Source organism: Musca autumnalis, unplaced genomic scaffold, assembly GCF_047663935.1.
Source record: "Musca autumnalis isolate F117 unplaced genomic scaffold, ASM4766393v1 scaffold_4, whole genome shotgun sequence".
NCBI classification, from domain to species: Eukaryota; Metazoa; Arthropoda; class Insecta; order Diptera; family Muscidae; genus Musca; species Musca autumnalis.
This window is the reverse complement of record NW_027411977.1, coordinates 208058162-208130250: the sequence shown is the minus strand read 5'-3', so window position 1 is coordinate 208130250 and position 72089 is coordinate 208058162. Positions and strand designations below refer to the sequence as shown.

Genomic DNA, 72089 nt, shown 5'->3' with positions numbered 1-72089 from the left:
TATGACTGCTAATTGAAGAACGCTCTGTTCGGTAGCTCTCAAAGTCATCTGTTGCGAAAACAAGTTATCTCTAGACTTCTTTGTCAACACAATAGAGGGCCTTGGCGACCTCCTATTGTTTGCTGATCTTGTACTTGTTCTCACGAATTCGGAAGTTAATATCGCCATAGTCCAGGAACTTATACAAAAATATGTAGGATTGCTGGGCTAAGCGACGCCAACTATACCACATTCACCATATCCAAGGAAGACAATGTGAGAACATGTATAGTCGCAAAAAAGAATCTGAAATTATCTCTAATTTCAGCGGAGGAGATGTAACGATGGAAGGTAGCCTACTCAATGCACCATATTCTCATACACCCTGATCCACCAGGAAAATATGTGGAGAGGCTCGTTAGGGTGATGGGAAACTCATACCTCTTAATCCTAGGATGTGACGCAGGGACTCAAATACCCAAGGGCGAGTCCGTATTCGAGTTTACTTTGGGGTAATGACAGCACTTTTCAAAATAGAATCAGGGAGAAAGTTATTGATACGAGGGCTGAACGATAACTATCTGGCCTAACAATGAAAACGCGAATATTTACCACCAAAAACGGTTTTATTGTTTTCTTAAGTAGTCTCCAGCATGATTTATACGCTTTTTCGTGCGCTCAAACATATTGGCGAAGCACTTTTTCCACTCCGAATGAGACACCTCCAAAACATGGTTTTTGAACGCTTTTAAAGCATCTTCAGGCAACAAAAATCGTTGACCACGTATGTTTTTCTTGATGTGCTGGAATCCACTGAAGTCATTGGATCCCCAGACAAGGCTGTACGGCGGATAATCCATCAATTCCACGTTTTGCCGGGTCAAACAGGCACTGGTTTGAATCGATGTGTGAGAGCCCACGCTGGCATGATGCAGAATTATTTGTCTTCTCTTGTTCGTTTTTCGAATTTCTCAGGAGACTTCAGGCAAACAAATTATAGTATACCACTCAGAATTAACCGTCCTATATTTCTCAAGCCATATAATCGCCACACGGTATTTTTTCTTTTTTTTTTTTTTTTTTTTTTGAAGAAACAGACAACCATGGAAGTGCTTCTTACATGAACAACTTTTGTTTGATTTGGCTTGCTTTCGAAGAGCCGAACGGCCGATTCCTGTTGTTGTTTAAGACTCCTAAGCATAGATCCTAGATTCGTCGTCTGTGGCGATCTTATAAACGTCGTTTGAAGCACCGCGATCGCTTTTATACGCTATTTCTTTGAACCAATTCACAGGAGCCTTTTCTGAGCGATTGTCCAATTTTACTGGATCTAGCGAGAAAAATCCATTTCTGCGGCAAGGTGTTTAGGCAATATCAAATATCAGTTGGTGGAAGAAATGTACAAGGATGCCTCTGTCTCACTGTATTTAACTTGACGATCTTGCCTTATTCGTTGCGCGGCATATTTTTTTCTGGCACAACGACCGATTTTGGCCGACCCTCACGACCTTCGTTTTTTGGCGAGTGCCGACCACGGTTGAATTCATTAAACCAGTTTTTCATAGTCCTATAGGATGGAACTTTTTTCGCCATACAAAGATTTAATTTGATCGATACGATCTTGCGGTGATTATCCACGTCGAAATTTGTGAAAAATACTTGGACGAAAATGTTCACAAGTAAATTTCATTTCTTCATGATTTTTTCAAGTCACTGTAAGAAACACATAAAATTGTCGTACGACAAACTGTCCTGAGTAAGTCTAGGCTAAAAACTGCCAAACTTTCCAAAAAAAAAATTCAAATGGCGCCTGGCAATACGCTGTGTTGCCTATGCCAGGTAGTTTTCGTGCATCCCTCGTATCTTCTTCTTCTTCTTTATTGCGTATTCGATTTTCGAATGTTAGCGATCATATTGCAATTTTCAAAACATTACATATTTATGTTTTTATAAATTATTAACAAAATAGGAAAATATATCTCTATTTCTCGCTATGCTTATTAAATTTTCGGCGTTCTGGAATTCTGTCCATTGTTGGATATTTTGAATCCATGACATCTCTTTTCTTCCTCTGGTACGTCTTCCTTCTACGTTTGCTTGCAGTATTTCCTGGAGAATGGTGTATTTACGGTTTCGCATAATGTGCCCTAGATATGCTGTTTTCCGTTTCTTTATGTTGTTTAATAATTCTCTTGTTGTATTCATTCTTCGCAATACTTCAATATTTGGTACATGCAGGACCCATGGTATTTTTAGTGCTCGACGGTACTCCCACATCTCAAATGCTTCGAGTCGTTTGATATCTGCCGCTTTTAACGTCCACACTTCGACTGAATATAACAAGACTGGCCATATATACGCTTTTATGAAACGAGATTTTGTTGCAACATTTATATCATGGCTTATTAGGACTTTTTTATATTTATGAAATGCATCTCTTGCCATTTCTATGCGACATTTGATTTCTTTTAAGTAGTCCCATTGATCATTTAGCAAAACTCCCAAGTATTTGAAACTTTTTACCCTCTCAATATGGAAATTTTGTATTTTTAAAATCAACTCGTTATGAGCGTTGTTCTTACTTATGCTTGGTTTACATTCGGCGTCGTTTCGTAATTTCGAAGGCGTTTCGTGATTTCGTGCGGAATCAAGCAAAATTTATCATGATTTCGCATACAAAAATGAAATCATCTCATTTCGTGATTTCAGCGAAATCAACATCGAAATCACAATACACATGATATACAACCTTGTTTTTGCCTAAAAAAGTACCAAAAGTTGCAACACTTTTCACGTATCACAATAAATAAGGTAGATGTGCGAATTGCTGCAACAAAAAATGTTAGTGTATCAAAATTTGTAAACAAAGTGATAAAAATATTAAATTACTTTGTTACAATGCTATTTTTCATTGTGTTCCCGTACTTTTTTAATGGTAATATTAGAAAATAGGGCGAATTGTCAAAAATTGCTTCCCCATACAAATTTCTTAAAAAAGACGGGAACGGAAAAATGACGGAAATTGCAAAAACTCCAGCAGAAATGTCAAAATCAACTGGTCTGTTCCTTTACTTCTGAAAATGGTAAAACCGGCAAAAGTAGTAAAAGTTTAAAACCGCTCCCATATGAATTGTATTGTGTCTGAAGTAAAGGAACGCTTTTCGAGTATAAAGTGGTAAAACTTGAAGATTCTTGAACGTAAAGGAACAGAGCTAACGTATCAGCTATAATATTAGATACCAATTTACATATGAACATGCGTCCTGCTAGTTTTTACTAGGCCAAAGTTGTATGCTAGAAAACAGGAGAAGAGGGTGTTATTCGGCGCTATTTTTGTTTAACTAGAAGTACTAGTCTTGCTAGATTTCGGAGTACGGGAACGCATTCTTAGCATTAAACAGGAAAACTACTGCAAGTACTAATATTTTGCAGGTTCTGAGCACAACTTTTATCTACCAAAATTTATTATTATGATGTCTCAACGATAAAATCATTATTTATTTTTTTATTTGTTGGTACTATACACAATTAATAAGATATATAGATAATTTTACGATAATTTTCCAAATAAAGTTGAAAATTTCTATATTGTCGTACATTTTTGATGATTAATTCATATTACAACAACTTGCTTTGAAAATTCATGTTCGATCAGCTGCGCATATGCATCTGCCTTGATCATTGTGATATGTTTGAAATCAACAAAATATAAGTATAAACACCGGGGTGTATTTCAGGATTTCGTGAAATCCAGTGGATTTTGGAGCGCAAGTGTAAACTTGGCATTATTATCATAAATTTTGTTTTGAGGGTGTTTATTTTTAGCCCATACAACTCACTACTTGATGTTAGTCTATCAACAAGATTTTGTAGGCCTGATATGCTCGTATAACCCTCATTATTGACTGCAGAGATTTTTGGTTGCAAGAACACCTTGCAAACGCTAAAATTAATCGCTACATTGTGTTGGGCCCCGGGTCATTGCAAAGTCGAAGGAAATTAAATAGCGGATGAAATGGTGCGTTGCGGATCGAAGTCAACCGATATTATAGTCGAAAACTCAATCAAGCCACCCTTGTGCCACGTCAAGCGGCAGTTGGAACAAAGAAATCGGGACAATGCTAGCCAGAATTGGTACAACCAACCTAGTTGTAAGGAATCCAAGACAATTTGGCCCATCCTCTCTAAGCGAAGAACTACATCTCTGCTTTTCATGAAGAAGTCCGACCTGAAATTAACGGTGGGAATCCTGCAAATTGGAAAAATATGATACTGTTGCGATACTGTGAATCAAGGGTGAACCATATACGATCCAATATCTGACAAACTTCTGCCAAAGCGAGCCAACAAGTATGTTTCTTCTTACCAAAGGTCTGAAATGGCTTCAGCGAGATCAAAATACTGTACCGTAAAATGGCAAACTCTCTTCCTCTCTCTCTCTCTCTCTCTATCTCTCATATCTACACCCAAAATCAGTGATGCTCAAATATTTTATGCATTAGCTTCTCTATCCCTGCGTTTACACAAGACAGGACAGTTGAGTACATATATTGGTTGTCGAAAACCCAAAACTCGCCTGTGTAACGTAGGCGTCCCGACAACTGCATAAACAGTTGTAAAAAATCGTCGATTTCTTTTTGTTTTCCGTTCAGATCATGGTAGAATAAGGAAGGTAGAACAGGTTTGAAAAAACCATAGAAAATCAACCCTACACCTGTGCCCGCTTTCTTTCAAAATTGCCAATGGTGACAAACTTCATGTGTTGTTTTTGTTTATGTTTTGTTTTTTGTTTTCGAAATTAATAAAATGTTTAAAAAAATAAATGGAACGTTGTAAAGAAAAATCAAATATTTTTATGCACATCTGCAGAAAACGTTGCTATTACAGATGTTGTTGTGTTATAGCAACACAAATATGTACATATTTCAGTTATCTGGTGGTGCTGATTCCTCCGTATTGTACAGCTGGCGCAACTGCATCAGTATGAATGCTATTCAAGTCTGCCTGATAGGCTCGTTGATAAAGAGGTTCTCGATTATACCTCTCTCTCGAGATCATGAAGATTTCTCCTGACGTGCCTGTGCTAGGGAAGCCTGTACACTTGATCGTGGTACTGATGCTCAATGCGATAACACCCAATGAGGTACTGCATCCACATTGTGTTGTGCTGATGTAAGGGTACAATTTTCGTCTCCTCATGAAGATGGTACAACGGTGTCATGAGGAGTCACCCTGTTGCAGTTCTTAAGACGGCATTTTGGCACGTTCGAATATTCTTCTACTGCGTAGCGCTAACATTTACATACGACGCTGCATAGCTTACCACAGATCGGCCTATAGCTTTGTAAGAGGTTACAAGGCTTCTTTCTGCTGTCGGCCAGCGACTTGAGGACCTTGTTCCTGCTTCTAATCTGTGGCATGCACGGACGACTTAAACACCCTATGGAAATTTAAACCCAATATCTTGGGGTAGTTAGTGGTCGGAATCATGGACCAATATGTTCTGGAGAGGCCCGTTTCAGCCGTCTGTGTGCTGAGCAGAGTGGCTGTGGATTTAGTGGAGGATATTTTCAGATGAAAGTACTGTGCTCATTTATGTAGATATTTAAAGACATTTAACCTATCACATACATATGTATGTCATCGACGATAGGACCCGACGCTAAGATCGTACAATCATCCGCATACATTACAGCATCAGCCGTTTTTGGGGTGTCATGCGACAACTTCTCATTTTTTTAATTATAACGGCTTTTGTTTTTTTCATTTCGATGAAAATTCTTTTCGTTTTATGAATATGAAAATTATGTATTTGAAAATTGTCATAATTTGAACATTAAAATCAAAAAATATCAAAATGGGTTTGACACAAGTCGGTCACCAAACGAAAAACAAATTGTAATCAGCTGTGAGCTCTGCGATACCTTTCTTATTATACCATGGTTCAGATATTTTGTTTTTGTTTACGTTCTTTTGTTTTCAACACATTTCAATAATTATCTTACTTATTTTTATTAAAAATGTAAACAATTTTATAACCCGACTGTCTGGGAAAAAAATGATGGGCAGCTGGGAGACAGCCGAGAAATGTTTATACAGTTAGGCAAGAAATGTATTGCAAAAACCAAAATTGTAGAAAATTTCATATTAATTGTTCGTTTATGGCAACAAATAATGTAAAAACTATACAGGTTTTTGTGCAAATCTCTTGCTATAGGTCCTTACAACAATATTCCGTAAAAATATCCAAAGGTTATTTGCGATTTATAACAAATACGGTCAAAAATAAGAATTAACTACTATTTGGGGGTGACAATAGAAGTATTGCAACGCAAAATCAGTACTATAAAACTATAAAGTTTTTGCAATTTTTTGGGGTAATTATGCATTTTTATGCCTAACTGTATGTATGTGTTAGTAAATCAGAGGGCAGAATATTCCATAAATAGGTGATTCTAGTAGTTTTCAACGTTTTCAAATATTGATTTTTAAGGAATTTCACCGTTTTAAATTATTTGTAGTTCATTCTGTTCATCCTGATAAAGTACTGAAAAGATGAAGTTTTATAGAAAAATAGGTTTCGTGGACAGAATGAAAAATATATATAATAGAGATTTGAGAGACATATTGACAAAACCGACAAAATATTCCCTCTTTGGACATAAATACAGAAATAAAAAATTGTGAAATTGGGGAAAGGGAACAAATTCCGCACGGAATTTTTATTCATTCTTGCCCTGAATGTCTCCGAGTGAAGTAGCTCTCTACTACGACACATTTTGTGATTTTAATAACCAAATGTTTATTTATGTTTTTGCCAAGAATTGCAAAGTCCGCCACAAAACATTAGAATTTCAATCAGCTGATCAAACTTCCAAATTCTTATACCCCGGTTACACTATTGAAGGTTAAACTACTGGGTTTAATAGATCCAGTGGGTTAATCTTTGCTGGTTACACTTAGCTTTTCAAGGATATAAACTGTCAGCTGATGTTTGTTTACTTATACATACAAAATAACTAATAAAGTCGTTTTTTACACTTTTACAATTTATCGTATGAGATATCGTCCCCTCTTTGCTCATATTGGTATATTTTACACACAGGGATACATTTTTGTATCATGGTATCAAGCGTACTTTTTATTAAAAAAAGTGTCTAATGTAAAAAAATAAATAATTTTATGATTTTCAAATATCTTTAGATTTATTAACTCCATAAAATCTCATGTGACCAATCGTAAACATGTAAAACACCACAAACTCTGTTGCAAAAACAGTTGCAACTTTTGGTACTTTTTGAGTAGAGTTGGATTTTTTTGCACAAATACCGAATACAACACTGTATTTTTTATGGATTTGTGCCGGATTTAAAATAAACCCAGTCGTGAGAGGATATATTTTTTGTATGGCAAATCTGGTCAGATTTGACCAGATTAAGCAATAAATCCTCATAAAGTGGGTTAACCCGGCAAAAAACTGTAGTGTAACCGCACTATTACAAGGAAAATTTTGCTTGCAAAAACTTGTATGTTCTCAGTCACAAAACTCTCCAAAATTCTCTCACAATTCTCTCCAAACTCGTTCTCTTTTACTTTACAAGTATGTTTTCGAAAAGCATTTTGTAAAAGTTTGTACAAATTTTTACAAACTTTTGGGTTATCGTTATCGGAGTTTGCTTGTCCGTTATGCTTGGTAACTGTCAATTCCATTGCTTAAACGTCAAATGAAATCCAATGGATTTCGGATGAGTTTTCATTTGACGTATACGCAAAGGAATTGACAGTTGAAATCGAGTGGATTTCGCAAATGTAAACCAAGCATTATTCATTTAATACAAGCCCAACAGATTTTACTTTATCTACAAAAGTTATTTTAATATTGTCTTTCCATTACCAGTTCAGATTTCGACATGGACTCCAACTCCATCCCATTTATTTTATAAGAATATCTTCGAAATATATGCACTCATTTTTGTCTTTGGAAGAATAATGTCGCTGATTGTAGATATCATCAAAACTGCTTTGCTTGTTGGGACTTCTAATCAACTGGTTATAAAGTGTAACGAATGCGGTGCATTTTTCACGACTCCGCGTGGTCTGCAGTGAAATCCTGTCTCCACATTGCATAAATTCTAATAATTTTGCTAAGTATTTTTATCTTCATTAACCCTGCGTTTACACAGGACAGGACAAACCCAAAACTTGCTTGTGTGACGTAGGCGTCATGGTAGAACAAAGAAGGTATGTATAGTAAATACTACAACAAATACAACTCAACAATAACCACAAAGGAATTTGTTTTTGTTTGTAACGTTACTGTCACCGGTACATGTAAACAAAACAAGGAAATGTCTACAAATTATTGGAATTTATAAAACTAATATTTTTCACATTTGATGAAATATTTTGAAAAACATGAATGAAAATTCGTTACATTTTCAATTTGAAAGTATCCATATCATTCTTCTAAATGGATAATTTCACGTAAAAAGTAGAATTCTTGCAAAAATGTGCTAAAAATTTATTGAAAAAGGAGAAGCTTTTCCAAACTTTTGTTTTTGAAATCAATGAAGCATATGTTTAATGGGGCTTTAATTTTTTAAAATTTAACAAAATATCACACATTTAAAAAACATATTGTACCGCTTCTTTAAGAGGTGTTATAGTGTGCGGCACGTTGTTCGGACTTGGAAAAGTTTACATATCATTGATATGAAGAAGTCTTTACGGGAAATAGTTTTTTCTGAATGATATATTTCTTCCTCGAAAAATATATGTATAACCCTAATAGAGATCGAAAATAGAAATAAAAATAGAAAATTTTGTATGGAATTTGACACTAACATTACAGCCCAGTTCAGTCAGCTGGGTATTACTCTTACCTTATATTGTTCTACCTACCATGTGTAGGCGTTTAGAAAACTGCAAAAGCAGTTTTAAATTATAAAGGGAAATCGTCGATTTCTTTTTGCTTTCCATTCACATATTTCCTTTTTGTTCATTTTTTTTTCAACACATTTCAATTATTATCTCACTTATTTTTACAAAAATGTAAACAAATTATTAACCCGACTTTCTGTCAAAAAATTATGAACAGCTGGGAGACAGCCGACAAATGTATGTATGTATGTATGTTTCAAGGCATATTTATTTAACGTAGAAGTGACAATCAGCTGTATTTTTACTTTTTTTTTGTAAATTTTGTTTTCAAAATGTAATAGGGTCTACTCATGAAATTTGAAACTTCGAAATTTGCTACCATAAAATACTTCTTTTTATCGTAAACGTGTAATAACAATTAGCTACGACAGTTCCGAATGCTTTATATTTACATTTTAATTCAAGTTTGTTCTATTTTAGAGGATTTTCAAAATGTATTTATGTTTTTCCTGCGAATTTTTTTAGAACGACTCCATTATTCAATATCTTCTTTGACATTAAATTTCCTATAACAACAATGTTGTTTTTTTTAATTTGTTACTTGTTGTAATTCATGCAATTACCTTATATGAATATGCCTTGGTATGTGTTAGTAAATCAGAGTTGTATTTGAAGACAAATTGTCTGGTGTAAACGCCTAGCAACTTTATTACAAATTTGAAAAATTGGAACTATTACAGAACAAAAGATCTTGGTCGCCTCTATCACGTCTTCCTCAAATTCAAAATGTCAAAATCATTGAAAAACAAGGAAAAAAGTATTAGTCGGCTTTACAGACAGAGATATACCATCAGCCTGTGTGGATTGAAGTACTTTTTTCCCCAAAAAAAACGTATGTGTTAAGGGGGGTTTTCAAAATTTTGGGCGTATGCACCGACAAAATTATGGATAGGATTAAAGCTCAAAAATTTGCAGGGATATCGATAGATAGGACTTTTTATCACATTAGCCTACGAAAAACATAATATCGCTGTAAACAGGGACACTAGGAAACCCTTCGGTAAAAATGTCCTAAGGATTCTCGAACCACACAAAAATGTTGAACATTTGTGTGGGTGGTACCACAAGGATTGCACAGATAGGGCCCAAATTTGAACATAAACTAAGTTTCGACAATATTTAGAGATCCAAAGTTTGGACCAAATCGGTTGCTACGTCTATGAGAAATCGCGCATACCATTTTAACGAATATTTTCGAACTTTTGTGGGGGAGGTACCAGAAGGAGTGGACCTATAAGCACCACCTTCGAATTTCATCTAATATTATTACAATATCCAAAGTGTGGACGAACGCAGTATTCGGTTCGAGCCCTCCAGCCAATACATATGGTGGCATAGGGGTTTTTAACAACTTTCGGGCTGTCTTCTCAAGAAGTATGGACTTGCCCCTGAAAAAATTTTATTGCCGTAATTGAGGCAGCGAATGAAAAGTGATTCGAAAGCAGGTCTTAAAGTGAATTTATCCAAAATTTTGGGTGAGAGGTACCCGAAGGAGTGGACAAATATAGTCCATATTCGAACCTGATCTATATCAATTCCATTGCTTAAAAGTCAAATGAAATCCATTGAATAGACAGTTCAAATCGAGTGGATTTCGTAAATGTAAACAAAGCACAAGCATTATGGTCCGTTGAGCGTCGCGTTACAACAACCACATGGAAACTTCAAGAACAAACTTGGCATCACTTAGTGTGGGGCCACACTAGAGTAATTTCAATGAAATTTTGACATGAAACTTTGCTTTTTTGGGAAAAACACATAATTTCAAGAAACTAGTGTACACGGTTTCGTGTGTTCTGCAATTTTGCTTTGTTGCGATATTCGTATGAAACAAAGAGACCGTTTTTTTACATTTTTTTACTTTCATATAAAAATTTCAATGAAATTACTCTTAGTGTGGCCTGGGACTTACACATTTTTCATGTGGTTGCTGTTTTCAACGCGCAACGCGTCGCACCAGGGACCGTATGTGCCGCGGCCTTTAGAATGAATTTGAGAGTTTGCTGGAAATTAGCTGGTACATTTTTAAAGTTTCAAAGTACGTGTATATTTACGAAATCCAGTAGATTTCAGATGTCAATTCCTTTGCGTATACGTGAATGAAAACTCATCTGCAATCCATTCGATTTAATTTGACGTTTAAGTGATGGAATTGAGAGTTGAAGTCGAGTGGATTTAGTAAATGTTTTATAAAAAGCCATGATTTCTATGATTTGCGTCGTGTTTAATTTGTCAAACTAGGTCTTATGTCACACGCTGAAAGTTGCACTAAAAACATTCCCTTTGTACAGGGGTTAGCAACATCAAACATTTTTCAACGGTGGCAAAATACCCCTCAGTAATGTTGGCGACATTTCCCGAGTATTTCAGCCTTGAAAAACTTCTCCACAAGTGGTGTCTTAAGACACGCCGTTCGGACTCGGCGATAAACAGTAAGTCCCATATCATTGAGCTAATATGAATCGGGGTGCACTCATTGATATGAGAGAAGTCTCCCTTGTTGTGGAACAATGTTTGTTTTTGTTAACTCTTTGATGTAAACAAAGCCTTAGAGTAAATTGGTACTTGAATGTAACTACGCGTTTACACCAGACAGTTTGTCTTCAAATACAACTCTGATTTACTAACACATGCATACATTTGTCGTTTGTCTCGCAGCTGTCCATATTATTTTCACAGACAGTCGGGTTAACAAATTTTTGACATTTTTGTGAAAAAGAAGTGAGATGATAATTCAAATGTGCAGAAAACAAAAGAATATGTACAAAAACAAAAACAAAATATGTGAACGAAAAACGAAAATGAATCGATGATTTTCATTCATAATTTTACAAATTTTTTTGCAGTTGTCTGGACGCCTACGTCACACAGGCAAGTTTTGGGATTTTGACAATCAATACATGAACTCAACTGTCCTGTCATTTGTAAACGCAGGGTTATAGTCATTTAAAATACAGTGGATTTTGTAAATCTACAGGTCCTTTTGGGTAGCTTGTTACAGTACGTTTAGACTATGCGGGATTTAGCAAATCCAGACGATTTAAGTTGTCATTTTCATACAATATATGTCAAATAAACCGAGATAATGCACTTCATCATTGTATACGTGTACACATTGTCTAAACCAAGATTAAAATAAGAAGCCAGGACCGCGCTTAAGCCATGTTTACATTATCCTTTTTTGCGTATATGCAGTGAAATATGATGTAGTATTACATGTTTTAGATTGGTTAATAGCTTTTCTATTGTTCGAGGGAAAAAAGCACGATTAGGGACTCAAGAACTGTTATATGTGCGTATTCTTCTTCTACTTACCAAAAATGGTGTTATTTGGATTCATAGCCACTTGATTTTTGGCAGCATCACCAATCAAACGTTCCGTATCGGTGAAAGCCACATATGATGGGGTAACACGATTGCCTTGATCATTGGCAATGATTTCAACTTTGCCATGTTGAAAGACACCAACACATGAATAGGTTGTGCCCAAGTCGATGCCAACAGCCGGAACTTTAGCCATTGCAAGGAGGAAAACCTATAAGCGTGCAGCAGCAAAACAAACAGGTAAACACGTGTTTGCGTTCGCAGACAACAACGACGCGACAGTGACGATAGAAAAAAGAGAAATTAATTTTCATGATTAATTTTCTTGACATTACATAATGGCCTTGAACATGGCAATGTTATTAAAAATACCTTTTATTCCTTTCTTTGTAAAAAATGGAGAAAAAATAAAACGGAAACGGGGTCTATACGGATGTTATGGTAGCCCCTCTTCACACTTTAGAATGTAAAACGATAGAGATATAGCGATATAATCAAAAATAAAAGGACAAAGGCTAAAACGCGTAGGAATTCAAGGGCTTTATCCTTTTGCAGCTCCACAGCGTCAGAGGTTATTGACAAAATGTTAGATAATAAAAATTAATTTGCAGAGATTCCTTGTTTTCGCGCACGAATATTCCTTTTTCTAGACGTTGGTTTTTTGCCTTGCACAAATTGTTGTTACGGATTTTCTTATTTCAATTTGAATTTTCTAGATTATTTTTATTCCTTTTTATTTTTAGTTGTTGGCCACAGAAAACTATTCACTAACAGATCTGCTATGTTTTTCTTGTTCGGTTGTTTTTTGGTTTCCCGTTTATGTTCCGTCTTCGATCGCTGCTAAATGTCGTTTGTTGATCTTCGTTCGCTTGAGGTTCAGTAAATGCACTTTCTTTTTCTCTTGTTTTGCCAAAGAGATTTTCATTTTTGAATGGCAATTTGTTTTCAAATTTGCATTTGTTGCAATGGCAAATTCACTTTCATTAGATGAGCTAAGAGAATGTTTTTGGCTATTTTTACCACTTGGGTTAAAATATTCACCATCAGACGATGTTGATTCTTTATGTTTTGTAAACACAAATTAGCAAAAATTATGAATTGCAATAATATATTTCAGTTATATTTACAAGCGGAAGTCCATTTGTTTAAGAACACAAAACAACAGTTAATTTTTAAGTTTTGCCTTTTCAGGGCGAAGACCATTATTTGCGAGATTATAATTAATTAATCGAGCTACATACATATACATATGTCCTAAGGGAGGCCCTATGCTCCTCAAGAAGTTAAGCGGAAACGAAGAGCATGACCTAAGGAGATTACATTGAAAATTGATATCTAGCGAAGTTCTACATCAGTAGTGAGATTCTCCGACACATTTTTTGAGTTACCGACAAAAATCGGTTAAATTAAAACGCTTATAATTTCGGTAATTAACGAAAATTTTCGGTAAGTTAACAACGAAAATAAAGCTGTCGCTAAGTCCCACCGATAGCAAGAATGTTTTCAACGTTTATTTACAATTTTAATTCATAATTTTGCCTTTTAATTTTACCGATTTTTGTCGGTAATAGCTCATTTAGACTAACCATAAATCCTCGACTGGATCTAATAAATCCAGTACAAATCTCATTCCATTTAGATATACATTTTGGAGGATTTAAATGGCAGTCAGCTGATTTTTGTTCATAGCACAATTACCAAGGTAGATGCATCAGCCCATCTGATCGAATTTGAAACGTCAAAAGAATTTTTTGTAAATTGAATACGTCTCAAATGTTGGCTTTGTTCCTTTACTTTTTTAATAGTAAAAGTAGCAAACGAGAGAAGTTCTCTTTTCGCTCAGAAAACTGTGAAAATTGCTCTCACATAACAAGTTTTGCACAAAAGTGAAGAAACGGAAAAATAGTAGATCTGGCAGCAATGTCAAAAAACAAACATGAATGCTTAAAAAAATGACAAACAAAATAAATTTCACTGTTTTTTATTTTTTATTTCACTGGTTTAAATTTTTATTATTTTACATATTTTATTTCTTTTTATTTTGCTTTGGCAAAGCGCGTAGTTTTCTTTTTTCCTTTTGCCTTACGAAACGAACCAAATTTGTCGAGCAGAAAGTAGTAACAGAGAAAGCCATTTTGGCACTCTCTCCTCTCTCACTCTCTTAAAAATTGCTTCCAGTTTTACTACTTTTTGGGGTTAAGGAACGCTTTCCGAGTTAAAAATGGTACAACTTTAAGAAACTTTAACGTAAAGGAACAAAGCTTTATTGTTTAATACTGAAAATGTTAGCACATTATACTACTAATGCTAACTAATACCCAGTTTATATATAACCGGGTTTAACAAACCGACTGGGTTTTAAATGTCAATTCCATTGCTTATATTTCAAACAAATCCTCATAAAGAAGGTTAACCCTGCAAAAAGCTCTAATATAAACAGCATATAAAGAGCAAATAATTATGTGCTTTTTACATTAGCACGAAAAACAGGTTTTAGGGCTGTTTCGTCATTTATTTGCTTAAACAGGCAACATTTTGCGTCCTTTACCATACACAAATAAATGACTATAGCTGCGTCATTTATTCTAAACAACGCAACCCTGTCATAAACTACCAAAAAAATGCAACTGTTTTATGATGTCTTTCTTTGTTTGTGTGTGTTGTAGAAAAACAAAAATATTCAAACGATGACAAAAGTGTAAATAAATGGTTAAAAACTTGCAAAAGTTATATTTTTTTTTTAATTTTGAATTAATAGTACGTTTATATTTAACCGGATTTAACAAACCCACAGGGTTTCAAATGTCAATTCCTTTGCGTATACGTCAAATAAATCCTCATTATGAAGGTTAACCCTGCAAAAAGCTATAATATAAACATGGCCTAAGTCAAGTTATTTGGTAAACATTAGTGTTGTGAAATTCTTATTTTTCGGAATTAAAATTATTGTTTGCGTGTGTATTGCTCTGTTCCAGACTTGCAGGTTCTGGAACAGAGCAATACACATGCAAACAATAATTTTAATTCCGAAAAATAAGAATTTCACAACTATTTTTTACTACGATAACATTAGTAGATTTTTTCAGTTCTGTTATTGTATCCGTGTGTATGTGCGATTGTGCGCGTAAGCAAATGACGCAAAAAAACAGATGTAAATACACTTCATTTGTTCTAGGATTTCGTAAAACGAAATCATTTAATGTGCATATGTAAATTGGACTTTATTTTATCGTAGCTTGCCAAAATAAATAAATGATTTTTGTTCATAGCACAATTATCAGCCCATCTGATCGTATTTGAAATGTCAAAAGAAGTTGTTTGAAATTGAATTCGTCTCAAAAAACATACGGCAAATTACAAATTTATTGTTTAATATTGAAAATGCTACTAATGGGCAAATAAAGAATTATTTTATCGTTTAGGCATCGTAAATATTAGTCTTGGTTGATTAAAATAAACTTTGTATATCAAAGCAAACTTAATTTTTTCGCCTTGTTTACAAATTTTGATATTTTAAATTATTTTTGTTGTAGCAATTCACGGATGTATCTAATCTTGTAGGTTTTGGTCGGATTTAGCAAATAAAACCTGATAATGGGCTAATCCGGCTAATGATGTCATATCTAAATGGCGTATAAGCCCATCTGATTGTTATGTTTGTTGTCAAAAACATTATTGTGATTTAAAATACAAAGAAACTCAAATCACAATAATATAAAATCTATTATGTTTGTTGTCAAAATTTGTTAACAGAACTCTGAATGGCCAACCTCCCTCCTATAGGCCTTGAGGTCGGCCATTCAGACTTCTGTTAACAACTTTTGACAACAAACATTATAGCATGGTACAATAAAGCAGAGGTCAAAGACATAAATACAACAAGATAAGACATTTTTTGCTATCATTCTTCAGTGAATGGCTTTTGAATTTAACATAATGTTATATCACGATATGGTGATATAACATTTTTTTCTTTTATACATTTTTACGTATTTAACCGAATTTACCGATCCAATTGACATAGAATTATTCTTGAATAGATCCTTGAATTCAAAAATTTCGTTTCTGATACCATTACATGAAATGTTCCTCCTTGGTTGCGATTTTGAATTAACTGCAACCTGTTAAGGGTAATGTTTCTATACAAAGTTTCGTAAACATTTTTTGTTGCATGCATTTTGTCTAGTCTTAGTTGTATTTATTGGTCTGTTCCTTAACTCTTGAAAATGGTAAAACCGGCAAAAGTAGTAAAAGTTGAAAACTGCTCTCATATGAATTGTATTGTGTCTGAAGTAAAGGAACGCTTTTCGAGTAAAAAGTTGTAAAACTTGAAGATTCTTGAACGTAAAGGAACAGAGCTTATGTCTTTGCAGAGGTAGGCCAGGTCAAAGACATAGAACTGTAAAGATTGGACATAGTGCATAATGCAGTTCAATTTTACTATTAAACCATAGAGGGTGTTTGTGTATAAAAGACAACTAACAGAACACGACGGCAACAAAAACAAGTATAACATAATTTTATGTCACCATATTGGAACATAACATTATGTTAGACCTTCAGCGCCATCTGCGGATGTATAGTAGCAATGTAAATGTCCCATCTTGTTATATTTTATGTCTTTGGCCAGGTATGAAAATCACTGAGAAATGGCACCCTGCAGCCATGGCTTAAAACGTCAAATGGCATGGTACAATAATAATGGTAGATGTACCTGCATAGCTATCCCGTATTACAAAAACATATGGAACTTAGAGCTTCACTTTTTATATGATAAAAGTGCCATATAGTGTAAAAACATTTCTTTAGCTAGGCTCCAGAATATTCTTGTTGGAAAAGTGTTCCAAAAATAGCAAAAGTTCTTCCCAAACTTTTGACAGTGAAAAAATGTCATTCACTTATTTTCTACTTGACAAGTTTGGGTAATCTGACATCGTGATTGCTGGCATCCAATGTTCATTCGTAAGTTTTGCTAAAAAAATCAACAATTTTATTTTGCCACGCGAATACACATTTTTTGTCCTTGTTTTCAATTTTAAGATATATGCTCTGTTCCAGAACCTGCAAGAAGCTACTATTTTTTACTACGATAGCATTTTTCCCTTTATGTTATCGGAAAAAATAGTAAAAATTAGTAGATTCTTGCAGTTCTGGAACAGACCAATAGTGTTACAGCAGAAGTTTTTTGTTGGAACAATTCAGCGATGCATCTACCTTTATGATTGCATAATGTCAAAAACAGTACAAAATGTCAACCCTGCTTTTGACAGATTAGGCCATAAAAAGAAAAAAATTGTAATCAGCTGTTAGCTGTGGCCTACCTTTACTTTATTCTACCATGCATTATAGATTTTATATTATTGTGATTTGAGTTTGTATTTTAAATCACAGTAATGTTTTTGTCAACAAACATAACAATCAGTAGTGGAATTCTGTAACTCATTTTTCGAGTTACCGACAAATATCGGTAAAATTAAAATGCTTATAATTTCGCTAATTAACGATATTTTTCGGTAAGTAAACAACCAAAATAAAGCTGTTGCTAAATTCCGATAGCAACAGTGCTGTCAACTGTTATTGATACTTTTCATTCATAATTTTGCGTTTTAATGTTACCGATTTTTGTCGGTAATATGCCATTTAGATATGACAACATTAGCCGGATTTAGCGCATTATCAGGTTTTATTTGCTAAATCCAGCCAAAATCTACCAGATTTCCCATACAAAAATAAATCCTCCTATTGAGTGGATTTGTTTTAAATCTGGCATAAATCCTCGTATACAACTCTGTTTTTAGCAACATGTTGCTAGAAAATACAAAAAGTTGCAAGCTGGCACAAGAAACAAGGTAGATGCATCGGTGAATTGCTACTCTAAAAATAATTTAAAATGTAAAATGTGTAAACAAGGCAGAAAAATTAAATTTGTTTTGATGTACAAAGTTGATTTTAATCAACCAAGACTAATATTTATGATGTCTAAACGATAAAATAATTCGTTTATTTATTTTAGATGGGCAAACTGCCATAAAATAATAATTTATTTGCTCTTTAGTTAGTTATGCTACATAATGTGCTAACATTTTCAGTATTAAACAATAAATTTGTAATTTGACGTATGTTTTTTGAGACGAATTTAATTTACAACAAGTAAGAAAAGCGTTAAGTTCGGTCGGGCCGAACTTTTTATACCCTCCACCACAAATTTAAGCCATTTCGGTGGATTAATAAATAAAATACCGAAATTCGGAAGGTACCGTTCTATGGGGGCTATATGAAGGTGTGGACCTATACCTACAAATTTCTGGGGGAAAGTTTTATATGCCTAAAGAAGACTAAATACCAAATTTCAGCCATATCGGTGTGATATTGAGGCTAAAACGTTCAAAATATCGAAAATCGGGAGATTTTGTATTTTGGGGGCTATATCAACACGTGGACCTATATAAACATTTTATGGTAGAAATGTTTCTTAGCCTCTGGAAACACAAAATACAAAGTTACAACCGATTCTGTGGTCAAATGGGTCTAATACATTCAAAATATATTAAAATGACGCGTACTTTATAAGGGGTCTTATGTGGGGACTATACCAAAACGTGGACCTATATAACCCAACTTTGGTAGGAATGTTTTCTGGCCTCTGAAGACACAAAATACCAAATTACAACCAATTCTGTGGTCAAATGGGTCTAATACATTCAAAATATATTAAAATGACGCGTACTTTATATGGGGCCTTATATGGGGGCTATACCAAAACGTGGACCTATATATCCCAACTTTGGTAGGAATATTTTTTGGCCTCTGGAGACACAAAGTACCAAATTACAACCAATTCGGTGGTAAAATGGGCCAAATATCTTAAAAATTCCTTAAAACGACGACGCGTCACGCGTCATTTTGTATGGGGGCTATACGAAAGCGTGGACCTACATAGCCCGCTTTCAATACCAAAAGTCCTACGTAAATATAACATATTTTCCCAAAATTTCATCAACCTACGTCAATCCGTTCGGACGCTAGAGTGATTTCCACAGACGGACAGACGGACAGACAGACAGACGGACAGACGGACGGACATGGCTATATCGATGTAGAATTGCACGCTGATCAAGAATATATATACTTTGTGGGGTCTACAATGATTATTTCGAGTAGTTACAAACGTAGTGACAAACTTAATATACCCCCATCCTATGGTGGAGGGTATAAAAAATTCTTTTGACGTTTCACATTCGTTCAGATGGGCTGATACATCTACCTTGGTAATTGTGCTATGAACAAAAATCAGCTGACTGCCACTTAAATCCTCCAAAATGTATATCTAAATGCAATGAGATTTGTACTGGATTTATTAAATCCAGTCGAGGATTTATGGCTAGTCTAAATGAGCTATAACTTTCACTACAGCAGTAGTGCGATTCTGTAACTCCTTAACGACAGAATTAACAACGAATGTCGGTAGTTAACGATAATTTTCGGTAAGTGCTATTCTGTAACCAATTTTAACAATTTTTGTCGGTAAATTTTGTCGTTAATTACCGAAAATTATTGTTAAGTTAACAACCAAAAAAAAGTAGTTGTTAAGTCTTAACGACAGTAAATTATTGCAATATTTTGCTGAATTCTTTTAACAACGGCGTTTTATATGAACATATGCTATGTCAATAAAGACGGTACACAAGGTAAATTCCGCCTTATTGAGAAAAATCTTTTTAAGGCATTTACATAAGGGTTAAATATGTAGGATAACAGGGGGAAGCTTCGCCACTGTTGAGCTTTCGCCGGCGCCGATTTTATTGAAGCTGCATAAAGATCACCAAAGAGAAAGTTGTAGATCTTTGATTAACTCATAACTTTCCCTTGGAAGATCTACATGTAGCATCAATTAAATCGGAGCTGACGAAGGCCCAACATTGGCGAAGCTGCCCCATGCTACTACCCTACGTATGAAGACTGTGCTAACCTTTGTTTTACTTATTAAAGAGGAAAAACGTTAGCTAATGCTTCAAAAGAACTCAAGTGTGGTACTGCTATGTAAGACCTATACCAATGTCCTTAACACTATCTTTCTAGGAGGCGCGTGACGTGAATAAAATAGTACGTGACACGTGAAAAGTATTACTATAACCTACTTTGTTCTGTGATAATCTCATAGATTTAAACCCAGCATCACTAACAATCAGAATGCTAAACATGGCGTATAAGCATGGATTTTCGAACTTTTCATACTCTCCGCTATGAGACATTTCTTTTAATGTGGGCGTGAATTGAATATGTGAATATATAAACTCAAATGACGGTAACGTGAAGGGGCTTAAGTCATGTCAAATATCACAGCTGAATTTTGATACAGAGCGCCACAACCCAAAATATGATCCCAACTTTTAAATAAAAAATACAACTGCGCTTTTAAAAAGATTAATGGTGGTTTTATCACTTTTATTACTTTTAAATCACACACACAATAAAAACATCTTAAGAAATGCTTCATTACTGGCATCCGTAGCCATCCAAAAGACACACATTTGAGCCAAATTCCTTCAAAAATCTGAATTGTTTCCTTCTTAAACGCTTTATGTTTTGTACTCGCGACGAAATAATGTTTTCAGCTTCAAAATATATTTTAATTAATATTAAAATATAATATTTGACATTTCCTTCCAATCGATATTCGTCGGTATGAGTTAACGATTTCTACAATCGGTAACATAAAGTTACAGAATAGGACATTCGTTAACTCAACCGAATATTTTCGTTAACTACCGATGTCGGTTCGTTATTAAAAAAGTTACAGAATCGCACTACAGGTAGCCTTAGTGTTCAACTGTACATATAAACTGTGAGGGCTGCGCTTCTTTGCAAAGACAGTACACTCAGCGATCCCACTGAGGTGTCTTTGCATTTTCTTTTCTCCCTCACGTACACTGTGCGTGAACAAAAGCCATCAAAAACATATGGTCTGTACCAGTACTGCAAGAATCTACTAAGGGGTAGTTTACACTATATGTAAATGCCATATGACATGAAATTTTTTCATTATATAGTCGCTAATATGTGCAATATTGGGGATTTTCCTTACGCCATTTACTTTGTGCATCCACACCAGCAAAAATGTAATAAAATTACGTCTCCACATTGCCTGCGTGGGTAGATATGGAATGTTTTTATTTCGTGTCATATGACATTGATAGATAGAGTAAACTACCTCTAATTTCTACTATTTTTTTCGATAACATAAAGGAAAAAATGTTATCGTAGTAGCTTCTTGCAGGTTCTGGAACAGAGCAATTATTTTCTTGTTGCTTTTTACACCCTACACCACTATGAGGGGAGGGTATTATAAGTTAGGGGTACTTTACACGGTATGTTTTTTACATATGAGTTGTCACTTCTGCCATACAAAATGTATATGGAAAGTGACAACTCATATGTAAAAAACATATCGTGTAAAGTACCCATTAGTTTTGACCAAAAATTTGTAACGTATCGAAATAATGGTCTTAGACCCAAACTTATATATACCATACTGAATGTCTCGACGAGCTGAGTCGATCTGGCTATGAGTCCGTCCGTCTGTCCATCTAAACTTTGTAATCACGCTACAGGTCGCAATTTTGATCGGGATCATCACCAAATTTTGGATGTTGATGGGGGGTCCCGGAGGGAAGAAGCCTATTGATTTTGGTGATTGTCGGATAAAATTAAGGGGTCGGAATGGGCAAAAAACTATAGTATGGAGGGTATATTAAGTTTGTTTTTCTGTTTGTAATACATCAAACTAATCATTTGCAACCATATAAAGTATATATATTCTTGATCAGGATAACATTCTAAGGCGATCTAGCCATGCCCATCTGTCCGTCTGTTGTGATCACTCTAGCGTCCACAATAATTGAGTTAGAGCGCTAAATTTTTGCATCCTATTCCATAGGCAGGTCAAGTTCGAAAATAGGCCATATCGGACCACGTTTTGTTATAGGACCTATATATCGGTACCTCCCGATTTTCGGTATTTTGAGGATTTAAGCCACATTTAACAATTAAAGTACCCAGTGGCCAACAAATATCTTCACCAAAAAATTTCAACATTGGTCGACGTTTTGGTATAGGCCACATATAACGGTACGTCCCGATTTTCGGTATTTTAAGGATTTTAGCTACATTTTTGACCGAACTACCTGTAATTTAACATTTGAGGTTCACCGTTGTCACAAAACATCTCCACCAAAAATTGTCAACATCGGTCAATATTTTGGTATAGCCTCCATATAACGGTACCTCCCGATTTTCGGTATTTTGACGACTTGAGCTACCCGTCATTTCACTCTTGAGGTTCTTAGTGGTCACAAAATATCTCTATTAAAAATTGTGAATAGTCCCCATAAAACACTACCTCCCGATTTTCGGTATTTTGAAGATTTTAGGTAAAATTTTTAACCGAACTCCTGTAATTTGGCTGTTTAGGTTACTAGTGGTCATAAAAGATCTTCACCCAAAATTGTCAGTGGTAACAGAATTTCTCCGCTAAAAAATGTCAAGAGAGGTCCATGATTTGGTATAGCCCTCGATTTTCGGTATTTTGAGGATTTTAGCTACAATTTTTAATCGAAGTAGCTGTTATCTGCCGCTTGAAGTTCCTAGCGGTTACAACACCTCTCCACAAAAATTGTCAATATATTTATTTATTTATTTATTTATTTATTTCATTTTATGCAATATAAGCCTATAGGCCGATTAAAGTTCAATTGCATTTTGAACTACTATGGTAATTACAATTCATATAACTTAAAGTTTTTTTTTAGATAAAACTCTCTGGATAAGTATATGACAGGTTGAGAACTACTCCAAAAAATTTATAAATTTTACATTTAGTTTTTATTATATTTATATATAGATATTGAATTTAATCTATGAATATGAAGAAATTAAATAAAATAATGAGGTGACAGATAATAGACTACTCCAATATATGTAGGTCAATGTTTTGGTATAGCCCCCATATAACGGTACCTCCCGATTTACGGTATTTTGAGAATTTTAATAGGTCCACACTTTGATATAGTCCCATATAAAGGTGCCGCCCGATTGAAGACATTGCATTTTTTACCTTATTTAGGCATTTGGGGTATCCGTGGGCACAAAATATCTCCACCCACATTTTTCTACAGGAACTTCCGGTTTCCTAGCAAAATCGTGAAAACCTTAAAACACACTAAAAATGTGAACTTTGACCGCAATTTATTTAAAAATCACTTCGTCGATTTTTTCCCAGCTGTAAGCATGTTCCATATTAAGTTGGTCCAGGCGCACCGTGATGTTAGACATTAATTCCTTTATCTAACTGCTACTTTCATATAATTTGCATCAAGTGAAAGGTCAAGAGTCGGGTTTCAAGTCCCAATATGCCTCCAGAATTTAAACAACTAATTATAAGTTAAATTAGGATATTTTTCTCATAAAAGTTATGGTAAATTTTACATGCTAAGTATTATCCGATCATTACCAACAATTATTGGCACTATCCTTGACCAATACTATTACCTCGTGCAAACATTTGTCAGTATTGAACTATAACTGCGATCTCCAGCGTGATTAAGGTTACACTACCCATGCATATACTAGGCTGTATCTCCGTTATCTGACCACGTACATAATTAGCATCAATGGAAAGATGGTCAAGAGTTCCCCTTCAAAATATAACTTACGTGGATGGAACATATCTTCCGGGAATAAAGATATACGTCATTATACCAATTTTCTATCAATTTTTACAGAAAAGATCTGGTTAATTTAACCCGCTAAATATTATCTGATCATCACGTTAAATTGAAGCTACTTCCCTGTCGTAAACCCAAACCTTACATTAAATTTCGCGCCGATCAGACTACCATTGCGACCTATAGAACCGTTTCAAAATCGGAAAAATGTTCACGATCATCGCCAAAAACTATAGGGGTCTATTCTGGTCTGAACCCGACCTCCATTTCGTGAAGATTGTTCCATAATTGCGGCCTGTAGCATACTTTAAATTTGTAATGGACGGACAGACGGACGGACGCACGGCTGTCCGTCGATAGACCCTTATTAATAAAAAAGAATTTTTAACTGTAAAGTATTTGATGAGTGCTCCTTTTCCGAAAGGTACTCCTCTAAGTCCCTATTGACGGTATTCAGCAACCACCACATAGGAATCCATGGAAAACCTACTGGAACAAATTCACTTAACTAGGAAACAAAGCAACAAAAAAAATAACTTTTAATTTCATTTATCGAGCTATATGACCTTAGGAGATTACATTGAAAAATTGATATCTAGCGAAGTCCTACATACACATCAACAGCTATCAGCAACTCGCCTATAGGGACTCGTTTCAGCTCGCCAATAGAGACTCGCTTCAGCTCGCCTATAGGGACTCCTTAAAGATGGTGTTGAGACTAACAGAAATAAATCGTTTGTGTGGCGGTTGAGTCAAGTCATAATCGCTGCTGGTTTGGTCCTTATGGGCTATTGGGGTCGATGTTTAATTCAATTCGAAAATCGGGATTGGGCAAGCGAGGGTGTCTTCTTTCGAATTTCTTCATCTTGAAATTAATCTTAGGAAACAGGGTGATTAAGGTTTAATAAGACGTGCTCTGTTCCAGAACCTGCAAGAATCTACAAATTTTTACTACGATAACACTTTTTTCTTTATCATATCGAAAAAAATAGTAAAAATTAGTGGATTCTTGTAGTTCTGGAACAGAGCAACGATTTGTAAATGAGGTCGAAAAATTGTTTATAGACGTCACGAAGTTTTTTTTCGACTAGTGTTGAATGCACATGGCATTTGTTCTTTTTCTGTTATGCATTGGTGAACTTTCATTTTCACATGATAAATGTTCGCTATAATATTTCTTGATTTTACATATGTTTGTGTTGCATATGTACCTATGTAAATATGTATGTGCAATATGGGTTCAGGGTCTAAAATTTAAATTCGTAAAACACATGGTGGAATAAGAAGGTGTTACATCAAATCATACCAAACGTCAAATTTGATCACAATAATGCAGTGCTGTGAATTGCTTGTTTACAGCTCTGTTCCTTTACGTGCAAGAATCTTCAAGTTTTACAACTTTTTACTCGAAAAGCGTTCCTTTACTTCAGACGCCATACAATTCATATGGAAGCAGATTACAACTTTTGCTACTTTTGCCGGTTTTACCACTTTCAAAAGTAAAGGAACAGACCATACATTTTGTATGAGATTTTATTCACAATAATGCATTTTGACAACTATTCTGAAAATCAGCTGTTTTTGGCGCTGTACCTTCTTATTCATGGTTTAATTAGAAAGGTTAGCTAAAGCTATCTGTCAGTTTAATTTTTTTCTTTCGAATGTTCCTAAAACTTCAAAATTATATACACAATCTGTGTATGTGTCTGTGCTGTTTGAAAAATATGCCAAACGATTTTAAAAACAATCAAATTTAATGATTTTTAAAATCGTTTTTAGAATATTTCTATGGAAGAAATTCTTCAGCTTTGCATTGAAACAATCATTTCATCACTTCCACAATTCGATTATGTGGAGAAACTTTGACAATTCATTAATTTTTCGCGTTTTTTTATAAAATATATTGTAAACAAACCCACTTGTTGCTTTTGTGTTTAGTAATTTTGACGTTGTAGGAATTCAGGAAAACCCAGGTTCTATAGCATGGTAGAACAAGAAAAGGTAGCAGCAATACCCAGCTGACTGAATTGGGTTGTAGTGTTAGTGTCAAATTTCATATGACATTTTATACATTCATTTCTATTTCGATGTACATTAGGGACATATATTTTTTGAGAAAAAAAATATATCATTCGGAAAAAACCATTTCCCAGAAAGACTTCTTCATATCAATGATATGTAACCTCCTCCAAGTTCAAACGATAAACCGCGCAGTAAATCACCGCTTGTAGAGGCGATACAACGTTTGTTAATATGTGAGGTATTTTGTTAAAATTTAAAAAAAATAAAGCCCTAATAAATATGTGCTTCTTTGATTTCTAAAACAAAACATTGAAACAGCTTCTCCTTTTTCTATGAATTTCCAGCGACCCCAAACTTTTCTGCAGGAATTCTACTTTCTGCGAGAATTTATGCATTTAGTGGAATGATGTGGAACCATAAAAATTGAAAATGTAACGAATTTTCATTCATGTTTTCCAAAATATTCAACCAAATGTGAAAAATTATTAGTTTTTTAAATTCCAATAATTTATAGACATTTCCTTGTTTTGTTTACAAATACAACTGGCAGTAACGTTACAAACAAAAACAAATTCCTTTGTGGTTGTTGTTCGAGTTGTATTTGTTGTAGTATTAACTTTACCTTGTATTTGTTCTACCATGGTTCTATAGTTTGTTTTCATCTAGATCTACCTCTTTACTTATACCATGTTCTTATTGTGCCATGCTAAAACATTAAAGATATAATTGGCGTACGAGGACCCCAACTATGACACAATTATAAAGATACAACGCAACAACAGCTGATTATGAAACTATATGCAAAAATACACTATTGTGAATAAAATCACATACAAAAGGTAAACAAGCAATTCAGAGTAATGCGTTATTGTGAACAAATTTGATGTTTGGTATGGTAAATGGCAGAATTATGGTTATTGATGTAACACCTTCTTATTCCACCATGACCCCAACCCATCAGAAAAGGTCACACAGGATCTATTGGACGAGCTGGGGAGTATATGCTTGATAATCCTTGGATGCGACGCGAATGTGGGAACATATACATATATGTATTTATATGATATAACCCTCACCATCATGAACTACTCTGATCTAAAGAATTGGAGTGTTCCTTCTCTGATTACAGGGTAAATCTATATACTTGGAGTTGAACAGAGCCCCATACAAATCCAGGAGATTTGTGAGAAGACAATAGTTTGCACACAATTGATGAAGTCGAGAGAGCTGTGAATTCCCTAACCAATACTCACTTGACATGCTATGAAGACTCATGTCCAATTACCTATCCGGGGATGAAGTCTCAATCGATTCGGTGGAATAAAATGTTAAAAGCAGAAAACATTAGCTTCATTCCAGTACTTTTTTAATGATAAACGTGTCAAAAGAGATAACTGTCGAAAATGAGTTCAACACACACATTTTTCCAAAATGTACGGGAACGAAAAAATGGCTGGAACGTCAAAAAATCTGGAACAAATGTCAAAGTCGGCGTGTCAGCGAATCAGAAGCCGACAAACATGTTGCACATTTTTGCTCGCTCATATTTGTCGTGTAAAAAGTTCCTAAAGAGAAAGCTATTCAGCGCCATTTTTGTTCAAAGAGAAGTGAACATTTTGCAACTTTTTTGGTGTACGGGAACGCATTTCGGGGAAAAATGTGCAAAATGTGTTAAATGTGTAAAAACTTTCTAGTTCTGGAACGAAGCTATTGTCAGTTTTGAATGTCGATATTTCGCAGTTATCGATAACTGTCCAACCGTCCAGCAACCACAAAACATTCTTCGGTTGCATGATGAATGACAAAAATGAACGGTCACACTAGCAAGCACCAACTAATCTTCGGAAAGCAGCTAGGATATCCTACAATAAAGTCAGTAAGACCAAACTCTATACTGAAAATCAGAGAAATCAAGAAACCAAAGAGGAATTTTTGGATCAGTTTAAGTTAGTATATCGTCACCTGAAATATCCAAAGACGTAACCCTTTGGACACTTCAGATGACGATATGGAGGTAGTAAGTGCCCAGGCTCAGCCAGCTTAAATCCATAGGTAAGCGGAACGACGGTTTGTTGACTAACTCTGAATATACTATCAGGAGTTCACTTCCTCGGTTGTGCGAACCTTGATTGGCAACTGCCTTCGGCAAGTAATAATCAATCAAATAAGTTGGAATCGATTAATGAGATTCTGAAAAACACAATTATTAATTTGCACACAGGAGAGAGTGCCGCGAAGAAAACTTTCAACGGAGACACACCGCAAGGTGGGGTTTTCTAACCTCTACTCTGGCTTCTGGTGATAAAGGAAATACTTGTGTGTTTCAATCTCTAGCACCAAACAGCCTGTGACTTTTCTTAATAAGTCTAGGACATCGACAGAGAAGGTGCTCGATTATTTCAGTCTCATCTCGTCTTCACATAACCTAAAGTACTCAATATTGTTGTCCTCACACTTGCTTTTCACAGATCTTAAACGGCAGTGTGCCCAGTAACGACCCCTACAAAAATTCTGATCTCTGGCTAGGTATGCAGTTTTACTTGCATTCAGGTTCGCCTTTCCAGATCAGGTTTCCCACAGTAGCACTTGTTGAGTTTGTCGCGGCCTGAAGACTAAAGCCCTCGGCACATACGGTCCGTTTAGTGACTCGTTGGGACACGCGTTGTCCCAAAACAGTTAAATTATGTTTAACTTTAATGCGTCAGCCATGTTGTTATTTTTCAAAAAAAACTTGTTTTCACTTACACTTTTTGTTGTAACGCAACGCTCAACGCACCGTATGTGCCGAGCGCTTAAAATTTTGGTCTTGATTGTTCATCAACTATTTCATTTCCCTCAACATTACCTAGGTAACCAATAAAATTTAATAATTCTACCACAAGTTTTTAAATAAAGTCTAAATTTTTTTAGATTTTATGGTGAAGAACTCTAGTGTCGGACAGCCAGGCTAATCTGGCTATCTACATATACCGTGGCCACTCTACCTGCAAACTATGTCATTCCCACTAACAGCTCCAAATCTTTTAGGACTACAAAATCTTGTGCCTGCAGGGTGCGGAACCAATGGCACCTCTACCCGAAGTACAGTTCTTCCTTACAATTCCTTATATAGTTTGTGCTCTCGCTATCCATCGTGATCTTCATCACAGTTTCTGCAAATCTTGTAAGTAGCTGAACAATTTCACTTACTGGTCTGTAGTAGAGTTGTGTAGTACCGGAACGAAATAGTTCATTGGAACTATTCCGACACTGGAACGATCGGAACGATATCCGATTCGTTCGTTTATATAGTTCCTTCGTTCATCTCGTTCCTTTTGTTCATCTTGTTTTATTCGCTCATCTCGCTCTTTTTGTTCAACAGAATCATACGTTCTTGTCGTGGTTATTGTAATTTTGTTTTGTTTGTTATTGCCAATGCGTGTGTTTGTGTATGTGAAAGGGTGTGCGTTTAACTATCGACATGGAGGGAAATACAAAAGATTTTCAATTAAAAGTAAAGTGCGCGTTCTCGTAAAAAATGCAAACCTTTCAAACTTAAAATTACAAAAAATGACAATATTTAAGGGGTTTTAAGAGATCATAAATTGCTTCACATATCTTTTATGTTATTCCTTTTGTAATGAAACGAAAATTCGTACATTAATGCTCTGTTCCAGAACCTGCAAGAAGCTACTATTTTTTACTACTATAGCATTTTTTCCTTTATGTTATCGAAAAAAATAGTAAAAATTAGCAGATTCTTGCAGTACTGGAACAGACCATAAGAAAGCGCATAAATTTTGTATGTAAATTTAAAAATAATGTATAAAAGTGTTTTCATTCATTTAAAATGAAAAGAACGACGGAACTTTACACAAAATGGCATGTGAACGTACGATTGAACAAAAGGAGCGATTTAACCAAGAGACGATTGAGTTACAGCGTTAAATGAAAGAAGGAACTACAGTGCCCGGCATAATTATTTTGACAAGTTTGAAACAAATATGTGTTTGGTTTTTTACCGTATTAGTCTTCTACAAAAATATGAAAAAATATTCTGGCTAATCCTTTACTAAAGTACTTAAATTTAGTAATAAATTTAATCAATTCAAATATACCCTTGCACTTTTGTAATGGAAATAAAATTTCACTGCGTGGCATAAGTATTTTGACAAAATCGTTCTATTGATTTTTAGACCTCAACAATTAAAAATTTCTTATTTATATTTTTGATTATTATTAGTTACGGTAAAAACAATATATTTCACACACACCTGTACCATTATGGACCCATTTACGGACCTATATTTCAAGGATATAGGGATAATAAAGAGATTTATCATTAAACAATATTTTCGATGGCTTTTCCCCATTATCTCGGAATATTTTGCGGATTTTGACCTTTTTATGATAGTAAGAAGATTTTTTTCTCTTACAAATGTGATATTTGAAGGAAATATCTTTAAGTTTGAACCGAAATACGGTCCAAACGTGCTCCACAAAATCCAGCCAATGAATACATAACACTTCGATCAGTTTACTACCATGTTGTAATGAAAGATCGTTCAAAATGCCAAAATATTCATTATCGTCTACAGCAGTAACGATAAAAATTAAATATCGCAGTATTTTAAACAGTGGATCAGACTATTCTGATGCCTGTCAGCATTTGGGCACGGAAATAGCATCACAAGGACATTTATTTCATAAAGATACCCAATTTTTTTGTTGTTTTTTGACTCAAGCTCACTGGAAAGGGTATTTAAAGATGAATTTTGTTCAAATAGATTTTTATCAGTCCACAATATGCTCTGCCACAATGATTGTGGGGGGTAAATGATTTTTATTGAAAATTCTTGTATCTATCTCTTATCATTCTTGTATCTATCTCTTATTTGTTCTAATGTCTAGAGGTTCTAGTCTTAACAGAGAACTTGTTTTGACATCTAAATTAATCAGAAGATGATGATTTGTGCGCATAAGTAAGATTAGATTTGTAATTCTGCTCTATTTAGCGGAGAGCAACTTCGGTAATTTCACATTTTCTGCCAAGATCGTGCATATTTACAGCGCTTTTAATATTTTGATATTTATTCCTTACAAAATAAACAGATAACTGCAACAATATCTAATCATTACTTACATTTATCACCGAAACTGTAATTTTAAATTTCGTTACATCTTTTGACACAAGCATTCCCTATTTTAATTTAAAATCTAGTACTGTCAAGTATGTTTTTACTTAAATGCTAAAAATTTAGCAAAAGCAATTGATTTTGGTACCAAAAGGTACGATTAAGTACCAAAATTAACATAATTATGACGTGTCAAAATACTTATGCCGTTTTGCTTTTGCCTCCTTATTTAAACATTCGCCTACCTAAACAGATATTAATTTGGAATTTCGTTTATCCATTAATGTTTATTTAGCTGAGAGGTCAAAGAAAAGCCCTAAGCTCTTAATATCCCGTTTTATAAATGCTGACAATAATTATATGCCTTTTAAGGCAAATGTAGATTTTGTCAAAATAATTATGCCGGGCACTGTATATGGAACGAAGGAACGACATTAAGGAACTAGTTCCTTTTGTTAAAAGGAACGAGAAAGATCGAACCGTCCACTGAACTAGATTGCCCAACTCTAGTCTGTAGGCTATGATTCTGCTTGCGAAGCAGCATCAACCATCCATCACTGCATCCAACGCAAAATGCGTCAATGCCATTCATTGTCTGGATGAGGAAATTGTTGCACTGCGTTTACACATGACAGGACAGTTGAGTTCATGTATTGATTGTCAAGAACCCAATACTTGCCTGTGTGACGTAGGCGTCCCGACAACTGCAAATATTGTAACATTATGAATGAAAATCGTCGATTTGTTTTTGTTTTGCCTTCACATATTTTGTTTTGTTCATATTCTTTTGTTTTCAACACATTTCAATTATCATATCACTTCTTTTTTACAAAAATGTCAAAAATGTGTTAACCCTATTGTCTGTGAAAAAATGATGGACAGCTGGAAGACAGCCGATAAATGCAAAGACATAAATACAACAAGATAAGACATTTTTTTGCTATCATTCTTCAGTGAATGGCTTTTGAATTTAACATAATGTTATATCACGATATGGTGATATAACATTTTTTTCTTTTATACATTTTTGCGTATTTAACCGAATTTACCGATCCAATTGACATAGAATTATTCTTGAATAGATCCTTGAATTCATAAATTTCGTTTCTGATACCATTACATGAAATGTTCCTCCTTGGTTGCGATTTTGAATTAACTGCAACCTGTTAAGGTTAATGTTTCTATACAAAGTTTCGTAAACATTTTTTTGTTGCATGCATTTTGTCTAGTCTTAGTTGTATTTATGTCTTTGATAAATGTATGTATGTGTTAATAAATCGGAGTTGTATTTGAAGACTAACTGTCTGGTGTAAACGCCTAGTTAGATTTCCATCCTAACAATTCATAATCTTAACGTGCATTTGGATCGTCGTAGCACCATCTCCTCAATTCTTCCTGCTCAGTATTTCCTGATATACAGCGTCAATTGTCTTCCCCACCATTGATCCATTTTTAAAGCGATTATATTTCATTGTCCAATGTTATTGCTGTGATTGTCATTGAGGTCACAAGTCTTGCGGGTGGCATTTCAAGCGGCAAATAACAACCACATGTAGTTGCTTTTGCAGTAGTTGATATCACCAAATCACGAATAAAAATACCGTGCGAAATTTTTTTGTCGATTCGGCGAGAATATTCCATAATTAAGTGATTCTAGTAGCTTTCAACGTTTCAAAATATTTGCTGGGGCTGACTTTCTTTGACTAGTCTCATATGCTGTTTATATTAGAGGTTTTTGCAGGGTTAACCTTCTTTATAAGGATTTGTTTGAAATATAAGCAATGGAATTGACATTTAAAACCCAGTCGGTTTGTTAAATCCGGTTATATATAAATGGGGTATTATTGAAATTTTAAATTTTGTTGTAAATAACGGGTTCTCTTCCCTACACTCAGAAAACATCTGTTTTCAGATAGAATATGGCAACACAACTATTGTTAATGGCTATATCACACCATATGCTTTTTCTCATGTATGTTGTCACTTTAGCTACACTAATATACAGGCCAGCTGATGTCATACATGTGAAAAAGCATATGGTGTGATATAGCCACGATCAGTTTTGACTGTCGATTTTTCGAAAATATCGATAAATGTCAAACTGTCCAGCAACCACAAAATATTTTGTGGTTGCCTGATGACCAATGAACGGAAACAAACAAAACGATTCCCGTACCAATCACACAAAGCCACAAACTTTTCAGCTTCTCTGAATCGTTTCATTCTCACAACCAAAACAAAAACACAAACTTTTCAATGTAAAAAGATAGAAACCGTACGATTGCTGTATTGGAACTTCGGCTATGCTTTGCCGAGTTGTTTAATTCACCACCGAAACAAAAAGTATTTTTGGGAAACGTTTCCCGTGCATATTGTCAATGACACACTCAGACACACGCACATGTGATTGCTTAACAACCCTATAAGTTAGCATCAGCATACCACAGAATTTTATTAACCACCAATCAGCATACCACAGTGAATTTTATCAACCACCAAACGTTTTTGATTTATTCACATGTGTTTAGTACTATTCCGTTTTCTATCTGCTCTTGTGGAGTTGAGTACTTTTCGCTTTTCGTTTTGTTTGCACTCACGAATGTAATCAAAACAAAACTAAACAGCGAGCTCGGCCAACGTGGGTTATGTTTCGTTTTGTATTGTTCCTATGGAAAATACGAAACGAAACGATTGGAAATGTTATTTAAAGTATTTTTACGTACGCTGCTGATGACTGACAAAAATGAACGGCCACACTGTCAAGCAACCGATTATTTAAGCAAAACTGACAGTCAAATCTGATCGTGTGTACCCCACTTAAAACCGCCAAGTCAACAATCTATTGGTCTGTTCCAGTACTGCAAGAATCTACTAATTTTTACTATTTTTTTCGATAACATAAAGGAAAAGTTGTTATCGTAGTAAAAAGTAGTAGCCAAGGTACATTTATAGAAGGTAGAAGTGACAATCAGCTGTATTCTTACTTTTTTTGTAAATTTAGTTTTCAAAATGTAATAGGGTCTACTCATGAAATTTGAAACTTCGAAATTTGCTACCATAAAATACTTGGTCTGTTCCAGTACTGCAAGAATCTACTAATTTTTACTATTTTTTCCGATAACATAAAGGAAAAAATGTTATCATAGTAAAAAATAGTAACTTCTTGCAGGTTCTGGAACAGAGCAACTGTTTTTCTTCTTAAACTTGTTGTAAAAATAACCTACGACAGTTCTGAATGCTTTATTTTTACATTGTCATTCAAATTTGTTCTATTTTGGAAGATTTTCAAAATGTGTTTATGTTTTCCCTGAGAAAATTTTTGGAACGACCCTATTATTCAATATTTTCTTTGACAATTAATTTTCAATACCAACAATGTTGTTTTTGTAAATTTGTTAGTTGTTGTAATTCATGCACATACCTTCTATAAATTTACCTTGGTAGTAGCTTCTTGCAGGTTCTGGAACAAAGCATATGGTAGAGATATTTTCGATATTTCATTTTAAAAAATCGATTGCTATTGATATTATCGTTAATTTATCATCACCATTAATTGAGAAATGAAAATTGGGAAATGTCTATGCTTTTGTTGACATTTTGCACAAATAGTTGACAGAAATATAAAGAAGAAAAAACAATTTCTCTTATTGAACAAAAATACAGGTTACTTTTCTGAAAACTTTGTACGTGTGAATACTGACTTGCTTTCTCCCGCCCACAAAACCGAAAAACCGCGAAATTTTCTATTTATTTCAATGAATTTTAGGTTAGGGGTTTTAATTCGATAATATCGATAGACAAAACTATGTGTCAATATTGACTTTTTTTAAAAATAATCGATATTATCGATAGTGCCATAGATTTTTTGCCAACTCTAATCTATGGGCAAACTCCAAAATAAATCACAAGATAATCGATTATGCGATTTTCCCTCCAGACAAAAGTCGACTACGATTTTTAAGTGGGGTTCAGACGATCAGTTTTGACTGACAGCTTTGCTCAAATAATCGGTTGCTTGCCAGTGTGGTCGTTCATTTTTGTCAGTCATCAGGCAACCACAAAATTTTTTGTGAATGTTGGACAGTCAGCTGTTGGTTGTTTGTTTGTTTGACCGTGTGAACGAAACAACGTCAGTCAAGGAATAAATTAGCAGAGTAAATATCAAATAAAAGTTAAAAAAGTCGTGTGTTTTTATTAATTTGATTGATTATTATTGCAAATAAGAGATAAAAATAGCAGAAAAAATCTTTTCCTTCATTTTAATATCGGCCAAGCAAAAAATTGCAAACAAAACGACAAACATGGACAACGAAAATGAATTTTTAAAAGAATTTTTCGTTGCTACGAAATGCAAAGATGCCTCTGGGACATAACCAGTCCAGAATATATGATGCGCGACATTAAAACAAAAGCATATGGAGAACTACTAAATGTTATGAAGAAATACAAGAAGGATTGTTCTATTGACGGGGTCAAGAAGAAAATAAACGTAATCCGCTCATCGTACAGAAGGGAATTGAAAAAAAATCTGAATCTTCTGGAGCTGGAGTGGACAGCGCTTGGCTCAGAATCTCGAATTTCTTTTAAAATATTCACATGTGAATATTGTTTTCGGGAGGCTATCCATTTTTTTACCCATTTCCTTCTTCTTGTCACTTTATTTTCTTCCTCTAAAAGCGGAATGATCAAAAATGCACATCCAATCTTTTTGTCATCCATATTTATTAATAAAAGTTGTTATTTATATGATTTTATAGATACACATAGCCCAGAAAGTCTGCGTTCACCTTACTACTTTTCAAAAACGATGCTAAAACTTCAAAAAAAAAAGGTGAATGAAATCAGTTTTTCTTTCATAAATATTTTATTTGCACTCTTTACTACCAGAATAAAAAGAAAAATTCCTGAAAATATATTAAGTTTGTCTGGTTACTTTCCCAGCAAGAATTGTCCAGCAAGAACTTTCTCAGAGAGTAAGGGGTTTTTATTCTCTTTTGCTAGAAAATTTTAAAAAGTAAACAGACACCTTCCCAGCAATAACCAGCAAGCAATCAGCTGACTTGCCAAAACAGAGCAATTTGTCCGCCAACAAAGGAAGAAAACACGTTGTATTTTATTAAAAATAAAAAAAGAAAATGAAACAAAAAAGTATTTTTCCACTTTACAAATTTGTTCTCCATAAAACAATACAATTAGACTATGTTATTTCCACAATAAAATTGTTTTTAATGTTCACAAACATAAATCAACAAAAAACTAAAAACAGCTGATTGATTGTTTTCAGGAAGAAAAAGAGCTTGCAAGTGCTTGCTAGAAGAAATTTGTCCAGCAAGAATTTGCAAGCTCTCAGTGAAAGAACTGTCAAAATGTCTCTCTCGAATCGCTCTCTTTTGCTGGTTTTTTGTGTTAACAGACGACTTCCAGTAACAATTGGTACAAATTGTTACAAATTTTAGGGTAACCAGACACAGCTATTGTTATTACGAAGATAACGGCAAAAAAGTGTTACAACTGCTGAACTAGAGCCCAAAAAGTCTGCGTTCACTTTGTATGTTGCAATAATACCGTTAGTTTTTTTTGAATTTTTTTTGCAGTTTTCTCCCATTTTTAATCAATATTGTCACAACTGGTCATTCTGTGAGGTCGTTTGCACACTTAACTTAAAAAAGTAAAATATTTCAAGAATGGAAAACAAGGACAAAGAAATTGGCATCGATAAAAGGAAAATTCTAGGTAAATTATGGAAAAAGCTATTGAAATATTGGCGAAACTGTAGGTGGAACATATTAGGCTATACATAGAGTGATAACTAACTATAAAAATATCGAAATTTTGAAGACAATGCCCAGATCTGGACGGTCAAAGCTCAGTTTTGGACGGTCAAAAATATTATCAGAATGGGAAGAGCGTAACATAACTAATATAGTTAAAACAGACAGTCCGATAATTACTTCAAAAATCGTTGAAAATGTGAAAATGGCATCCAAAAAAAGTATTTGTGCATAAACCGCCAGAAAAATACTGCATAAAGCTGGGTATCATGGTATAGTCGTACGGCGAAAGCCGTACATATCACTAGTGAACAGGCAGAGGCATATTGAATTTGCTAATGAATACATAAACAAGCCTCCGAGTATTCCGGAATCAAGTCATATTTTCGGCCGAAAGCGTGTTGTATATGTTTGCAATGAAAGGACTTCAAACTGTTTAGAGAGAACTCGAACAGCGCTTGAAAAACAAAATCTTGTTTTACACTGTAAAAAATGGCGAGGTTGCTGTTTTGGTTTGGGGTGTGTAGCAGCTTCTGGAGTGGGCCAACTTGTATTTATTGAATCGACAATGGACAAGTATGGTTACCTAAACATCATGATGCGCAATTTGAACCAAAATGCAGAAGAACTACGAAATTTTGGTTGCAACAACATAAAGTTTCAAAGCATACTGCTGAGATTGTAAGGTTTTGGCTCCTATGTAATGCCCAGATCTGGGTTTTGACGTAAAAATTCTGGTTTGTTTATAGTTAATTATCACTCTATGTATGGACTAATATGTTCCACCTACAGTTTCGCCAATATTTCGATAGCTTTTTCCATAATTTACCTAGAATTTTCCTTTTATCGATGCCAATTTCTTTGTCCTTGTTTTCCATTCTTGAAATATTTTACTTTTTTAAGTTAAGTGTGCAAACGACCTCACAGATGCTCTGTTCCAGAACCTGCAAGAAGCTACTATTTTTTACTACGATAACATTTTTTCCTTTATGTTATCGGAAAAAATGGTAAAAATTAGTAGATTCTTGCAGTTCGGGAACAGACTAAGAATGACCAGTTGTGACAATATTGATTAAAAATGGGAGAAAACTGCAAAAAAATCAAAAAAACTAACGGTATTATTGCAACATACAAAGTGAACGCAGACATTTTGGGGCTCTAATTTAGCGGTTGTAACACTTTTTTACAGTTATCTTCGTAATAATAATATATTTTCAAGAATTTTTCTTTTTATTCTGGTAGCAAAGAGTGCCAATAACATATTTATGAAAGAAAAACTGATCTCATTTACCGATTTATTAAAGTTTTAGCATCATTTTTGAAAAGTAGTACGGTGAACGCAGACTTTCTGGGCTATGTGTATGTGAACACAGTAATTTTTCAACTTGACTGTTGGTTTGTCATCCAACTTGAATGACTGTTTGGCCGCTACGAACAGCACAACAAAACTGAAGCAATCGATATTTGACCAAATGCTGTCAGTCAAAATTGATCGTCTGAACCCCACTTTAGACTTTTGAATAGTGCTGGCAAAAAATCGATGGTACTATCGATAATATTGATTATTTTTTAAAAAATTCAATATCGATAGATAGTTCTGCCTATCGATATTATCGGAATAAAACCCCTAACCAAAATATCATTGAAATAAATAGAAATTTCGCTGCATTTTTGTTTTGTGTGTGTGAGAAAGTAAGACCGTAGTCACACGTACACATTTTTCGGAAAATTAAAATGTATTTTTTATATTTTTACATTTCTGTGAACTACTTGTGCAAAATGTCAAGAAAAGCATTGACATTTCCGCCATTTTTATCTCCAAATTAATGGTGATGACAACTTAACGTTAATATCGATAGCAAACGATTTTTTGAAATGAATTATCGAAAATATCTAAAGTGGGGTACACACGATCAGTTTTGACTGTCAGTTTTGCTCAAATAATCGGTTGCTTGCCAGTGTGGCCGTTCACTTTTGTCAGTCATCAGGCAAATATTTTGTGGTTGCTGGACGGTTGGACAGTTATCGATAATTCCGAAAAATCGACAGTCAAAACTGATCGTGTGTACCCCGCTAAATGTAGGGAAAACCGATAGTTTGCCAGCTCTACTTTTTGGTATGTTCCAGTACTGCACATTTCTACACATTTTTACTATTTTTTTCGATAACATAAAGGAAAAATCGGTTATCGGAGTAAAAATGTGTAGAAATGTGTAGTACTGGAACAGACCATTTGTCTGCAAGAAGTCGATTACTAGGCGTTTACACCAGACAGTTTGTCTTCAAATACAACTCTGATTTACTAACACATACATACATTTGTCGTTTGTCTCCCAGTTGTCTTTCATTTTTTCACAGACAGTAGGGTCGACAAATTTTTGACATTTTTGTGAAAAAGAAGTGAGATGATAATTCAAATGGGCTGAAACAAAAGAATATGTACAAAAACAAAATATGTGAACGGAAAACGAAAAGGAATCGATGATTTTCATTCATAATTTTACAACTGTTTTTGAAGTTGTCTGGACGCCTACGTCACACAGGCGAGTTTTGGGTTTTTGACAATCAATACATGAACTCAACTGTCCTGTCATATGTAAACGCAGGGTTAATCAAAAGTCGACTTACCTATCCCTAGCGCACATGTTTTCCTATTTGTCATATTTGTTTTGAAATACAAAACTAACATCAAACACTGAATCAAAATTAAATTATATTAAAATTATATATTAAAAATAATATTTAAAAATGTTACGCAGACAAGCCAGACTTAGAAGAGAATACCTTTTTGAAAAGGCAAAAGAAGGTCGAAGACATAGAACCGAAGAGAAGAAACAAAAGTTGATCAACAGTTTGACCAACAACAAGACCATACATCCAAGTCTGCAAAAGGAGGCAATAAACATACAGGAGAAACTAAAATACAGTTTGGGTAAGATGGAATGGTAAGAGAAAGTCATCATTGATTTATTTAACACGTGATTCTTTTCCCTTTTCAGACCAAGAAAATCCCAATGTGGATGATGAATATCGTTATGCTGGCAGTGAAGATCCCAAAATTATGATTACCACCTCCCACGAGCCATCGGCCCGATTGAAAATGTTTGTAAAAGAATTGCGACTCATATTTCCCAATGCTCAACGCATGAACAGAGGTAAATACGAGTTGAAGCAGCTGATACATGCGTGTCGGGCAAATGATGTCACCGATTTCATTATTGTCCATGAACATCGTGGTGTTCCTGATAGTTTGGTCATCTGCCATTTACCCTATGGACCAACGGCATTCTTTAATATCTCCGGTGTTGTAATGCGTCACGACATTCCCGATATCGGACCAATGAGTGAACAAAAACCCCACTTGATTTTCCACAATTTCAAAACCGATTTGGGTAAACGCACAATGACCATATTGAAATATTTATTCCCTGTTCCAAAGGAAGATTCAAAACGTGTCATTACCTTTGCCAATCATGATGATTATATTGCCTTTAGGCATCATACATATCAGTATGTAAATAAGGAATTGGAAATGAAAGAAGTTGGTCCGCGGTTCCAATTGAAATTATATCAAATTAAACTTGGCACTCTGGATGAGATACAAGCAGCCAATACTGAATGGGTATTACGGCCGTACATGAATACATCGATGAAGAGGAGATTTTTATCCGATGATGATGGTTGGTGTCAAGATGAAGCTGAGGTGTAGTAGAGTTGATGAATAGTTTTTTACGATATGGAAATATATATTTTTTAAATAAAAGATACATATGTTAATAGTGTTAAATTAAGGAGAAAAAGCAGTGGTTTTTAATAACTTGTTATTACCAATATTATACGAAACCTGCAAGAATCTACAGTGTTTTTTACTACGATAACAGTTTTTCCCTTACGATATAGAAAAAATACTAAAAATTAGTAGTTCTGAAATGATTATTTAGAAAGTCTTTTTCAAAAAAATCCCATTGTTGTTGTTTTAATATTTTAAAACAACTAATTAAATTGTGGAAAAAGATTGGCATTGTTTTTGGATATTCTCCACCGAAGTTATTTTTCAATAACTTCTTCAACTTCTAGTCCTCCCTGATAAAGTTTTTTGACCACTGGGGATCTCGAATTCAATATTGAAGTAGTTCGGCCAACAAATTTAGCTAAATCTTCCAAATGCCAAAGTGGCCTATACCAAAACATGGACTTATGATGATAAAGCCTTATAAGTGTTTATTATATAAGTGTCTATAAGGGCTCATAACGTACCCCCCTCAGCCTATGTGAATTTACTTTTGCTTGAAAGGAAATCTCGTTAATTAATCTCCTTCAATTGAACGATCCGGATCACTGTCCTCGTTCAAAACGAATAAGTAACATCATCAAAACCAACGTGTGAAATTAAGCATACTACCGGAGTCCATTGAAAGCGAGATTGTTGTCGTTGCGATTGTTTGAACGGCTGAAACGGTAAGTTATATTCATAGCACACAGCTTTCATATATCTCCTTTGCACTTTTAAAAAGTAAACATCTGAATCACCCTGTTATATCTCTTGCTCTCTTAACTCACGATAGAGAGATAAAGTGAAACGTCAAAAATTTGTCATCGGGTATTTATTTTGTTGAATGAGCTCAAATCATTGTTGCCCATATAAAAATGTAAATTATTTATATTAAAAGTTAATAAAGAAAACAATTGTTAACAAGAAAGTGAGATATAACTACAAAACTACGTGAATTAAGTGAAAAAACAAGCAACAATAGCTGCTTTCACGGGGAAAAAGTAAAAACAAAATTTTCTAGGTGGGGCTGTTGATCTAATTTCAAGTCAGACAACGTACAGAGTTTTTCTCCACCATGGCACGACCAATCTATCCAAATCAGCAAAAAATCGCTGAAAAGTTAATAATTCTAAATGATCGTGGCTTGGGCATATTGACAAGGGTCTATAACATCAAAAAGGCCTGTGGAGATACAAAATCTAAGCCCGGATTCTTATCGGAAAAATCATTGGAGTCTTCTATTAAGTTTATTGTCAAGAGATTCCCCAACATTGATGTAAAGGGCCTAAATGCCATTGTGAACATAAAGGCGGAGATAATAAAGTCCTTATCACTGTATTACCACACCTTTGTGGATCTATTGGATTTTAAGGATAATGTTTGTGAGCTGTTGACCACCATGGATGCTTGCCAAATACATTTGGATATTACATTGAATTTTGAACTCACCAAGAACTATTTGGATTTGGTCGTGACGTATGTATCGCTGATGATTCTCCTATCACGGGTGGAAGATCGTAAGGCGGTGTTGGGTCTATACAATGCCGCTTTTGAGTTACAAAACAATGCCTCAGATGCTGGGTTCCCCAGATTGGGTCAAATGATTTTGGACTATGAGGTGCCGTTGAAGAAATTGTCCGAGGAATTTATTCCCCATCAGCGTTTGCTGACAAATGCCTTGCGTTCGCTGACAACCATTTATCCTCTACGCAATTTACCAGCCGATAAATGGCGTGAAATGCAAAAGCTAAGTTTGGTAGGCAATCCTGCAATTTTGCTCAAGGCCGTGCGCACGGATACCATGTCTTGTGAATATTTATCGTTGGAGGCAATGGATAGATGGATAATATTTGGTTTAATGTTAAATCATCCCATGTTGGGCCAGTATCCAGAGGTGAATAAGATTTGGTTATCAGCCTTGGAGTCCAGCTGGGTGGTGGCCCTGTTCCGTGATGAGGTTTTGCAGATACATCAATATATTCAAACATTCTTTGATGGCATAAAGGGCTATAACAAACGGATAAGTGAGGTAAAGGAAGCCTACTCAAATGCTGTGCAAAAGGCGGCCCTAATGCACAGAGAAAGGAGGAAGTTTTTGCGTACCGCCCTCAAGGAACTGGCTTTGATAATGACCGATCAACCTGGGTTACTGGGTCCAAAGGCCATTTTTATATTTATTGGTCTGTGCTTGGCACGAGATGAAATCTTGTGGCTACTGAGGCACAATGACAATCCTCCACTGCTGAAGAATAAGGGTAAGTCAAGAATTTGGTATTACTTTTTAAACAAATATTAATCTCGCTTACTTTTATTCCAGGCAAAAGCAATGAAGACCTTGTCGATCGCCAACTGCCCGAGTTGTTGTTCCACATGGAAGAACTGCGTGCCTTGGTGCGCAAGTACAGCCAAGTCATGCAACGTTATTATGTGCAATATTTATCTGGTTTCGATTCCACCGACTTGAACATACGCATGCAAAGTCTACAGATGTGTCCCGAAGATGAAAGTGTTATCTTCTCGTCGCTCTATAATACAGCATCAAATTTAACCGTAAAGCAAGTAGAAGATAACGAACTATTCGACTTTAGGGCCTTCCGTTTGGATTGGTTCCGTTTGCAAACATACATGAGTGTGGGTAAGGCAGTTTTACGCATTCAAGAGCATGTTGAATTGGCTCGTCTGTTGGACTCTATGGTTTTCCACACGCGTGTCGTTGATAATTTGGATGAGATTTTGGTTGAAACTTCCGACTTGAGTATCTTTTGTTTCTACAGCAAAATGTTTGATGATCAATTCCATATGTGTTTAGAATTCCCAGCCCAAAATCGTTATATTATTGCCTTCCCCCTGATTTGCAGTCATTTTCAAAATTGTACCCATGAAATGTGTCCTGAGGAACGTCATCACATTCGTGAACGTTCTCTGAGTGTTGTTAATATTTTCCTTGAAGAAATGGCCAAAGAGGCTAAGAATATTATAACCACCATATGTGATGAACAGTGCACAATGGCTGATGCTCTACTACCCAAACATTGTGCCAAAATTCTATCCGTACAATCGGCCCGTAAAAAGAAGGATAAGTCAAAGAAACAATTTGATGATATACGCAAGCCTGGAGATGAATCATATCGTAAGACTCGAGAAGATTTAACCACAATGGATAAGCTACATATGGCCTTGACCGAATTGTGTTTTGCCATTAACTATTGTCCCACAGTGAATGTGTGGGAATTTGCCTTTGCCCCACGTGAATACTTATGTCAAAATTTGGAACATCGTTTCTCCCGAGATTTGGTGGGTATGGTAATGTTTAATTCCGAAACAATGGAAATTGCCAAACCCTCTGAACTATTGGCCTCGGTAAGGGCATACATGAATGTTTTGCAAACGGTGGAAAATTATGTACACATTGATATGACACGGGTATTCAATAATTGTTTGCTGCAACAGACACAGGCTTTGGATTCACATGGCGAAAAGACCATTGCAGCCCTGTACAATACATGGTAAGTTGGAGAGTTTTTATGTGTCACGCATATCCCTAAGCAATTTTTAAAAATAATTTTCGTGGATTAAAAAATCGATGATCGTTAATTTGGAAGGATTTTTGGATTTTGATTTTTTAGAAATTATTTTTTCAATAATTTTGGATTTTTTTAGAAACTTAATTTTTAAAAAAGTTGATAGTTTAAAAAATAAAAATTCGTTAATTTTTTAACAATTTATTTTTCAATAGTGAGAAAACAGCTTCTAGAAAATCGTAGATTTAAAAAAAAAATATTTTTAGAAAATTGTGGATATTTCAAAAAAAAAAAAAAAAAAATTAAAAAATCTTTTATATTTCAAAAAAATGAATTTCAAACTTCGTAGTCTGTTTAAAAAATTGTGGACTTTTTAAAAATCATTTTTTTTTGTAGATTTTTTAATGTTTTCAAACTTCGTATAATTTTTAAATAATATTCAAAAATCGAGGATACATTAAAAAAATAATTTTCAAAAAATTTTAAATTTTAAAAAATAATTTTCAAAAATTAGTGAGTATTTGGAATAAAACTTTTCTTAAATTTGTGGTTTAAAAATATATATTTTTTAAATTAGTTGTATAAATACAATGATAGAAAAATTCACAATTCTTTGGATTTTTTGCCAATAATTTTCAAAAATACGTAAATTTTTGAAAAAAAAAAATAATTTTTAATATTAATTAATTTTAAAAATTAATTTTCAACAATTGTAAATTTTCTTAAAAATTAATTTCCAATAATGGTGATTTTTTTTATTAATTTTTAATAACCGTGGATTTTTTAAAAATTGATTTTCTATAAACGTGGATATTTTTTAAAATTAAGTTTTTTAAAAACAAATTTTCAATGATCGTCGGTTTTTAAAAAAAATATTTCAATAACCGTGAATTTTTAAAAACTAATTTTCAATAAACGTGTATATTTTTAAAAATTAATTTTCCATAATCGTGGATTTTTTTAAAAATAAATTTTCAATAATCGTGAATTTTTTTAAAAAATAATTTTCAACAATAGTGTATTTTTTTAAATACCAATTTTCAATAATCTTGGATTTTTTAAAAATTAATTTTCAATAATCGTGGATCTTTTTAAAATATAATTTTCAATAATCGTGGATTTTTTTTAAAAATTAATTTTCAATAATCGTGGATTTTTTTTTAATTAATTTTCGATAATCGTGGATTTTTTAAAAATTAATTTTCAATATACGTGCATTTTTTAAAAATTAATTTTTCAATAATCGTGGATTTTTTTAAAATTGATTTTCAATAATCGTGGATTTTTTTTAAATTAATTTTCAATAATCGTGGATTTTTTTAAAATTAATTTTCAATAATCGTGGATTTTTTTAAAAATTAATTTTCAATAATCGTGGATTTTTTTTTCAAAATTAAGTTTCAATAATCGTGGATTTTTTTCAAAATTAATTTTCAATAATCGTGGATTTTTTCAAAATTAATTTTCAATAATCGTGGATTTTTTCAAAATTAGTTTTCAATAATCGTGGATTTTTTTCAAAATTAATTTTCAATAATCGTGGATTTTTTTCAAAATTAGTTTTCAATAATCGTGGATTTTTTTCAAAATTAATTTTCAATAATCGTGGATTTTTTTCAAAATTAATTTTCAATAATCGTGAATTTTTTTCAAAATTAATTTTCAATAATCGTGGATTTTTTTTTAAAAATTAACAAATATTAAAAAAAAATATTTTCATCATTTTTTTCTTTTATTTTTAAAATTATTTTTTTAATCGTGAATTTTTCCATAATATTTTTTTTTTTTTATTTCTTGCTCTTCTTTCAGGTACAGTGAAGTCCTCTTGCGACGAGTTTCGGCTGGCAATATTGTATTCAGCAACAATCAAAAGGCATTTGTACCCATTTCCCCCGAAGGTTGGGTACCCTTTAATCCCCAAGAGTTTTCCGATTTAAATGAACTGCGAGCCCTGGCTGAATTGGTGGGCCCTTACGGCATAAAATCTCTCAACGAAACACTTATGTGGCACATTGCTAATCAGGTGCAAGAATTAAAATCTTTGGTTGGAGTCAACAAAGAAGTATTGATTACACTACGCACAAGTTTCGACAAACCCGAGGTTATGAAGGAGCAATTTAAACGTTTACAAGATGTCGACAGGGTACTGCAACGTATGACAATCATTGGTGTGATTTTATGTTTCCGTAATTTGGTCCATGAGGCATTGGTGGATGTGCTCGAAAAACGCATACCCTTCTTGTTGAGTTCGGTGAAAGATTTCCAAGAACATTTGCCGGGAGGTGATCAAATACGTGTTGCCTCTGAAATGGCATCAGCTGCTGGTCTCATGTGTAAGGTTGATCCCACGTTGGCGGCCACTTTGAAATCTAAAAAACCCGAATTCGATGAAGGCGAGCATTTGACGGCTTGTCTCCTTATGGTTTTTGTCGCCGTTTCCATACCCAAATTGGCACGCAATGATAGTTCATTTTATCGTGCCTCCATTGATGGTCATTCCAATAACACCCACTGTATGTCAGTGGCTATAAACAATATCTTTGGAGCATTGTTTACCATTTGTGGCCAAAATGACATAGAAGATCGTATGAAGGAGTTTTTGGCTTTGGCCTCATCATCTCTTTTGCGTTTGGGCCAGGAGTCCGATCGCGATGCTACACGTAATCGTGAATCCATTTATTTGTTATTAGATGAAATTGTCAAACAATCACCATTCTTAACTATGGATTTATTGGAATCTTGCTTCCCATATGTCCTTATACGTAATGCCTATCATGCTGTCTACAAACAGGAGCAGATTTTGGGGCTTTAAAGAGGGGCGGAGGTAGTTTTGTTTTAAGTAGAGGTTTTTTATTTTTTTATTTTATAAGGCAGGCTCTTCAAGGCCCAAAAAAGGAAGTTGAGGTTATGAGAAGTTTATAGGAATGAAAGGAAAGTCAATCAATGTGTAGAGCAAAGGATCTTCAATGTCAAAAAGTACCCTTTACGTACGTCTTATAGGAAGTAGAGGTTATTAAAGTTTATAGGAATGAAATAAATAATCATCAATTTGCAGAAGAACCCTAAGTCAAAAAGTCCCTAAAGGGACTTTTAATGGATATAATGAGCATAAAAGGCTCTTTCAAGACTTTTTAAAGGGGTACGAAAGACTTCGAAAGGGTATTTTAGGTATAGAAAAGGATCATCTAAGACTTTTAAAGGGTATTCTACGGATTCGTTTTGCAGAAAAAATAAGAAGAGTTGTGCCCTACACCCAGTTAAATCTATGACCAGTATGCCTATTGCTACAAAGAAAGGTATGATGACAGAGGAAATAGCATTTGAAGTAGCAACGATTAGAGGTTGTCAAGCATCTGTATCTTCTTTTAGCTGAAGCTGAAGCTAGCAAGAGCAAACCATGAAAGGAATGTCATGAAGAACACCCTAGTTTTTTAAGCCAAGAAGAACGAAAATTTAAAAACAATAATTGTTTATCTTTTTTATCAGTTTTTCTTTATCTTCTTTTTAGTATAAGCTCTCTTCTCTTTCTATTTAAAAAACATTATCCACATTATATACACATCTAAGTATATAAAAAGTATTACAATAAACATTTAACTCTTAATTTAAGATGAAAATTATGAATAGAGAAAAAATAACGCAGAAAATAAAATAAATGCCAATTGAACCAAAATTCGACAGAGAAAAAGATTCGAACAACCATTCTTTGGATATGAAAAACAATATTCTTCACAACTTTTTTATAGTAATAAAAAATAAAAATAATTTATACAAACAATAATAAAATAAATAAAAATTAAAAAAGCATTTCATTTTACCAAGAAGAGACCTGCAAAAGTGGAACACAAAAACACAACGAGAGTGTGCAAAAAATATAACATTTGTTTTGGATTCGATAAAATAAAAATTCTTTTCTTTAACTAACTACTACTAGTGACTTTATGCGATTGGTTTTGTTGTTAACTTTTTTTGTAAAATTATTGCTTAATTTTTTCTGTTTTGAGTTGTAAAATCAGTTAAAAACAAAAACAAACATTAGGGAGGGCGGCACGGTGGCAGCAGGCAGTTCATATGGTTTAGGTTTTGTTGAAATATGATTGGTACACAATACCCAGGGAAGAGCTGGCAAATAGGGTGAAATAGCTCCACCAAGAGGCGAAACCTAAAAGGCCTTTATAGACTTCAGTGGTGAAGACCTGAAATTAACAATTTTTTTAATAATAATTTAAATAAATAATTTTACCAAACTTACATTTTTCAAACTCATCAATGATGAATGTAGATTCTGAGCCGAGGTCATAATATTAAACTCATTGCTTGCAACAGCCGCCTCTTCAGCCATTAGACCGGAGCCGAGACCACTGCCTTCCAAAAATTCTTGGGTTGTTGAAACAAGTGCTGCCGCTGCTGGTGGTTCTAGCTCAGCTGAACATTCATGCTGCAACACAGTTGATTCACTAAACAACCCCGTCCAACTAAAGCCACCCAAACTTTTGTACATTAATGTCAAATAGAGACACAAAATAATGGGTGCGGCAAATTGCAAAGTAACCACACAAAGGTAGTAAAATATGGAGGAAATCTAAAACAGCAACAAAACATAATTAAAAATAAATGTCATTGCGTTTTTGTTGTTGTTTATTTTACCTTTTTCTGATACTCCACATTGGTTATGCGTCCAGCTTCCTTACGCAAATCCATAATTTTATCATAGGCCAAATTTAAATATGATTGTAAATAGATGGGCATCAAGGCTATTCTCAACACCACTGCTATGACAACCAATATTAGGCGCAGGGTTTCAAAGACATGAGGTTTCAGTCTGAGAAGAAAAAGTACTATAATCAGAGCCTGTAAGGACACATATTTTGTTATACTTACAATGGTGCCTCCATTCCTTGGAAAACACGCACAGTCAAGTAATCCCTGCTTACGGGACGTATCCACAAAATCACCAAAATGAACGGCAATACAAAACTAATATTCAATAGAATTTTCTTCACTCTACTTTCCTCACAGTATTTCAGCGAATCCCAATGCATTTTGGCCATACGCAAACCGGGGAAGGTGAACAAAGATCCCAAAATGCCACAGCAGACGGCCATAACCAATTTGACAATAAGCTTGGAAGCTGGTCCACTGAAAATAAACAAGAAGAAAATGAGATTAAAACAAATTAAAACGACAGCGTAACTGACAGGACTACAAAACGGGACTAGGCATGAACGCGAAATGCTTTTGTTATCCCCATTCTGAAGGAACGTGTGCTTGTATAGAGCGTTTCTGAAAGAAAGGGTGCTTCTATAGACCCTTTCTGAAAGAAATTGTGCTTCTATAGACCCTTTCTGAAACTAAAGGTGCTTCTATAGACCCTTTCTGAAACTAACTTCTTCTATAGACAATTTTTGAACGAAAGAGCGCTTCTATAGACAATTTCTGAAAGATAGGGTGCTTCTTCTGAAGACCAATGGGCGTGGATTGGACCAAAAGGCGTGGGTTTTTAAATATTATTTTTTGAAGAACCCTTAGACCAACGAGCGCCCAATTTTGAAGATTTTTTTTAAACTCTTAGACCAATGGGCGTAGATTTTTTCGGATTTTTAAGGTTACTTTTTGAAGAACCCTTAGATCCAGAGGCGTGAAATTTTTAAGACTATTTTTTAAAGAACCGTTAGACCAATGGCAGTGGAATTTGTAAGATTAATTTTGTGAAGAACCCTTAGACCAAAGCCTGAAATTTTTAAGATTATTTTTTGAATAACCCTCAGAACCAAAGGCGTGGAATTTTTAAGATTATTTTTTGAAGAACCCTCAGAACCAAAGGAGTGGAATTTTTAAGATTATTTTTTGAAGAACGCTCAGACCCAAAGGCGTGGAATTTTTAAGATTATTTTTTGAAGAACCCTCAGACCCAAGTCGTGGAATTTTTAAGATTATTTTTTTGAAGAACCCTCAGAACCAAAGGCGTGGAATTTTTAAGATTATTTTTTGAAGAACCCTCAGAACCAAAGGCGTGGACTTTTTAAGATTATTTTTTGAAGAACCCTCAGAACCAAAGGCGTGGACTTTTTAAGATTATTTTTTGAAGAACCCTCAGAACCAAAGGCGTGGAATTTTTAAGATTATTTTTTGAAGAACCCTCAGAACCAAAGGCGTGGAATTTTTAAGATTATTTTTTGAAGAACCCTCAGAACCAAAGGCGTGGAATTTTTAAGATTATTTTTTGAAGAACCCTCAGAACCAAAGGCGTGGAATTTTTAAGATTATTTTTTGAAGAACTCTCAGAACCAAAGGCGTGGAATTTTTAAGATTATTTTTTGAAGAACTCCAGAACCAAAGGCGTGGAATTTATAAGATTATTTTTTGAAGAACCCTCAGAACCAAAGGCGTGGAATTTTTAAGATTATTTTTTGAAGAACCCTCAGAACCAAATGCGTGGAATTTTTTAATATTATTTTTTGAAGAATCCTCACAACCAAAGGCGTGGAATTTTTAAAATTACTTTTTTGAAGAAGACCCAAAGGCGTGGAATTTTTAAGATTATTTTTTGAAGAACCCTCAGAACCAAAGGCGTGGAATTTTTAAAATTACTTTTTTGAAGAAGACCCAAAGGCGTGGAATTTTTAAGATTATTTTTTGAAGAACCCTCAGAACCAAAGGCGTGGAATTTTTAAGATTATTTTTTGAAGAAGACCCAAAGGCGTGGAATTTTTAAGATTACTTTTTTGAAGAAGACCCAAAGGCGTGGAATTTTTAAGATTACTTTTTTGAAGAAGACCCAAAGGCGTGGAATTTTTAAGATTACTTTTTTGAAGAAGACCCAAAGGCGTGGAATTTTTAAGATTACTTTTTTGAAGAAGACCTAAAGGCGTGGAATTTTTAAGATTACTTTTTTGAAGAAGACCCAAAGGCGTGGAATTTTTAAGATTACTTTTTTGAAGAAGACCCAAAGGCGTGGAATTGTTAAGATTACTTTTTTGAAGAAGACCTAAAGGCGTGGAATTTTTAAGATTACTTTTTTGAAGAAGACCCAAAGGCGTGGAATTTTTAAGATTACTTTTTTGAAGAAGATCCAAAGGCGTGGAATTTTTAAGATTATTTTTTGAAGAAGATCCAAAGGCGTGGAATTTTTAAAATTTTTTTAGACAACCCTTAGACCAATGGCCGTGCAATTTTTAAGTGTTTTTTTAAAGAACACATAGACCAATCGGTGTCGATTTTTTAAGATTTTTTTTTAATACCATTGAACAAAAAGTCGTGAAATTTTAAGATTAAATTTTGAAAAACCAATGGGCGTGGAATTTTTTAAGATTATTTTTTTAGGAAAACTTAGACCAATGGGCGTGGATTTTTTAAGAATTTTTTGAAGACCGGCAGACAAAAAGTCCTGAAATTTTAAGACTATATTTTGAAGAAGCAATGGGCGTGAAATTTTTTAAGATAATTTTTTGAAGAACCCTTAGACCATCGTTTTTGATATTAAAAACAAATTTTATACTTACTTGGATTGTATTCCTTGATCATTTAAAAATTTGGAAGCACTGGTATTAAAACTAGCATAAGCATCCTCTAGACCAGTTTCCAAAATACTTTCATCAATGATGAGAACAATCATAGCAATTAAAAGGTAAACCAAACAGGCCACAATAACCATGGAACGTTCACCAATCGAATCTTCGCTTTGGAAATATAATACCGTCAGAGATGACAACAATTTACTAAAAAAGCAAACCAATAAATATTAACTATAACGTCATAAATTGATAACAAAAAATCAAAGATAGTCAATAAAACATATCTCAAGAGGTAGTAGCTACAATGATAATAGTTTTGTTTTCACTTACATTGCAAAGAAGACAACCAACAAACACCACACCATGCTAAGGTTAACCTCATTTTTTAAAGGAATAAAATAGTGATAAACCTAAAAAACATAAGCAATTAGCATTTAAGTGCCAAGCTATTGGTACACAGTAACATACCTCCGATATAACATAAACAATGGCAGCATAAATACTAAAATCCAACAACCATTGATATTCCGTGTAATAACGTAAATGTATTACATCTCTGGCCGTTACAGGTGATGTTTCCAAATCAATTTCTATGCTACGCGGTATATGAAATTGTCCCTCCTTGGGATTGTGATGATTACCATTTTGATAACCATGTTTACCTTTACCACCTTTTTGGGGTTTCTCCTTTGGTACTCCAGCTTTGGACCTCAACTCATCATCGGTGGGATGCAAATAACGATATAGACCGGTTGAACACAATATCCATTTGGCAAAGGATAGATGAGCATTAAATTTTTGTATTATACTGACTACAACGAGTGTAATAACCAGTTGAGCACCCAATATGGCCTGTAAAAATAAATAGAACAATTACATTAGTGTCTCATTGCTACTTCCCAGCCGAACATCGACTAACGTAACGAAATTTGGGCCAAAGCAATTCTATTTTTGGTTAAAATTCATATTGAAGCACACACGTATATGTACTTCTGCCTCATGCGTATGTACAATTTTTCATTTTTCCTCTCCAAAACATCTGAATTAAACTTTTTCCTTTGTATTCTTACCATGCTAATTGACGGTGGATTTTCGTGGATAGTTTTTTAGTAAATGCTTCGGTATTTTATGCGTTAATGTGTGGTGTTACTTCCAGTGGAGTCTTATTTTTAATACATGACTTTTTGTTTAATTATTGGAGACAATTTTCTTAATTAAAAACGGAAATACTTTTTAACTAAAAGAAAAGATGTGCTACTCAAAGTTTTCCTCCCCAACTGAATAAATGGCAAACAGCTGTTCTGATTGTGCTACAAAAATAGATTTGACATTTACGATGTTGTCAATGGTGCGAATGAAAAACGCTAGTTTGAAACAAATTCATTGAAAAACAAGTAAGAACGGCGGTTCGGCAGGTCCGAATATCTGACAATGGACGAAATATGATAAAAGCTCTGTTCCAGAACTAACAAGTAAAAAAGCATTAAGTTCGGCCGGGCCGAACTTTTCATACCCTCCACCATAAAATATTCTGAACTAAAATGGAATAATTACTTTTCATTCCTGTCCCCAACTTTAAGTGGGTACGTTAAAATGTCAGATAATGTTTATGTACATTTATGCTTCATTCGGGAGGCCCTTTTTTATGGTGCCTATATCTAACTATGTATGTTGACAATTTTTGGTGGGCTAGAAATTGGGAGGTACTCTTATATAGGGGTTATAATAAAACATGGGCCTATATTGACAGTTTTTGATGGGAGCCTTTAATGTCAAATAACTTCTAATTCGGCTAAAAAATTTAGCTAGAATCTTCAAAATATCGAAAATCGGTACATAACGTGGGAACTTCAAATGTCATTAACAGCTAGTTCGGAGGTATCTGGGCTATACGAAAATATGAACTTAAATGAACCGTTATATGGGGGCTATACCACAACTTGGACCTATGTCCACAAGTTTTGTCATATAAGTTTATTGACATTTAAGAACTTTAAATCGCTCTGAAAATGTAGCTAAAAACGTCAAAATACCGCAAATCGGAGGGTACCGTTACATGGGGGCTATACCAAAACGTGGACCTATGTCCACAACTTTTGTTATATATGTTTATTGACACTTAGGAACCCTAAATGTCAAATTATAGCTATATCGGTCTGAAAATGTAGCTAAAAACATCAAAACACCGTAAATCGGGGGGCACCGTTATATGGCGGCTATACCAAAACGGGGACCTATGTCCACAACTTTTGTTATATAAGTTTATTGATACATAAGAACCCTAAATGTCAAGTTATAGCTAAATCGGTCTGAAAATGTAGCAAAAAACGTCAAAATACCGCAAATCGGAGGGTACCGTTATATGGGGGCTATACCAAAACGTGGACCTATGTCCACAACTTTTGTTATATATGTTTATTGACACTTAAGAACCCTAAATGTTAAATTATACCTACATCGGTCTGAAAATGTAGCTAAAAACGTCAAAATACCGTAAATTGGGGGGTACCGTTATATGGGGGCTATACCAAAACGTGGACCTATGTCCACAACTTTTGTTATATAAGTTTATTGATACATAAGAACCCTAAATGTCAAGTTATAGCTAAATCGGTCTGAAAATGTAGCTAAAAACGTCAAAATACCGCAAATCGGGGGGTACCGTTATATGGGGGCTATACCAAAACGTGGACCTATGTCCACAAGTTTTGTTATATATGTTTATTGACACTTAAGAACCCTAAATGTCAAATTATAGCCAAATCGGTCTGAAAATGTAGCTGAAAACGTCAAAATACCGTAAATCGGGGGGTACCGTTATATGGGGGCTATACCAAAACGTGGACCGATATATCCCATCTTCGAACTTGATCTTCCGACGGCTAAAAAAATGGTATTCCCCAATTTTCAGCGAAATCGGTCAACAAATGCGACCTGTACGTTGCGAAAGGACGGACGGACGGACATGCATAAATCGACTCAGAAAGTGATTCTATGTATATCCCTAGAAGGAACTATGGGTCTATCTCGCTTCCTTTTGTATGTTACATACAAATGCACTAACACATAATACCCCTTACCACATAGTGGTGTAGGGTATAAAAAGTTTTTACAATTTTCCACTTTTACACATTTTGCCTTCCCGTACACAAAATTTATATGAAAATCGTTGACGACTTTTTGGCCTGTTCCTTTACTTTTGAAAATGGTAAAACCGGCAAAAGTAGGAAAAGTTGTAAACTGCTACCATATGAATTGTATGGTGTCTGAAGTAAAGGAACGATTTTCGAGTAAAAAGTGGTAAAACTTGAAGATTCTTGCACGTAAAGGAACAGGGCTTTTTACAACTTTTACCACTTTATAAAGTATGGGAACAGGCCAAAAATCAACAAAAATATTGTCGCATATGGTCGTTGACGCAGATGATGGTGAAGAATATGAGGACAACTATGAGAATGAAACATATTTCGAGAATATTAACTCTATCCAAGACAATACTAAACTTCTTGTAGGAGAAATCGCTATTTGCATTGTGCTGCACATACAGCTCAGCTTGTAGCCATTGAATCGGCGAAAAATAACGAATTTAAGCAATTTATTCGAAAAAGCCGAAATATAGTGGAATTTATTATGAACAAGAACGGCGTAAAGTTCGTCCAGGCCGATCTTGTTACACCCTCTACCACAAGTTGTATTGAAGTAAAATGAAACAATTAGTTTCCGTTTGTTTTTGAAGAAGACTAAATAACAATTTCCAGCAGCTTTTTGCAGCTTTCTATGTATTGATTTTTGAAACAAATAAAAATTTCTATAAAACAATGTGGCTAACCTTCAACATACCGAAATGCTGGATGTACCGTTCTATGGAGGCTATATCAAAACGTCGATCTATACCGAACATTTTCTGGCGGATTTGTAACCCTCCAACGAACAAACTAAATATCTAATTTCAGCCAGTTTCGTGGGATATTGAGGCTAAAACCTTCAAAATAACGAAAATCGGGAGGTACCGTTCTATGGGGGCTATATGAAGGCTTGGACCTATACCGACAAATTTCATATGGAAATTTTTATACCCCAAATGAAGACCAAATACCGAATTTCACCAATTTCGGTGGATTATTGTGGCCACAACCTTCAAAATACCAAAAATCTGGAGGTACCGTTCTATGGGGGCTATATGAAGGCGTGGACCTATACCAACAAATTTAATACGGAAAGTTTTAAACCCCAAATGAAGACCAAATAATAAAATTTCAACCATTTTGGTGGAATATTGAGGCCACAACCTTCAAAATTCCGAAAATTGGGAGGTACCGTTCTATGGGTGTTATATTAAGGCTCCAATGAAGACTATATACCAAAAGAAGACTATATACCAAAAATACAGCCATTTCGGTGGAATATTAAGGCCAAAACCTTTAAAATAACGAAACTCGGAAGGTATCGTTCTATGGGGGCTGTATGAAAGCGTGAACCTATACCAACAAATTTGTGGTGAAAAGTTTTATACCCTCAACGAAGACTAATACAATGTTTACATTTACGAAATCCACTCGATTTCAACTGTCAATTCCTTTGTGTATACGTCAAATGAAAACACATCTGAAATCGAGTGGATTTCATTTGACGTTTGAGCAATGGAATTGACAGTTGAAATCGAGTGGATTTCGTAAATGTAAACATAATGTGTGTTCCTTTACTCAAAATTTGTACAAATTGTTACTGGATATTGTTCGTTTACTCTACAGTACAATGCAAAAGACCTTAGCCGGTTATATAAAAAATCCGGTTATATATCCGGTTATATATAAACGTACTATAATGTGCCTCATCGAAATAATGGTTTTAGGCATGGTACAATAATACAGGTAGCATTATCATGCCAGCTGATGGTAACATAATGTGTCAATTGAATTGAATTGATGTCAAATTTTGACATCTTATGTTGCCGACGATTGCCGATGCGGCTACCTGTGTATTTGTACCATGGTTTTAGGCCCCAAGCATGGCACAATTAAACAGGTAGTGGCATCGTAAAATTTTGAATATGTTATGTCAAAACTTTCTTTATGTTGTTGGGGAAATTACAACAAATATAATTTTTGTATAAAGGGATTTGACTTTTCATATTCGATCAGCTGGTGTGATACCACTACCTGGTAGTTCTGCCATGGCCCCAAGTCATGGTAGAACAAACCAAGTAAAGTAAATACTACAACAAATACAACTCAACAACAACCACATAGATATTTGTTTTTGTTTGTAAACGTTAGTGTGAACGTAAATGTAAACAAAACAAGGAAATGTCTATAAATTATTGGGAGCGCACGATAACTCTCGAACGGAATAACCAATTAGATCCAAAATTTGGCTTTCGTAATATTTTACCCAAACTTAGTTTAAGTTCGAAGATGGGTTATATCGGTCCACTCCTTCCGGTACCTCCCCCACAAATGTTCGAAAATGTTTGGAAGATTTGTGCGCACGATAACTCTTGGAGGGAGTTTCAATATGGACTCAATCGGTCCACTCCTTCGGGTACCTCCCACACAAAATTTCGGATAAGTTCAGTTTAGGACCTGCCATCGAATCACTTTGATTTTTGCTTACGCTACCTCCATTACGACGGTAAAAGTTTTTTTTCAGGGGCAAGTCCATACTTCTTGAGAAAACAGCCCGAGAAGTGTAAAAACCCCCTATGTCACCATACGTAGCGGCCGTAAAGCACCATAACTCTCGAACTATTCAACCAATTTGGTCCAAAACTTTTGTCATATTTGGTCCAAACTTAGTTTCTGGTCGGCAACTTCAAATGCCCAAAGGGGGCCACAAAATTCTGAAAAGACACTAAATAAATTCGATCTGTCTAATGCTACGTTTACATTTACGAAATCCACTCGATTTCAACTGTCAATTCCATAGCTCAAACGTCAAATGAAATCTCATCTGAAATCCATTGGATTTCATTTCACGTTTAACCTATGGATTTGACAGTTGAAATCGAGTGGATTTCGTAAATGTAAACCAAGCATTAGATGATAGTTTCAATTCACATTGGCTGAGGGTATACCTCTGTCGGCAAAGCCGACTGATACTTTTTTACTTGTTACAAAATGTATCGAACGGAGTGCATTTTTCATAACTCCGTGTGGAGACTGCATCGAAAGATGTAGTGAAATCATAAATCTGCATTGTACTACTACCAAACTTTTTTTCTGGATCGATGACTTTTAGCTTTGTTGGACAGTGTGTATTATGTTTTATAGAAGAATTTGCAAAATTTTGCAGAATTGTTTCTCATACTTTGTTCAAGAACCTGCAAGAACATGCTATTTTTTTTTTTTAATTTTTTGACAAATTTATGAAAGAAAAAATTGTAAAAATTTCAAAAACTGAAAAAACTGAATTTTCGGATTGTTGGGCCAAAGTTATTCTTCTTTCCAATTTCGGCCTTAATATCGCGTAAAGTAAAATATCTTTGGTCTGTTGGTCCTTGTCTTCTGTGGATGCATGAGCACAAATAAAACTTATACTGACAAATGTTTTTTCTATACGAATTGTAGCCAGTCTTTCAATCACTGGTGTGAACCTGTATACCAGACCCTTTTACATCCGAACAACAGTACGGTACGTCACAGTTATGTGTTGTTGTGACACCTTTCCCAATCCGTCATATTTCCTATATGACAGTAATATCGGTATTGTATTTTTCAAGTACTTGCATCTGCCAAAGTGTAAACTGCACTTTCTATAAAGTGTCCCAACATTCCTCTTATGAGTAAACATGTTACCTCACTACCCATAACGGATGTTAAAGGTAGCTCCCAAGGTGGCGTCACGGTGTGCTCAGTGTCTGCTGGGACGGTCCGAATGTTTTATATCATCCACCATCAAGTTTTCTGAACTAAAATCTGCAGGTACCGTTATATGGGGGCTATACCATGACATTTTGGTAGAAATCTGTTTTAACCTCTGCAAATACAAAATAACAATGGCAAATTCGGCAAATAAATTCAAAATTCCTAAAAGGGACAATTCGCGTTATATGGCTATACCATAACGTGGGCTTTATAAACAATTTAGTTGAAATGTGTTTTAACCTCTGCAAATACAAAATCCCAAACTACAAGGGCAAATTGGGCTAATACATTCAAAATTCTTAAAAGGAACAATTCGCGTTATATGGGGTTTACCAAAACGTGGACATACATACATTTATTAAAATTTTTCAATTTACATAAATGTTTGGCAATGTTTCAAATAAACCAAACCTGCTGCATTTGTTATTAGTCATTTGATGTTATAAGCAAACCGGCATCAGAGTTGTTTTTTTATTAATTTCATGAACCTGCCCAACATTCTAATAATTGAACCATGAATAAATAGTACGTTCTTTTTGGTTCTGGGAGAGAATAGATTTTTGATAGAACTCGAAGCAGCTCAACTTAATCAAACCCAATCTGTGTACTCGCCACTTTAATTTCTTTTCTAGTTGTTGACATTTACCCACACGTTATTAAAATTAGGTAGGACTGCTGTCAGTTTATTAAAAAATTTTGTCACGTTGCTTGTTTGACACGGAAATTTTTGCTCGCTCCGGCATTTCAATACAAGGTATAAATTTTTGCAAACGAATAAAAATTGCAAAATATTGAATAAACTTATAAATAAAGAAAGCGGTATAATATAATATTTTATAGATAAATAAACGAGTATAAACAAACAAATATGGTGGCAAATAAAAGTGCCAGTGTTTCCCCTGAACCGTTGACTCGAGAAGATGTGTGTCGAGTTCCTGAAAACATTTCATTTCCTGTCGAGGAAGAAAACATCCTAGATGAATGGAAGGCCAATAAGATATTTGAAAAATGCATGCAACTATCGAAAGGAAAACCAAAGTAAGTAATGGCAAGGTGGTGGTGGTCATTTCAAAACATTGCATCATTTACGCCTCAAAGAACTAAATGTGCAATATCTTTCGATTTGAAAATAAAAAAAAAACAGATGTGAGTGTGTGTGCACTCCCCATATGCGTAAATGGTGTCGGTGTTTTTGCTGATGATCGACTAAGAATGTGACTCAACAAGTAATGCTATACTTTTCGGTTCATTTAGATACACTTTCTATGATGGTCCTCCATTTGCCACGGGTTTACCCCATTATGGTCATATTTTGGCCGGTACCATAAAAGACATTGTTACCCGCTATGCCTATCAACAGGGTTACCACGTGGATCGTCGTTTTGGCTGGGATTGTCATGGTCTGCCGGTGGAATTTGAAATTGACAAAACACTGAACATCAAAGGTCCCGAAGATGTGGCCAAAATGGGTATTGCAGCATATAATGCTGAGTGCAGGAAGATTGTTATGCGTTATGCCAACGAATGGGAGAGTATTGTAACGCGTATGGGTCGTTGGATTGATTTTAAAAATGATTATAAAACCCTATATCCATGGTATATGGAATCTATATGGTGGGTTTTCAAACAGTTGTATGATAAAGGTTTGGTTTATCAAGGTGTTAAGGTAATGCCTTATTCAACCGCGTGTACAACTGCCTTGTCCAATTTTGAGTCGGGTCAAAACTACAAGGAGGTTGTCGATCCCTGTGTTGTTGTTGCCCTCGAGGCTATAGGTAATGAAAATACCTATTTCTTGGTATGGACGACCACACCATGGACACTGCCATCGAATTTTGCATGCTGTGTTAATCCAAATATGATTTATGTTAAGGTGAGTGGGGAAATTGTTATTTTGATTTTTTATTAAATTTTGTTGTAGTACCTTGGTTACAACATTAGCTAGGAATTTGAACAAGCATTTTATTATTCAAAGCTTACATCATCTTGCAAAATGCAAATTGTCTGCAATGTTAGCATAAATTAGTTGTTATTCTTAGTTGTAAAAAGAGGGACTTATGGATTTAATGATTAGCAACAAACAAAGCAATTGCAGTATTTGCCTTTTTTAAATATTGCCCTCTTCAATAACAGTGGATTTTTTAAATAATTTTTTTTTCAAAAAAATCGTGGATTTTTTAAAAATAAATTTTTAAAAATCGTGAATTTTTTTAAAAATAAAATTTTAAATATCGGGGTTTTTTAAAAATATAATTTTGTAAATATCGTGGATTTTTTAAAAATAAAATTTTTAAAAACTCGTAGATTTTTTGAACATAAAATTTTCAAAAATCGTGGATTTTTCAAAAGTTGTGTTTTAAAAAATCCTGTATTTCCTAAATATAAAATAATCAAGCATCATCGTCGATTTTTTTAAAATAAAGTTTTCAAAAATCATGTATTTTTTTAAAAATAAAATTTTTAAATATCGTTTATTTTTTAAAAATAATATTTGAAAATTCGAGGGTTTTTTAAAAATATTTTAAAAAAAATAGTGGATAATATTTAAAAAAGTCATGGATTTTTTAAAAATCATTTTTTCAATTTTAGTGATTTTTTTTTGAAAAATATTTTCATTTTTAGTGGATTTTTTTTTTAAAATAAATACTTCAATATTCGTGGCTTATCTAAAAATAATTTTTTCAATTTTAGTAGATTTTTATAAAATAATTTCTTCAATAATCGTGGATTTTTTAAAAATAATATTTAATAAATCGTGGATTTTTAAAAAATAATATTTAAATAAATCGGAGACTTTTTAAAAATAATATTTAATCAAATCGTGGATTTTTTAAAAATAATATTTAAAAAAATCGTGGATTTTTTAAAAATAATATTTAAACCAATCTTGATTTTTTTAAAAATAATATTTAAACAAATCGTGGATTTTTTTTAAAAATAATATTTAAACAAATCGTTAATTTTTCAAAGTAATATTTAAACAAATCGTGAATTTTTGAAAAATAATATTTAAACAAATCGTGAATTTTTTAAAAATAATATTTAAACAAATCGTGGATTCTTTGAAAATAATATTTAAACAAATCGTGGATTTTTTAAAAATAATATTTAAACCAATCTTGGATTTTTTAAAAATAATATTTAAACAAATCGTGGTTTTTTTAAAAATAATATTTAAATAAATCGTGGATTCTTTTTAAAAATAATATTTAAACAAATCGTTAATTTTTCAAAGTAATATTTAAACAAATCGTGAATTTTTGAAAAATAATATTTAAACAAATCGTGAATTTTTTAAAAATAATATTTAAACAAATCGTGGATTCTTTGAAAATAATATTTAAACAAATCGTGGATTTTTTAAAAATAATATTTAAACCAATCTTGGATTTTTTAAAAATAATATTTAAACAAATCGTGGTTTTTTTAAAAATAATATTTAAATAAATCGTGGATTCTTTAAAAATAATATTTAAATAAATCGTGGATTTTTTAAAAATAATATTTAAACAAATCGTGGATTTTTTAAAAATAATATTTAAAAGCATCGTGGATTTTTTAAAAATAATATTTAAAAGCATCGTGGTTTTTTTAAAAATAATATTTTAAAAAATCATGGATTTTTTAAAAATAATATTTTAAAAAATCATGGATTTTTTAAAAATAATATTTAAAAAAATCATGGATTTTTTTAAATAATTTCTTCAATAGTTGTGAATTTTTTAAAATAACATTAAAAAAAATCGTGGATTTTTAAAAAATAATATTTAAAAAAATCGTAAATTTTTTAAAAATTGTTCTTTCAATTTTAGTGGATTTTTAAAATAAATTTTTCAATAATTTGATTTTTTTTCAATAATCGTGTATTTTTTAAAAATGAAATTGTCAAAAATAACGGATTTTTTAAAAATAATATATAGAAAAATCGTGAATTTAAAAAAATAAATTTTCAAAAATTTGGGATTTTTAAAAATACATTTTTTAAAAATTATGGATTTTTTAAAAACAAAATTTTCATAGACCGCAGATTTTTTAAAAAATAAAATTTTCAGAAATAAAATTAATTTAAACGGCGCATTTTTTACAAAATGCATTTTAAAATAGATATTAAAAATCGTGGATTTTTCTAAATTAATATATATATAAAAAACTTCGATTTTTCTAAATTAAAATTTTTAAAAAATCTTGATTTTTTAAAAAAAACTTTCAAAAATCCTATGTGAAAAAATAAAATTTTCAAAAATCGAGTATTGAAAAACAATAATTTTTAAAAACAAAATTTAAAAAAATAAAATCAAAAATCGCAGATTTTTTACAAAATGCATTTTTAAATACAAATTATTTTTAAAATATAGTGGATTTTTTAAATATAATTTTTTAGATTTTTTAAATATAATTTTTTAATTTTCGTGGATTTTTTAATTGTATTTTTTTTAAAATATCGTGGAATATTTAATTATTATTATCATGGATTTTTTAATATCAAGGATTATTTAAAATATTTTTAATTATCAAGGATTCTTCAAAATATTTTTAATTATAAAAATAATTTTTTAATTTTTTTTATTTTGGATTTTAAAAATCAGTTTCTCAATAATCTTGAATTTTTAAAAAAATATTTTGTAATTTTCGTGGTTTTTTTAAAAATATCTTTTTAATTATTGTGGAATTTGTACAAATTTTTTTTTTTTTTATATCGAGGAATTTTAAAACATATTTTTTAGTTATCGTGGATTTTTTTAATATTAATTTTTAATTATCGTGGTTAATATTTTAAATATTAATTTTGAATTATCGTCGATTTATTAAATATTATTGTGTATTATTCAAATATTACTTTTTATTTAAATATTATTTTTTAACTATCGTTCCATGTACGGGTATTTTGTTTGAAAAACTGCTGCCTACTTCTAGGCGTAAAACGAATAATTTTGGATTTCCGATTTTTTCATTTGTTTATTTTTTCTTCCTCATACTTTCAGGTCACCGATGTTAAAACTGGTCGCTTTTATATCTTGGCTGAATGCCGCTTGAGCTATGTTTATAAAAACGAAAACGAATATCAAATTGTTGAAAAGTTTGCTGGCAAAACTTTGGGTGGTGCCCATTACAAACCTGTATTCCCCTACTTTGCCAAGCGGGGTGAAGAAGTCCGCGCTTTCCGTGTTTTGGTTGATGATTATGTCACTGAAGATTCTGGTACTGGTATTGTACACAATGCTCCCTACTTTGGTGAAGACGATTACCGTGTTTGTTTGGCTGCTGGCCTTATTACCAAATCTAGTGCTGTTATTTGCCCCTTGGATGATTCTGGTCGTTTTACCGAAGAAGTTACCGACTTTAAGGGTCTCTATGTGAAGGAAGCTGATAAGCAAATTATTACATATTTGAAAAATAATGGCAATTTGGTATCATCGGGCCAGGTGAAACATAGTTATCCCTTCTGTTGGCGTTCAGATACACCATTGATTTATAAGGCTGTACCCTCATGGTTTGTACGCGTCGAACACATGTCTAAGAATCTTTTGGCTGCCAGTTCCCAAACATATTGGGTACCAGATTTTATTAAGGAAAAACGTTTTGGTAATTGGTTGAAAGAGGCACGTGATTGGGCCATTAGTCGTAATCGTTATTGGGGTACACCCATTCCAATATGGCGCAACAATGAAGAAATGATTTGTGTTGGTAGCATCAAGGAACTGGAACAATTGTCGGGACAACGTATAACTGATTTACATCGTGAATCTGTGGACGCCATTGAAATTCCCTCAGCCATTCCTGGAAATCCTCCACTGAAACGTATTACTCCTGTATTCGATTGTTGGTTTGAATCGGGCAGCATGCCTTTTGCCCAACAACATTTCCCATTTGAAAACGAAAAAGATTTCATGACAAATTTCCCTGCCGATTTTATTGCTGAGGGTATTGATCAGACCAGAGGTTGGTTCTATACCTTGCTGGTCATTTCCACTGCCTTGTTTAATAAGGCTCCTTTCAAGAATTTAATTGCCAATGGTTTGGTGTTGGCTGCTGATGGCCAAAAGATGTCGAAACGCAAGAAGAACTATCCTGATCCCTTGGAAGTGGTGACCAAGTATGGTGCTGATGCGTTGCGTTTGTATCTCATCAATTCCCCCGTGGTGCGTGCTGAAAGTTTACGCTTCAAAGAGGAGGGTGTCCGTGATATTATCAAGGATGTCTTTTTGCCATGGTACAATGCCTATCGTTTCTTGTTGCAAAATATTGCACGCTTTGAAAAGGAAGATTTGCAGAACAAGGGTCTCTACACCTATGACAAGGAGCGTCATTTGAAGAATATCGATAAGGCCTCGGTTATTGATATTTGGATCTTGTCTTTCAAGGAGTCCCTACTGGAATTCTTTGCCACTGAAATGAAAGGTTATAGGTTGTATACTGTGGTGCCACGTTTGACCAAGTTCATTGATCAACTGACCAATTGGTGAGTAGTTTGTTAAGGTAGTTAAGGAACAATTGATTTTCATTTTGTCTTCCGTTCTTTGCCAGGTATGTCCGCTTGAATCGCCGCCGCATCAAGGGTGAAATGGGTAAAAATGAGTGCATCCAATCCTTGGATACTTTGTATGATGTCTTGTTTACCATGAGCAAAATGATGGCTCCCTTCACTCCTTATTTGGCAGAATATATATTCAAGCGTTTGGTATTGTTCCAACCCAAGGGTGCCTGCGACAACATTGATTCTGTACATTTCCAAATGATGCCAACCTCAAATCGCAAATTTATCCGCTCGGATATTGAAAAATCAGTTGGCCTTATGCAGGCTGTTGTCGAATTGGGCCGTGTCATGCGTGATCGTCGTACATTGCCTGTCAAGTATCCTGTCTCGGAAATCATTGTCATCCACAAAGATCCCAAATGCCTGGAGGCCATTAAGAGCCTTGAAGATTTCATCCTTAGCGAATTAAATGTACGCAAATTGACTTTGAGTTCGGATAAGGAGAAATATGGTGTGACTTTGCGGGCTGAACCTGATCACAAGACATTGGGTCAACGTTTGAAGGGTAACTTCAAGTCTGTTATGGCTGCCATCAAGGCACTGAAAGATGAAGAAATTCAAAAATATCTTAGCCAAGGTTATTTCGAAATTGAAAAACAACGTGTGGAATTGGATGAGGTTCGCGTTATCTATTGTATCTCAGGACAAGTGGGAGCTAATTTTGAGGCCCACAGTGATAACGAAGTATTAGTTCTGTTGGATGTAACACCCAATGAAGAGCTGTTGGAAGAAGGCTTGGCTCGTGAAGTCATCAATCGTGTACAAAAACTAAAGAAAAAGGCCCAATTGATACCCACAGACCCTGTTTTGATTTACTATGAATTAAATGCCCCAGCTGCCAAGAAAACCGAAGTCGAGCAAATGCAAAAGGTCATGGGTAAATATCACTCGATGATTAAGACCACCATTAAGTCCGAATTTGAACAATATAATGCCACAGAGGCTGGCAAGAAACGTCTCATTATCAGCGAATCTGTTGATCTCAAGGGTATTGATTTGAAACTTACCATTTGCTCAACGGAGGAGGTGCAACTGCCCCAACTGAAATGGCTTAATTTGGCCTTGGCTGCAGATCTGCAACCACGTTTCGGTAGATCCAACAAGGCCTCACTACTACTTGAAGATTCGGTAAGCAAACAAATGATTTCCTATGAACAACTGAGAAAGGAAATTGAGGTACTCTTTGGTATCTATGGTATTAACTACAATGTCTATGTGGTGGCAAACAAACAAAAGGCAGTGGAGGTAACCAGTGTTGATGCTTCGCTCAATGGCAAACTGTTGGTTGTGGCCAAGTCAGCGGAAAAGGCACTGGAATTCCCTCAAGATGCCTCAGCCACCATGCCCTATTGCAAATTTGTAAATAAATCTGGTTCCACGGTGTTCACGGAAAATCCCCTAGGATTTAATTTGGCTGCCTAAGACGCCGAGAAACGAGAAGCAGAAGACTAAAAATAGTAGTTGTGTCGCCTCCTCTTTTCATATACATATATTTGACATTAGTAGAGTGGCTTGTGTTATTTATTTATCCTACCCTACTCCTCCCTCTTTCCTTGACCGCAAACAAAAACACAAAATGAATTACAGTGAAACACAAATCTTAAAGATTTTAAAATCGTTTGAATTTTTATAATAAATAAAATCCGATATAAAAAATAATTCGCTTTAATTGGCTTACTTGAAATTTAAGTGGCTGGGAAATTAAATTGGATAATCTATTACAAGGGGTAAATAAATACATGGGCCTTTATATTCCCCAGGATATGGAAAAAATCCGGGGAAATTATCTCACCTCTAAGTCAGCTACGGGCTAATTGTAAGTTAGTTACGGGCAAATTGTGGTCTTTATAATTTAAGTGAATATATTTTTGAATAATTTCGGTAAACTTAATTTTATTTGAGAAATGTTAAACGTTCCATGTGCACTTTTGGAGCAGAAATCAAATCAAAACAGAGTCAAATTCTAATCAATTTTCAGGATATCATCAAAGAATGTCATTAACTTTGAATCACAATGTGTCTCAACTTAAAATATATTATTTTATTTTACTAATATGTTTATTAATTAAAAGTATAATTTTTATTTGGTTAATTTGTACTTACTTTACCATAAATAATTTATTATTTATTAGTTATATATAAATATTTAATGGTGAATTATGGTCTACTTGGATTTTTTATTAATAAATTTAAGTAAATAACCAGACATATGGGTTACTTTTTATTCACAATGAAGTACGATGGGAGTCACTATAGTACAGTGGTAATCAAGTCTTGAGTTCGATACTCCGACAAAATAACAAAATAGCTAGATGGATAAATCCCTAATTCGTTTTATCAGCCCTACGCACGGGCTTGTTTGCGGAGATCTATAAACAACTGCAAAAAAATTGTAACGAACAGGTCAAAATCAAGTACTTCGGAATACAAATTTATTGATGAGAATTTATAGTAAACATTTCAATTTAAAGGAATTTGAATTATGGTATTGATTTGTCAAGTAGTTTTGTCCATGGGAAGGTTCAAATCCGATAATTTTTGGAAATATGTATTTTTGTCCTTATTTTACTAAAATTAATAACTTGTATTATGCTCCAAAATTTAAATATTTAAAGTTATTTATCGTTCTAAAATAAATTTTTAAAGTTGCTTTGGATGTAAAAAACATGGATTTAATTTTGTTTGGAAGTAAATAGTGATCATATGGTGTTTACTAGAGTTGGGCAATATAGTTCCTGGAGCGGATCGATCTTTCTAGTTCCTTTTGTCAAAACCCTGTAGGAAATGTCAATAGTGAATCTATACTGACTTACTACTGACATTGTCAACAGTACTACTGACAAACTGTAGACAACTAATGTAATTTCCTATAGACATTTTGTATGAACGTGTCATTCGAATGTCAGTACTGACAATGGAACTAGTATGTCAATAGTAAGTCAGTAGTTCCTGAGGAACCATGTGTTGACATTGGATGTAGTGAGTCAGTATAGACATTGGTGGTAGTAAGTCAGTATAGACATTGGAGGTAGTAAGTCAGTATAGACAATGGAGGTAGTGAGTCAGTATAGACATTGGCGGTAGTGAGTCAATAGTACCAGATTTTCAATACTAAACTTTTTAGCTTATTTGGAACTTTTCATAGATAAAACAGCTATATAGTACGTTTAATAAGAAGATGAAGCTACACATTTGTTTAAATACAGTTTTTTTATCTTTTTAAATGGCTAAGCCAAAGATTGACTTATTATTGAAATTATATGCTTTGAGTTTTCACGATATTTTATTGATTTTTACAAAAACACTTTTTTCACCAACCGCAAAAATCATTTTACGCCAAACAATTAAGAAAATTAAAAAAAGGATGCTTCGTTGGGCTATCATCTGTCAATATACACAATGCTTCTTCTTTTTAAGGTAAAGGTATCAATAGTTGACAACCTGGTGACAAAGTGTTGACTTTGTCACCATATTAGTAGACATAGTGTAATGCTCAGAATTAACCGTCCTTTATTTCTCAAGCCGTAGAGTCGCCACACGGTCAGTACTGCAGAAGAGACAGGCGAACATTTGCTTCAAGGATGTCTCTATCCGACGGTATTTAACATGGCGATCTTGGATTATCCGTTCACGTACGGCTTAATTTTTTTCTGGCACAACGGCCGTTTTTGGACGACCTTCGTTTTTTAGCGATTGTCCGCCACGATTGAATTCATTGAACCAGTTTTTCATAGTTCTAAAGGATGGTCCTTTATCGACATACAAAGATTTAGTTTAATCGATGCACTCTTGCCGTGATTATCCACGTCGAAAGTTGTGAAAATTTTTCGGACGAAAATGTTCACAAGTAAATTCCATTTTTTTGCAAAGTAATTTTATCAAGTCACTGTAAAGAACCCAACACATGGGGCTGGATTCTTGTTCTATGAAAATTTGAAATGAAAAATATTTTCTTTTTATTTTTTTTTATTTGACAGTTTTTTTCCTTTATAAAAGTTTTCATTTCACATTTTCATAGAAACAGAATTGAGCCCATGGTCATATGTCAAACTGACCTGAGTACGCTTAGGATAAAAACTGCCAAACTTTCGAAAAATATGTCAAATGACACCTGGCGACTATGCGAGTTGCCTATGTCAGAAGGTTTTTTAGTGCCCCTCGTACTTAGTACATCGATTTTATGAACCAAATTTTAAAATTCGTGGAGTGGGAAAACATTTTTATAAAATTGAATGTCGATATTATTTGTTGTTTGAGTTGTGAAAAGTGAGTACTTCAAACGTATAATGGTTCCAGCTGCAGAGGTTTGCAGACGAACATGTTATTTCTCTTTTTCAGTGACCACCTCACTCAGGGGTTACCCACTCTTTTAACAAAGTGTTTGGCGGTGTTGGCTATAGCGAAAACGAATGAACCTACCATCATATATTTTTGTAGGCTTATTTAGTAGGTTTTAATCTTGCTTTAAAAAGAGAGGCTTTTAAAAATATCATTTTTTTAAAAAAATTGTGAGAAGCGAAAGTCAAAATTCGATTTTTTACAAAAAAAAAATGGACCGTTTTTGACCATTAATCGGTCAAAAAACGTTTTTAAAGGAAAATTCTCATATTATATAAAGACATGAGTTTGATGTATTCAATAAGCTCACAAAAAATATGAAGACTGAACTCCACATTTCGGTTCTATAGGGGCTATAGGAAGACGAGGACCTACATATACTGACAAATTTCTGGTGGAAAGTTATAAGCCCCCAACCATGGTACAATTAGAAAGGTAGATGCCTCAGCCCAGCTGATCGAATCTAAAACGTCAAAAAACTATGAATTCGCCATGAAAAATCAAAACAAAAAACCATATGATTCGGTAAGTAAGAGATAGCATGTCTACACTTTATAGACAAACACAAGCGATAAAAAGAGACAACAGGAGACCATTTGGCGAAAATTTTGACAGTTTACATTACAAAAAAAGTTGCTTTGTTGTAGCAATTCGCCGATGCATCTACCTTTCTTATTGTACCATGACCCCAACGAAGACTTAAAGGCCAGAACAGAATCAATCGTCGCTTGCTTTGCTTGCTTCCCAAATATCAAATTATAAAGGAATGCCAGAGCGTCCTGAAGGAGAACGCAGGCGGATTTGCAAAGAGGCATTCCTTTATAATTTGACATTTGGGGAAGCAAGCAAAGCAAGCGACGATTGATTCTGTTCTGGCCTTAATACCAATTTTCAGCCATTTCGGTGTGATAATCAGGCTAAAACCTCCAAAATACTGAAAATCGGGAGGTATCGCCTATGGGGCTATATGAAGGTGTGGACCTATGTAGACACATTTCAAGGTGAAAGTTTTATGCCCCCAACGAAGATTAAATACCAAATTTTAGCAATTTCGGTGTAAAAATGAGGCTAAAATCTTCAAAATACCGATAATCGAGAGGTACCGTTCTATGGGGGCTATATCAAAACGTGGACCAACACCCAAAATTCTCACTTGGAATGTTTCATACCTCTGCTGAAGACTAACCACCAAATTTCAGTAATTTCGGTTGGTAATTATGACTAAATATTTTAAAATACTGAAAATAGGGGAGGTACTGTTCTATGGGGGCTATATCAAAACATGGACCGAAAATCCCAGTTTTTTTGTCTTGCAGATTGTAAGTCAATAATAGGTACGTGTACCAAAATTGATGCACCTACAATAACTCCTTCTATTTTTGGCCACAGTTAATATGAAGTCGTGACATAGTACCACGCAGTTCCAAGGGCTCACATCATTCGTATGAACATACGTGGACCAATAAAGAACTACGATGGAGAAGGAAGTATAATAAAAGGAAAAAAGTTACTATACATGGACTTAATTGATGCAGTACCGGCGGCAAGCGTTGGTGTGTGGATGCCTTGATTGATTGCATGTTTGACGTTTGACGACACGTCGATTTTGACTGCAAAGGTAACCAGGAGCTTGAGATAAATATGTGCCGACATCCGTGTCGTCAGATTCTTTGTAGTTTTTAAACTTAGTCAAATTATTTCAGTTGCACACTCATGCATTGTTCCTCGAAAATGCAACTAAATGCATCGGAAATGAAAATGATACAAGTTTGCTTTTTACCTGAGTTAAAAATTGTGACGTTTTGAAAAACATAGTTTCGCATTTGTTAAGTATTACGGCGTTATGAAACACAATACTTCAGACATTTGCAGTCATTTGCCAAGGATCTGATGATACTGAAGTCAGCCATAATGTGAAAAATTGCGGCCAATGCGTATTTGCTTTTTCAGTCTTTAAAAGTTTATCGAACTTCAACATGGAAATTGAAATGGCGCCCAACGTGTAGATTTGTCTGTTAAAGCCACAAAGGAAGGCTGCTGACCCCACGATAAATTCATAACCCTTTTGGAATTTGTTTCTCTCACCTACCTGATCTACGCGAAAGCCGAGTCACACACTACCTAAAGACTAATTAGTATTGCTTCCTTTCTATTGAAGGCGATGGTAAATTACTGAATGTTTAAATTAGGGCTCAATTAGCTTCCAAAAAGATCGGTAGACCTCAGTTAGCTTAGAGAACAATATGGAAAATTCAAACTTGACCTTGGGAGGACTTTCTCGAAACAAGAATTTTATGAGATGCTGAAAATTAATTCGCGCACCACAGAGAGTTCCGCGAGGAAAACTTTTAACCGCAGGGTGTGGTCCTCTCACCTCTACTTCTGGTGTTAAGGTTGTTGTTGTAGCAACACAAATGTGCTAATTCGTATATTTTACGCAGTTATCTGATTCTGGTTCTTCTGTGTTCAGATTTAAAAATTCTACAACTTGGACTGGCTGCGTCCATAAATATTCAGGAAATAGGTGAGTGGGGCTAGCTGGACTTCTAAACAAATGCAGTGTGTCGTGTGGTCCCAATCAAGATGCAGGGCATGTGTTGGGTATCGTGCCATTAATTCGGCCTGCATCGTAAATTCAACCATCTAGGTGGTGAACAGTGGGGCAGTGAATTT

General features: G+C 34.1%; 5 protein-coding genes across 9 annotated transcripts in view; 3 read left to right on the top strand and 2 right to left on the bottom strand.

Moving 5' to 3' along the window:
• Positions 1 to 13479, bottom strand: part of Hsc70-1 (Heat shock protein 70 cognate 1) — a 23110-nt gene extending 9631 nt beyond the window's left edge. For 2 of the 3 annotated variants that reach the window (XR_012412814.1, XM_073985979.1), the window contains exons 1-2: positions 12616 to 13125; positions 12235 to 12454 (exon numbers count right to left, since the gene is read on the bottom strand). Coding sequence is in view for 1 of the 3 variants with exons in the window: in XM_073985979.1 (XP_073842080.1) it covers positions 12235 to 12439 (205 nt within the window). In the remaining 2 variants the exon portion in view is untranslated. Of the gene's footprint in view, positions 1 to 12234; positions 12455 to 12615 lie in introns of all 3 variants that reach the window. The other variant, XR_012412815.1, reaches the window with a different exon arrangement.
• A 26041-nt stretch (positions 13480 to 39520) lies between these two features.
• LOC141401281 (U3 small nucleolar ribonucleoprotein protein IMP4) lies at positions 39521 to 40673 on the top strand. The gene is made up of 2 exons (XM_073981378.1): positions 39521 to 39805; positions 39873 to 40673. Exons 1-2 carry the CDS (start codon positions 39622 to 39624, stop codon positions 40580 to 40582), a joined length of 894 nt encoding a protein of 297 aa, XP_073837479.1. The 5' UTR covers positions 39521 to 39621; the 3' UTR covers positions 40583 to 40673.
• A 753-nt stretch (positions 40674 to 41426) lies between these two features.
• On the top strand, positions 41427 to 47854 carry Hem (Nck associated protein 1 Hem). Its single transcript, XM_073986115.1, has 3 exons — positions 41427 to 42900; positions 42963 to 44151; positions 45976 to 47854. The coding sequence occupies exons 1-3, from the start codon at positions 41721 to 41723 to the stop codon at positions 46976 to 46978; spliced, it is 3372 nt and encodes a 1123-aa protein (XP_073842216.1). The 5' UTR covers positions 41427 to 41720; the 3' UTR covers positions 46979 to 47854.
• A 174-nt stretch (positions 47855 to 48028) lies between these two features.
• On the bottom strand, positions 48029 to 52999 carry emei (transmembrane protein 161-like emei). The gene is made up of 8 exons (XM_073986117.1): positions 52751 to 52999; positions 52149 to 52532; positions 52011 to 52090; positions 51669 to 51884; positions 49048 to 49305; positions 48814 to 48988; positions 48419 to 48748; positions 48029 to 48362 (listed from the first exon to the last, which is right to left on the bottom strand). The coding sequence occupies exons 1-8, from the start codon at positions 52751 to 52753 to the stop codon at positions 48243 to 48245; spliced, it is 1566 nt and encodes a 521-aa protein (XP_073842218.1). The 5' UTR covers positions 52754 to 52999; the 3' UTR covers positions 48029 to 48242.
• A 5289-nt stretch (positions 53000 to 58288) lies between these two features.
• IleRS (Isoleucyl-tRNA synthetase) lies at positions 58289 to 66734 on the top strand. 3 transcript variants are annotated; one of them, XM_073979916.1, is made up of 5 exons: positions 58289 to 59297; positions 59384 to 59581; positions 59798 to 60416; positions 63526 to 65003; positions 65069 to 66734. In XM_073979916.1, the coding sequence occupies exons 2-5, from the start codon at positions 59412 to 59414 to the stop codon at positions 66498 to 66500; spliced, it is 3699 nt and encodes a 1232-aa protein (XP_073836017.1). In that variant the 5' UTR covers positions 58289 to 59297; positions 59384 to 59411; the 3' UTR covers positions 66501 to 66734. The 3 variants fall into 3 exon arrangements, with proteins under 3 accessions (XP_073836017.1, XP_073836019.1, XP_073836018.1); XM_073979918.1 differs by having other exon boundaries at positions 59221 to 59297; positions 59361 to 59581; XM_073979917.1 differs by lacking the exon at positions 58289 to 59297 and having other exon boundaries at positions 59329 to 59581.
• The last annotated feature ends 5355 nt before the right edge of the window (positions 66735 to 72089 follow it).

Bases quoted from the DNA above. Each gene is read 5' to 3' on its own strand.
- LOC141401281 (XM_073981378.1), top strand. From the start codon at position 39,622: ATGTTACGCAGACAAGCCAGACTTAGAAGAGAATACCTTTTTGAAAAG. The intron at 39,806-39,872 runs GTAAGATGGAAT...TTCCCTTTTCAG, and splicing joins GAAACTAAAATACAGTTTGG to ACCAAGAAAATCCCAATGTG.
- Hem (XM_073986115.1), top strand. From the start codon at position 41,721: ATGGCACGACCAATCTATCCAAATCAGCAAAAAATCGCTGAAAAGTTA. The intron at 42,901-42,962 runs GTAAGTCAAGAA...CTTTTATTCCAG, and splicing joins TCCACTGCTGAAGAATAAGG to GCAAAAGCAATGAAGACCTT. The intron at 44,152-45,975 runs GTAAGTTGGAGA...CTCTTCTTTCAG, and splicing joins GCAGCCCTGTACAATACATG to GTACAGTGAAGTCCTCTTGC.
- emei (XM_073986117.1), bottom strand. The intron at 49,306-51,668 runs GTAAGTATAAAA...GTTTATTTTCAG, and splicing joins GATCAAGGAATACAATCCAA to TGGACCAGCTTCCAAGCTTA. The intron at 48,749-48,813 runs GTAAAATAAACA...TTGCTGTTTTAG, and splicing joins ATGTGGAGTATCAGAAAAAG to ATTTCCTCCATATTTTACTA.
- IleRS (XM_073979916.1), top strand. From the start codon at position 59,412: ATGGTGGCAAATAAAAGTGCCAGTGTTTCCCCTGAACCGTTGACTCGA. The intron at 59,582-59,797 runs GTAAGTAATGGC...CGGTTCATTTAG, and splicing joins CTATCGAAAGGAAAACCAAA to ATACACTTTCTATGATGGTC. The intron at 60,417-63,525 runs GTGAGTGGGGAA...TCATACTTTCAG, and splicing joins CAAATATGATTTATGTTAAG to GTCACCGATGTTAAAACTGG.